The 70,545-nt window shown below is 36.1% G+C and overlaps 6 protein-coding genes, 1 long non-coding RNA gene and 1 pseudogene across 8 annotated transcripts; 6 read left to right on the plus strand and 2 right to left on the minus strand.

The window, feature by feature from the left end:
• The first annotated feature begins 2,078 nt into the window (after positions 1–2,078).
• LOC113713657 (coatomer subunit alpha-1-like) lies at positions 2,079–8,663 on the plus strand. Its single transcript, XM_072069405.1, has 4 exons — positions 2,079–2,499; positions 3,395–3,889; positions 4,864–7,873; positions 8,257–8,663. The coding sequence occupies exons 1-3, from the start codon at positions 2,292–2,294 to the stop codon at positions 7,812–7,814; spliced, it is 3,654 nt and encodes a 1,217-aa protein (XP_071925506.1). The 5' UTR covers positions 2,079–2,291; the 3' UTR covers positions 7,815–7,873; positions 8,257–8,663.
• Positions 8,664–18,873: 10,210 nt separating this feature from the next.
• Positions 18,874–19,969, minus strand: LOC140015622 (uncharacterized). Its single transcript, XR_011822262.1, has 3 exons — positions 19,494–19,969; positions 19,293–19,374; positions 18,874–19,140 (listed from the first exon to the last, which is right to left on the minus strand). It is a non-coding gene; the product is annotated as an uncharacterized lncRNA (long non-coding RNA).
• A 47-nt stretch (positions 19,970–20,016) lies between these two features.
• On the plus strand, positions 20,017–22,697 carry LOC113713344 (protein EXPRESSION OF TERPENOIDS 1). Of its 2 annotated transcripts, none has more exons than XM_027237057.2 (2): positions 20,017–21,313; positions 21,940–22,697. In XM_027237057.2, exons 1-2 carry the CDS (start codon positions 20,638–20,640, stop codon positions 22,347–22,349), a joined length of 1,086 nt encoding a protein of 361 aa, XP_027092858.1. In that variant the 5' UTR covers positions 20,017–20,637; the 3' UTR covers positions 22,350–22,697. The 2 variants fall into 2 exon arrangements, with proteins under 2 accessions (XP_027092858.1, XP_027092857.1); XM_027237056.2 differs by having other exon boundaries at positions 20,022–21,313; positions 21,934–22,697.
• A 5,773-nt stretch (positions 22,698–28,470) lies between these two features.
• On the plus strand, positions 28,471–37,259 carry LOC113715114 (V-type proton ATPase subunit a3-like). The gene is made up of 18 exons (XM_027239285.2): positions 28,471–28,901; positions 29,594–29,638; positions 31,168–31,290; positions 31,477–31,584; positions 31,716–31,826; positions 31,941–32,114; positions 32,557–32,694; positions 32,824–32,931; positions 33,051–33,158; positions 33,267–33,415; positions 33,937–34,090; positions 34,749–34,909; positions 35,009–35,215; positions 35,431–35,614; positions 35,711–35,794; positions 35,897–36,090; positions 36,597–36,656; positions 36,763–37,259. Exons 1-18 carry the CDS (start codon positions 28,773–28,775, stop codon positions 36,965–36,967), a joined length of 2,442 nt encoding a protein of 813 aa, XP_027095086.2. The 5' UTR covers positions 28,471–28,772; the 3' UTR covers positions 36,968–37,259.
• On the plus strand, positions 37,175–38,648 carry LOC113714955 (UPF0481 protein At3g47200-like; annotated as a pseudogene).
• A 914-nt stretch (positions 38,649–39,562) lies between these two features.
• LOC113713263 (probable cysteine protease RD19C) lies at positions 39,563–41,928 on the minus strand. The gene is made up of 4 exons (XM_072069812.1): positions 41,383–41,928; positions 41,178–41,297; positions 40,232–40,475; positions 39,563–40,088 (listed from the first exon to the last, which is right to left on the minus strand). The coding sequence occupies exons 1-4, from the start codon at positions 41,875–41,877 to the stop codon at positions 39,817–39,819; spliced, it is 1,131 nt and encodes a 376-aa protein (XP_071925913.1). The 5' UTR covers positions 41,878–41,928; the 3' UTR covers positions 39,563–39,816.
• Positions 41,929–51,880: 9,952 nt separating this feature from the next.
• LOC113713577 (transcription initiation factor IIF subunit beta-like) lies at positions 51,881–55,650 on the plus strand. The gene is made up of 6 exons (XM_072069504.1): positions 51,881–52,304; positions 53,315–53,429; positions 53,732–53,862; positions 53,973–54,047; positions 54,673–54,822; positions 55,288–55,650. Exons 1-6 carry the CDS (start codon positions 52,095–52,097, stop codon positions 55,405–55,407), a joined length of 801 nt encoding a protein of 266 aa, XP_071925605.1. The 5' UTR covers positions 51,881–52,094; the 3' UTR covers positions 55,408–55,650.
• Positions 55,651–65,589: 9,939 nt separating this feature from the next.
• Positions 65,590–69,161, plus strand: LOC113714560 (protein WALLS ARE THIN 1). Its single transcript, XM_027238465.2, has 6 exons — positions 65,590–65,953; positions 66,208–66,270; positions 66,411–66,527; positions 66,628–67,039; positions 67,814–67,965; positions 68,615–69,161. Exons 1-6 carry the CDS (start codon positions 65,730–65,732, stop codon positions 68,817–68,819), a joined length of 1,173 nt encoding a protein of 390 aa, XP_027094266.1. The 5' UTR covers positions 65,590–65,729; the 3' UTR covers positions 68,820–69,161.
• Positions 69,162–70,545: the final 1,384 nt, after the last annotated feature.

The following is a 70,545-nucleotide window of genomic DNA, read 5'->3' on the forward strand; positions in this document are numbered from 1 at the left end:
TTACATACAAAAGGCTGGAACATAATGCTTCACTACATAACCTAGAGTATTTCGAAAAAGAATTGAAGAATTTTCCCAAACTTTTGACTTGAAATATTAAAAAAAACATAAATTAGGAAAAAAAAGAAACCAGGAAAAATTTCTTATAACGGCATTGGATCGGGAAAAGTTCCAAAAAAAATTTCTCAAATTTGTTAAATCCAAAATTGAGATACAAATATAGCAAGAGAAAAAAGAATACCAGGCAAAAGAAAGGGGGGAAAAAGAGCAAAACCAACCACGTGTTTTAGAACATAGTTTTAAAAAAAGGGAAAAAAATCTTACAGAGTCTCACAAGAATGTTGGAAGAGATTCCAAAATTGTCACCTGCAATATCACAAATAAATACGAATTAGATTAGATCAGGCAACTAAACCTAAAAAGAAAAATAGAAGGCTAGAGAAAATCAGGGAGGGAAAGAAAAAAATACCAACCATCTGTTTTGGTCCTGAATCTCCTGATGTTGCCGGCCATGGAGAATAAGAGAGATAGAAGGGCTTTAGGGCTTTGGGGCTTTGGGAGTGTTGAGGAAAATGAAGAAGAAAAGAGAGAGATAGTCTTAAGAGAGAGGAGAATAGCGATGAACCCTTCTAAATTGTGATGCATCGAGCCATGCGCCAATCCCATCCTCGGCAGAATACGTCAGAAAGAAAGAAAACCCTCCAATATTTCTCTAGCTGGGCACGTGATTTTGGCATGAGGAGGACGACCACATTTTAACCAATGACAGCTTGACACATCAGCAGACAACCACTCTTTTGCCAAAACTCATTCGTGCTTTTACTATATAGGTAGATAAATACGAATTAGATTAGATCAGGCAACTAAACCTAAAAAGAAAAATAGAAGGCTAGAGAAAATCAGGGAGGGAAAGAAAAAAATACCAACCATCTGTTTTGGTCCTGAATCTCCTGATGTTGCCAGCCATGGAGAATAAGAGAGATAGAAGGGCTTTAGGGCTTTGGGGCTTTGGGAGTGTTGAGGAAAATGAAGAAGAAAAGAGAGAGATAGTCTTAAGAGAGAGGAGAATAGCGATGAACCCTTCTAAATTGTGATGCATCGAGCCATGCGCCAATCCCATCCTCGGCAGAATACGTCAGAAAGAAAGAAAACCCTCCAATATTTCTCTAGCTGGGCACGTGATTTTGGCATGAGGAGGACGACCACATTTTAACCAATGACAGCTTGACACATCAGCAGACAACCACTCTTTTGCCAAAACTCATTCGTGCTTTTACTATATAGGTAGAAGAAGCTATTCTGAAAACTAAAATGAAAACTTTGAATAATCTTTTATTGAAATGTGCAATATTTGCAAAAGAGAAAAGTGAAAACCAAAAATAGATAGCAGTGGAAAAAAACTTGGCCCAAGACCCACAACACAACCCAAATTTAACACCCGCAATTGATAGCCAGGAACATTAGATCCAGAGTAGGCCGCAGCTGTAGCGACTAAGCGCTTGTGCTTAATAAAAGTTGGGTAAGTGAGCCCCTAAACTATTGTAGTTGTCTACTTTTGATCCTTTATCTAAATTTTATTTTTGATTGACCCTTAAATAATTAAAATTGCATACTTTAAAGCTTTCAATCACTTTAGACTTAAATCTGGCCAGATTTAAAGGGCAGCTTTGTCCATTCATAGTTGAAGCATCGAGACCAACAAATCTTATGGTTAAAACTCGATTTTTTCATAAAATTTGTGAAGAAAAATCTAATGGTATGCTTAAAAAAATTAAAGAGTTATCTCTTTTTAGGGATTTTTGATGCTAGTCTCGAAGCTTCAATTTTAAATGAACAAAAATATTCTTTAAATTCGGCCCAATTTTTATTTAAAGTCATCGAAAGTTCTTAAAGTGTGCTGTTTTAATTATTTAAGGGCCAATTAAAAATAAGATATAGATAAAGGGTCAAAATAGACAATGACAATAGTTTAGGCCTCCTGAAGCTTTTTACTCGTAAAAGTCTCTCAAAGCCTCGTCACTAGACAAATAGCAAATTAGCAATCTTTTCTCCTTTCTACGCTATGCTCCACACTCCCCAGTACCCCCACCCGATATAAATAAATCTGATCCCCAATTTTAAAGCCTCAGCAATTCAATTCGTTTCAGATCTGACCCATTAAATCAATCAGATCTCCTTCACTTCTAAATCCAATTAGGGTTTCCCACCCGAATTTCGCAGCAAATTTTCACTGATCTCACTGCTTTCCCCCTTCCAGGAGTTAGTTTTGGGGCAATTAAGGTGAAGAGAAAATGTTAACCAAGTTCGAAACCAAGAGTAATCGAGTGAAGGGGTTGAGCTTTCATAGCAAGCGACCATGGATCTTGGCCAGTCTTCATAGTGGTGTGATCCAGCTATGGGACTATCGTATGGGCACTCTCATCGATCGGTTTGACGAGCACGATGGCCCCGTGCGTGGCGTCCATTTCCATAAATCTCAACCTCTCTTTGTCTCCGGAGGTATTGGTTTTATTCCCATTTGTATTTTAATTGAGTATTTGGGGATCGAAATATGATCTATGTTTGGTTAATTTTAGTTTGTACTTGGATCTAATTGACGAATCAGCTCTTACTTAGTTTGGAATTTACGATTTATGATTCGGGAGTTTTTGTTTTTGAGCGGTAAATGTTTGATTTGTTCTATTCGTTACGTGATTGCAGTTTGTTTATTTAGCCTTGTACTAATGTAGATTAGGGAGATGGATTTAAATGTGGGTTGTCTTTCAATTTTAATGGATTATGATTTCAACTGTGTGCATCAGCATTAGGGGAATTGGATATGTCGGTTGCATTTTGTTGTTTTCTGTTGTGAATAAGCTATATTATTTCCTTTCTAATTAGTAGCGATCTGATGGGATAGTTGCGATGTGTGCCACTTTTTACATGATTTCAGTTTGTTTATTTGGACTTGTAAAAATTTGGATTAGGGAGCTGGATTGAATGAGTTGTTTGTCTCTCATTGTTAAAGTATTCAACCCTATGCATCAGCATTAGGGGGATTGACATATGTTGGTTGCAATTTGTTGTTTTCCCTTGTAAATAAGTGATTTTTTCCTTTTGGGTTAGTGGTCATCTGGTGGGACAGTTTAGAAAGCAAAGATTGGATCTGTTGTGCTATTCTGGTTCTACTGTTGGACTTTCCAAAAGAGGTGGATCCAAATCCCCAAGCTCCAATACATATTGAACATCTGCTTTTGGTTTTCAGCAGGCCTTTGAGCTAATGAACTTTTTCTGTTGTGGAAACTTGATGAGGGTGGAAGCTTGATATCCTCCTCAGTAAAGGAGGTTATCCTCCCTTCCATGTTGTTTTCCCATTGTCAGGAATCATGATACAGAACCTTTTTTTTTTTTTCAGGAGATGATTATAAGATCAAGGTTTGGAATTACAAGCTGCATAGGTGTTTGTTTACCCTGCTTGGGCATCTTGATTACATTCGTACTGTTCAATTTCACCACGAGTATCCATGGATTGTTAGTGCAAGTGATGATCAAACAATCAGAATATGGAACTGGCAGTCTCGAACTTGTATCTCTGTCTTGACTGGGCACAACCACTATGTGATGTGTGCCTCATTCCATCCCAAGGAGGACTTAGTTGTGTCTGCTTCTTTGGATCAGACCGTTCGAGTGTGGGATATTGGTGCCCTGAGGAAGAAAACAGTGTCCCCTGCTGATGACATCCTCAGATTGAGTCAGATGAACACCGATTTCTTCGGTGGTGTCGATGCAGTTGTAAAGTATGTCCTAGAGGGTCATGATCGAGGAGTGAACTGGGCTTCATTCCATCCCACTCTCCCTTTGATTGTCTCTGGTGCTGATGATCGCCAAGTTAAAATCTGGCGAATGAATGGTATGAAACTATTCTTCCCCCTGGCCCCCCAAATTAGAATTTTCTTGTCGCTTAGACTGAAAACTTTTTTTTTCTCTATTTCTAGTTTCTTGGTGTTGTAGTTAGTGTACATTTTTAGGTTTAAAAATCATATTTTGTACATACGTGGGTTACAAGTGTTGCAGATTGCTAGTTTTTAGACTACACAAATTGAATATCCCAGTCTTTTTTTGTCCTTTTAGTATTTTCCTTCTATTCAAGAAACTATGGCATGCTACTGAACTGTTTTAGAAGCTTTATTGCGTGAAAATTTAGTTTACTACTCTTGATAAGCCTTTTAAGTTGTGCAGGCGGTCTCTATCAAATTTACAATAAATAAAGAAGTGTTTAGATGTTATGTAAGCTAATGGCATATTCACCAGAACCTGCGGTAGCAGCATTCTTTTTCTAATTCCTGTGGGTGGGCATACTTTTTCTAATTCCTGTGGGTGGGCATAATCTTTTTAATAATTAGGTTTATGTGGAGGTGACTTCAGTTTTTCTTTGTTTGACTTTCAAAAGGTTGCTGCATAGTCCTTTTTTTTTAATATTTTGATTCTTTTCAAATGGGTTTCCAAAGGACGGTCTTCTTTCAATATGTTGGATACATTGTCTCACACCTGACTAGGTCCCTTATTATTCTACTCATTAAATGCTTCCCCTTCATGCACTTATTTTGTTTATTTTGTAGAAATAAAAATGTTGAGGAAATTAATTTTGTGTTGCATTTGCTTTTGTGCTGTAGAAAACTGGCCCAGTGCAAGATCAATGGTCTTTTTAAAGTATAGTTTCTTCCCCAACCACCCCCCCACCACAAAAAAAAAAAACATAGAAATGTGACCACCTAGCTGAAAATTTCGTTTCCAGCATTTCTGCTGTTACTTTTTTAATTATTTCTCTTCATCTTGGAAGTAAAAGCCCTAATTATTATGAGATTCTCAATTATTTTTCTGCAGACACAAAAGCTTGGGAAGTTGACACATTGAGAGGGCATATGAACAATGTGTCATGTGTTCTATTCCATGCAAGACAGGACATTATTGTCTCAAATTCAGAAGATAAGAGCATACGAGTGTGGGATGCTACAAAGAGAACAGGTCTTCAGACTTTCAGAAGGGAACATGACCGATTCTGGATCCTTGCGGCTCACCCTGAGATGAATCTTCTAGCTGCCGGTCATGACAGTGGCATGATTGTATTCAAACTGGAGAGGGAACGCCCTGCATTTTCTGTGAGTGGTGATTCTCTGCTTTATGTGAAAGATCGCTTCCTGCGCATTTTTGAGTGCTCAACTCAGAAAGATACTCAGTTGATACCAATTAGGAGGCCTGGTTCTAACAGCTTAAATCAAGGCCCCCGCACTCTTTCCTACAGCCCTACTGAAAATGCTGCTTTAATATGTTCAGACATGGATGGAGGTTCTTATGAGCTCTATATTGTACCGAAAGACAACTATGGTAGAGGTGAAACTGTTCAAGAGGCCAAAAGAGGTATTGGAGGTTCAGCAGTTTTCGTTGCTCGAAATAGATTTGCTGTGCTTGAGAAGAGCAGCAACCAAGTGGCAGTCAAGAATCTTAAGAATGATACTGTCAAGAAGAGTCCTCTTCCTATTGCTACAGATGCAATTTTTTATGCAGGCACAGGAAACTTGCTGTGTAGGGCAGAGGACCGAGTTGTCATTTTTGACCTCCAACAGCGCTTGGTACTTGGGGAACTTCAGACTTCTTTCATCAGGTATGTAGTCTGGTCACAGGACATGGAAAGCGTTGCTTTGCTCAGCAAGCACTCGATAGTCATAGCTGATAAGAAACTTGTTCATCGGTGTACTCTTCACGAGACAATCCGTGTCAAGAGTGGAGCTTGGGATGATAATGGTGTTTTCATATACACAACACTGACGCACATCAAGTATTGCCTTCCTAATGGGGACAGTGGAATTATTAAAACCCTGGATGTCCCGATATACATCACTAAAATATATGGCAATACAATCTTTTGCCTGGATCGAGAAGGCAAAAATCGTCCTATTATTATTGATTCAACCGAGTACATTTTTAAGCTGTCTCTGCTAAGGAAGAGATATGACCAGGTCATGAGTATGATTAGGAACTCAGAACTCTGTGGGCAAGCCATGATTGCTTATTTGCAGCAGAAGGGATTTCCAGAAGTTGCTCTGCATTTTGTAAAGGATGAGCGAACTCGATTCAACTTGGCTCTCGAAAGTGGAAACATCCAGATAGCAGTTGCATCTGCTAAAGAGATTGATGAGAAAGATCACTGGTACAGGCTAGGGGTGGAGGCCCTTCGTCAGGGTAATGCTGGCATAGTTGAATATGCATATCAGAGGACGAAGAACTTCGAGAGGCTGTCATTCCTTTATTTGACAACGGGGAATTTGGAAAAGTTGTCCAAAATGATGAAAATTGCTGAAGTTAAGAATGATGTTATGGGCCAGTTCCATGATGCTTTGTACCTGGGTGATATCCAAGAACGTGTCAAGATTTTGGAGAATGCTGGTCATTTGCCCCTCGCATACATCACAGCCTCAGTCCATGGGCTTCATGATGTTGCTGAGCGTCTCGCTGCAGATCTGGGAGATAACGTTCCAACTTTGCCCAAGGGGAAATCTGCTTCACTCTTGATTCCCCCAAAACCTGTATTATGTGGTGGAGATTGGCCCTTGTTGATGGTCACGAGAGGGATCTTTGAGGGTGGTCTTGATAATGCTGGGAAGGGTACACAAGAGGACTATGAAGATGCCGCAGATGCTGATTGGGGCGAGGCTTTGGATATTGGTGAAGTTGAAAACATCCAGAATGGTGACATCAGTATGGTCTTGGATGAAGATGAAGTGCAGGAAGACAATGAGGAGGGAGGATGGGATCTTGAGGATCTGGATCTGCCACCTGATGCTGATACGCCTAAGACTGCTTCAAATACACGTTCATCTGTATTCATAACACCAACTAATGGAATGCCTGTTAGCCAGATTTGGGTTCAGAAATCATCCATTGCCGCAGAACATGCTGCTGCTGGGAATTTTGACACTGCAATGCGATTACTGAGCCGACAATTAGGAATAAGAAATTTTTCTCCTTTGAAGCCGTTGTTTATTGATCTTCAGTCAGGCAGTCATACTTATCTGCGTGCCTTCTCCTCTGCACCAGTGATTACTGTTGCAGTTGAACGGGGTTGGAGCGAGGCAGCAAGTCCTAATGTGCGGGGTCCACCTGCCCTTGTGTTCAACTTTTCTCAGCTGGATGAGAAACTGAAGGCTGGCTACAAGGCCACAACTTCTGGAAAGTTCACTGAAGCACTGAAACTATTTCGGTCTATTCTGCTTACAATTCCCCTTATTGTAGTTGAGACTCGGAGAGAAGTGGATGAAGTTAAGGAATTGATTGTTATTGCAAAGGAGTATGTTCTAGGTTTGCAAATGGAGCTAAAAAGGAGGGAATTGAAGGAGGATCCTGTTCGTCAGCAGGAGCTAGCTGCCTACTTCACTCATTGCAATCTGCAGCTCCCCCATTCTAGACTTGCCCTATTGAATGCCATGCTTGTTTGCTACAAGGCTGGCAACCTCAGCACTGCAGCAAACTTTGCTAGGCGCCTCTTGGACACCAATCCAACAAATGAAAACCAGGCCAGGAATGCTCGTCAAGTTCTTCAGGCTGCGGAGAGAAACATGAAAGATGTTTCTCAGCTGAATTATGACTTCAGAAACCCCTTTGTGACCTGTGGAGCCACGTATGTTCCCATATACCGTGGACAGAAGGATGTCATCTGCCCTTATTGTGGTACCCATTTTGTTCCATCACAGCAGGGGCAATTATGTACTGTGTGTGATCTTGCTGTTGTTGGAGCTGATGCATCTGGCCTTCTTTGCTCTCCTTCACAAATGCGATGATTACAATTCCTTTCAATATTTAGTTCATCCCAACAGGCTGTGTCGTTAGAAACATAAAGGTAGGAATATTACTTTACCCACACTATACTTACTTTATTTCTGCAATTGGTTTCCTACATCCCCCATTTTTTAATTTGCCTGTAGCTTTACCAAATGCCAAAAAATGAAACTGATGTTTGCTCACATTACCTGGAGTTTTTCTTTACTAATCCCTCTCGCTCAAAAAACGTCTCATGTCTTTCCCCTTTTATTCATCCATCTCATAATTCTGCACTTGCTGATTAACTTTCCAAATATAAATGAAGAATTGAGGTAATTATCCATCTAACATTGTAGCGAATTCTTGGAATATTCTCTTTTTCCATATCCGTCTTATTCTTCTTTTTTTTTTCTTTGGTGGGCGGTGTGGATATTTATGTTGCAATTGCTTTGTATGTGGCAGATAAATATTTTTTCTCACTGTTGCTGTGAAGGAAGGGTTTCATCCAGAGACTTTGTAGGGAAAGCTGGAAGAGAGCTATTTAGAACCTCTGTTTTGTTTTGTTGAATGATGTCGTCTCTCCATCAAACAAGGTCAGGGAGCCCTACTCTATTGGCCGGTCTGATTTTGTTTCTTTTGCCCTTTCTGCGGTGTGGCTGGCTATGAATAATGTAATGGAATTTGATACTATCTTTTTGTATTACTCCGTATTTGACTAGTTTTTTTCCCCTTCTTACCCATAGTTCTATCCTTCTGTACAAGTTTTCATTCTTTTTGCTATATCTACTGAACTCAATGATATCTTAATGGGATTCAGTATTTAGAACTCTCTGAAGGGAATTTACTGCAGTAAGAGCAATTGGTAGTTACCTTGGCGTCTGTCTTGGTTTGAATTTGATTAATGGTACCTATTTAATTGTTGTTGGCTTGCGAGGGTTCTTCCTCATATTGTCTTCTAAGTTTCGAGTTTTCAACAGTTCAAGCGGGGGAGGTTTCTTTCTGTTGAATCAAATGGAATTGCCCCCCTCTTTCTTTTTTTTTCTTTTTTTTTTTTTCGGTCTTTCCATCGTTTTGTTTTGAACTGATTCTGGTGTTTTACACTAAATTTAATTACTGCCAAAACAACCCTATTCTATGAAGAATGTGTTCAAAACCGTTTAAAAGTTGTAAGCTTGAGACGAACCAATTTACACGGCTGGGGATTACTAGACGACCCAATTTACACGACTAGTGATTTAGACAAGCATTACATGGGTCACGTGGGAGTAATTGATGTCTATGAGCAAGTGACTTGTATATCATGCGACAGAAATTGCAAACTGCAGATGCAAATGGACCTCCTGATGCACTGAAGTCCCAACTGCTAGTGTATCAGTTATATTGATGCTAGCTTGTAATTTGACTGATCAACGTTAATCTTTGTCATGTAGTGGTGCCATGCAACATTAGTATCAGTTAATTGCAAATGATAATAAACAAGTTGGATTTCCAAAAGATTGAAGAAACAGGTTTGTGCTTTGGGCTGCAGAACACAGAATCTCAGTAGGGTAAAACCCACTGCAGACACGGTGCGCGTAGACGACAATGGCCCATGTTTGGTTTCCATTTTTCCGGCCCTTTTTTTCCCCTGTTCGACATGCTCAGACGCTGAATGGGCCTTCCACCTATTTAAATCATTTTATTTGGGGTACGAGTTCTCTTATGTGGGGCCTCTTGTGGTATGGCTCGTTTCGGTGTATTTGCTTAAGCTGGGCTTGGATCTGGTATTTAGCTGTACAAAAGCATGCCAATGACACCCTCTCTTTTTTTCCCGGTTGATAGATTATCACGATAACCAATAATCTTAAGACAGTGAAATCATTCTTTATACCCAACAAATTATCTCATACCCAACTTATTTTATGTAAAAAATTTCTTTACGCATGTCAGTTTGCATGTGTAACAGAATCACGTAAGAAAGCATGTGAAATTTCATTGCAAGCAGCAACTAGTAATTGACTTGGTGCATAAAATAAAACGTTAAATTTGGTAGTCTGTAAGTCAAGTCCCTGTTCCACATTTCCTCGTAATATTTGCTAAAGGCAATAAAATTAATTTCCCGTATTCACGCCCCCCAGTACCATACTTCAGACGAATCCATATACTTTGAGGTCGAAGAGGGTTCTCTCTGACAATTCCTTTAACCGGTTATCGTAGGACATAACATGTATAACCAACTCTTTCTAGAGGAGTTGACCACAACATTAATTTTAGGGTGGGAGGAGGTCAATAATTCAAATTTTATCTTCCATCAATATGTTTCTATATAAGGATTGTTCTAAATCTATACGGGTACGTGATACATCCATCTGATCTGATGGTGGTTTAGTCCCCGTCAGGTTCCCTCGATTCAGTTGGGCCACCCCCTAGAGTAGGCTTCCCCCTATAGGACATAACATGTATCGCTTGGAAAAACTCTTATGAAGTGCAATCAGCGTGAGAAGATGGAAACTTTTACCATGAGTAGCTATGCAGACATTTATACATGAGTACATAAATATGAATATACTGTTGTATATATAAATGTATGTATAATTAAATCTTTCTTTATATTTTTAGTGCATATGCTTATGGATCTAAATAGACGTTACAACATTTTAATTTGAATTTGAATATCAAATATATATATATGTATATATGACATGAATTTTAAATTCGCTCGTGTATTTTAAGCTAAATTTCTTTACCAAAAATATATTATGGTCATACAATACATAACAGGCGTAGGATATATGCAAGATCTGCATATGATGTACTCCTACTAGTATTTGTACAGATCACAGAGAGCCAGGCAGGTAGCGAGCCAATTTGAGGTTTCGATTAACATAGGTAGGGATTTTGACAAAAAAAAAAAATTAACATAGGTAGGGTTGTGAAAACTCAAAAGTTGGTGGTAGACATGTGAATTTTGGAGGCAACTGGTGATTCTTTCGGTTTCCTACACCAAATAATGACCGACCCATAACGGCCAAACAAGCCAATAATAATCATAAGCTTAAAGAGAAACCTACATCCCGCTCTAAAAATCATCACCTAAAACATCCATATGCTACTACTACTTTTACTACAGCTCTCGCTAATTATTGGAATTAAGTTTTGCCCCCCCTTTATTTTATTAGTTAGATTTTATCATTATGTCCAGCACATGGGGGGTCAGGAGGACCCCACCAACTTGCCGCGGACCCACCCTTTTGTATGACTAGGCTCAGGACCATATCTTTCGGCCTTCCTCGTTCCTCCTTTCGGCCTTTCTCGAGTTCGATTCGAGTTGTTAATTTAATACTACCAGTAATTTTGAAAAAAAAAAAAAAAAAAACTAGGTCCATCCATCCGTACAATCCTGCCCTGTGAATGGACTTTCCATATATGGGTTCTATTTCTACTAGTAGAATGAAGAAAGCATCCATCAAAATACATTCGGATAATTAGATGTTCCCCAACAAAGAAAATCTATAAGATTTCAAATTCAACTTGAGTAAAGCTGATCATCGAGTATATTTAAAGAAAATTAAAGAATTCTTCAACATCCACCCAATTCTGGATGGATCGATAAGAATGAGATGCCAGTTGACATCAATTGATTGATGGAGGGGTTAATTATCCCTGAGTTAATAATGAGTGATGGTGACTCCATACATCCATAATACATCCATGGAACAACAGAAAAGAAGTACAGCAGAAATTACCATCTCTTAGTTCTTGATAGCTGAGTACTAGGTAGATTTATATCCCAAAAAAAAAAAAAAAGGGTACGTTGTATAGGGTAGCTAGGTACATATTGCACTGGCATCCATGTGTTATTTATCTCAGACAGTCTGGTACATTTTTGAACAAATAATAATGTGGCTTCCATTTAATGGAACTTTTTAATTATTTTGCGGATTACAACTTTTGTAATCAGCTTTCCAGCAATAAAATTCAAAAGTGGATGGCTGGAGTGAAGCAATTGAGAGTTTCCTTTTCCCCATTTTTGTTTTATTTTTTGGTAGCGAAATGTCGTTCTCTATTTTGTTTTTTCGCAACGGTAGAATTTCTATAATCTAATCTAACCTAATCTAGGAAGGAGAACTCGATGTGAGTATAGATTCCATGAAAAAAGGCCAATTAAAGTTGATGGGAGACAAATGTTGAACTCTTGACCTCCCACACCACCAAGTTAATGGTGACCACCAGGCCAAAAGCCTAGTGTCAATGTCGTTCTCTATTTGATCGCTAGTAGAATAGAACTCATTAAATTGAAGCTCAACCCAATAGTAAGAGATTAAAGTAGGTACTCAATTAATTACGATATTTGAATCCGTAGAATTCAAAGAAAAAAAAAATTTGATAGCCAAGCGTTTTAGCTTCAAATGGATGTTACGCTCTGCGAAAAGCTAAAACTTGGATTTCGACAAGCTTCCATGCAACATTTCTTAATCCCATATTGATTAGCGAGCTCTAATGGGTATTATATCATGTTGAATAATGAGCTCTAGTTGGGATCACAACAATAATAATATATATACATATATATATATATATATATATATATATATATATATATATATATATATTTTACGTTTCTTGCAATCATAAAACCAGCCTCCCAGGTCTTCAAGTCACATCTATGTATCCGCTAAAGAACAATTCCGCTAGTCTCGAAACGCTAGACGGAAGCTTCCTTGTCCCGAATTCTACATGATCAAAATGGGAGGGTGAAATCCTTTTTTGGTTTACTGAAACTTTTTCTTCAAGGTAATGACTAATGAAGAATAGCCACCATAACCAGCCCCTTCCCTTCCTATCCCCCTTTTTTTTTTTTCACTAAATTCCCTCCGGGAAGAGTTACTAGCATATTTCAGTGTGTTTGGATAGTAATATTTTTTTCAAATATTAGTTTGCTTACATCATAATTATGCTTCTCAATCAACTTTTTATTTTTTCAACAATCTTTTTATCTCAAATATATTATATCACAAAAAAGAATTACAATAATTATTGCAAATAATATTTCAAATAATCTTCTATCTAAACACACTCAATCAATACACTAGAAAATTAAAACTATGTCCGGGTATGTGTCTCTTATATGTGTGTGTGTGTGTGTGTTTGTACATAATAAAATGCAATTGAAACATCAAAAGTACTATATATATAAATTAAATAACGAAGGACGTCCTATAAATCAGAGGTATTGAATTCGATTTCAACTATATATGAGTTTATTTTGCCATTATATGTGAGTTTTTTTTATAAAATATTATTATACTTTCATTAAAATTTGCACTAATGACAGAAATTATCATTGATATGAAAGATCAAATCTAAAAAATTGATACTACAGATCTAAATAATAGATAAAAATTATATTGTGAAGTTTCAAAAAATATTTTTAAAAATAAGATAAAATAATTGTAGCCACATGAACATCTATGCATGCTTCCAATTGTCAGATTTGCTGATTAACTACTATAAATCTTGATATTATGGTGAGATCTGTCAAATAAATTTTAAAAATTTCAGATCTAACAATCAAAAATTAAAAAACTCAGATCTAATATAAAAAATATGAAAAAATTACCTAAAACTCCCACCGGTAATCCCTAGGAGAAAAAAAAGCTTGTACTAGAAAAGTATAGAAGAGCCAAAAAAAAATCTCATTAAGCAACTTTTAGAGAAAAGATACTTTAACTAGAAAATCTTAAAAGAGAATTTATTCACACAAATGAAAAAAAAAAATAGAGAGAGGAGAAGGATCAGAAAAACTTGTTTATAAAATCTTTCTTTCATGGGAGAGTTGGAGGAAGTTTTTATTAGGGATTATATGCGAATTAATTTGTGGGATTATTGTTGTCATGTATTTGAGTTAATTGACTTAAATTCGGTGCACATCGTAGTCTATACGTATTACTCCAACTAATGTGGCGGTATTACTTTGTAATCCTATTAAAAAAATACCTAGGGATATAGATGTTACTAATACTTATCCTTCAAGATTCGAAATTGATCTCCTAGATCTAGGTCTCTCTATTTTCATAACAATGAATTTATTACTTCTTAGTCCTCGGGATGTAGTATTAAGATGATTACTTTGATTGGACTCGTTGATGATTTGCTTTACAACTATTTCCAGGAAAGCACACATTCCCGTTACAAAAAACTCTCTATATGTAATTCTTTTTTTTTTTTTTTTTTTGTCGACGGAGTGGGGTGTCCGGGTCAAGTCCGTAAAGGCGGCCCGATTAATCCCCACTCCGGCCCGGCCCAGCGCTCCAACCAGACCTAACACGTTAAATGCACGGCGAACTGATGTTGCTGCGGAGGTTCGACCCCAGGACCTAACGGTCCCGAGGAGGAGGCGCCAACCACCAGCCCATTCACGTGGAGGCATCTATATGTAATTCGAGAGAGAGTAAAAATGCAGTTATGAGAAGAAGAATATCTAGAGCTGGGGGCCGGGCAGGGCTGAAGAGAAAGTTCGCAATAGTAGCTAAAATTTTGGTATGTTATCTCACATTGTTACAGAGTATAATTGAATTGACACGGACAGGGACACGGGACTCATTCTGAATCAGAACATTAGGAGAGTCAACCGGGGTAAAGCTGAGCACAGGGCTCGAGAATGGCAGAGACACAATTATTGGGACTCGCACATATCCATTCATCATCAGCCAGTCCAGCACCCCTCTAATCCTTCTTTCTTTCTCTTCCTTTACGTACTTGATTCAAACTAGCAATAAATTTGATTTTACCTCTGAGTCTACTGCCACTACTTCGACTACTGCATATCTTATATCATCAACCATAACAACAACAGAGCAACTCCCGCGGGCAGCCTACTGCTCCTCTATCAAGTTTCATTTATATCCATGATGATCAGCAGATTTTCTGGGATGACCCTTACCATATCATATGACATAGTATGACTTGCTCTTTTTTTTTTTTTTCTTTCTCTAACATGTGATGTGCCCAAATGGATTTTCAAGCCCTTCTTCTATTTGCTACTTTTCAAGAAAGAAGAAAATACACTACTAGGAGTTTGTTTGGATTGTGAATTATTAGAGATATTTTTACTATAGCACTTTTTGTGATGTGATGTATGTGAGATAAAAAGGTAATTGGGAAGATAAAAAGGTGCGTTGGAAATTGTAATGATGATGTAAGCAAATATATTTTGACAAATAAACCGCAATCCAAACAAACCATGATTATGGTTAGGCTCTCGAATGATCACGATTAAGGAATGTTGTAGTAGTAGCATCAAGTCTTGGAAAAGGGATTCCCCATTTTCTGGGATTTAGCAATTGGACTCAAATTGCAATCCTCAGAGGAAGGAGATGGCTACGATTTTCAGACAACAATACTAGTACTAGTAATAATCAAAGTTCTTTTTTGGCACGGGCAGATTTTATGGGATATATCAATAAATCATCATATCCTAGCAGTCTGCCTCACTTCGATTCGAGCCTGCAGGCCTTGTTTGGATTGCTGTTTTTCGCCGAAAAAATGTTTTATTTTCCGTGAACACATTTTTCTATCACCTTTTTTCCTTTTTTTTTTTCAACAGCCTGAATCAGACTTTTGTTGTTTTATAAACCTAATCCCAGAATTAACCTTTTTTCCTCACATACATCAAATCGCTATAGTAATTTTTCTATGAAAAATCATGAAACCCCGTTTGGATTGCATTTTTCATGATTTTTTATGAAAAAATTACTGTAGTGATTTGATGTATGTGAGGAGAAAAAGTAATAGAAAAATGTGATCACGGAAAACGACGCAATTTTCCGGCAGAAAATGACAGTCAACAAACAATACTGAACTTTTTGAAAGGGGGGTATATTGATCTACTGAAATGAGAGCATGAATGAATTAATTACCCGTGGAATAAACGCTTTCAGAAGCTTTCTTCCACCACAAAAAAGGACAAAAAGAAAGAAAGTTCGTTTAAAAAAAAAAATGAAGGCAGCCACAAGAATCGATGACTACATAAATATACATATATATATATATATATATATATATTCTGGGGAAAGAAGAATCGATGACTATTGTCAAGTCGCGCGCTATCTATCATGCAAAAGGTTTCCCTAAGAATAATTGGTCAGAAATATAATAATAATAATGTGGGTCGCAGGCAGATATTTGTATCCATGAGAGAGGGCAGAGGGTCAAATAGTGAAAAGAAGAACCTCGGGCCCCTAAAAATATAAATATCCAATTTGAATCGCTATTTACTACTGCTACTAAACAAACGCTCATCATTGAATTATGGCAACTAATTAGTGCTTTTCACGTTTTGGTTAGCCTAGATTAGTATTGAAAATTGATCCGATGCGGCCACTGATTCTTGATGATTTCTTCTAAACTGATTTCTGATTTTCGTCAAAGACCTCGGGGGCAAGCTACGGCTGGATTTGGGCCGTCGTCGGTCTCGTATATATTATTGAAAAATTAAATCTAAATATGGCCACTAATTAGGGGATGTCACGTGTTTGTTAAAGCTGACAAAAGAGAAATAATTTCTTCCATTCTGATAATTATGAGGATGGCGCCCGTGACAGATTACATATATATATATATATATATATATACGTATATATATAGATTATAGAGCCAGTCACAAGGCTATACTATTAGCACTAAGCCAAGTCGGAGTTCAAGTTCAAGGTTGGTCCTTGGCAACTTCTAAGTTGTCTTATCGAACAGATGTTAATAAGTTAACTCAGCTTGAAAAAGTTATTGACAACGTTATCCCGACAATTTTGACTAATGATGGGGAGCAGAATGAATGAAATAACGAGATAGAGAAAGTCTAGACAACATAATTATCTCAATAATTATTTCTTTATGTATGTGTGTTTTATTATTATTATTTTTTTATAAAACAAAACGAATAGTATGAGTAAAAAACTAGTTAGAAATCATCCAACACGGTTTATTTAATGCATGATACATAAAATATGTCTGATTTGAAAAATTATTGAATTTAACAGAGTTACAAAAAATATATATATATATATATATATATAAATATATAATGTGAATCACAAATCATCAGATCTGACCAATTGTATAATTTGGATTTCCAATTTTATTTCACAAAAGTAAATTGCTACTATTTGAAATTGTTTGGATTCCATTGTGTTATGTTTATATACATATATATATATATACACACACACACGTACATAGTACATACATATTCTTTCTTCTTCGTTATTTATTGTTTTTGAGTAGGCTCAAGAACAAGTAGCAAATTTCTTTTGGTTTTCTAAGGAATAACGCCAACGCTAACACAAAATAGCAAGTAGCACACATAGACACCTTTACCATACGAAAGAATTATAACTTGACGTGATGATTTCAGTTCATAATATACTCTTTGTTTCAGCATTCTAATGGGATTTTGATCTACGCTATAATGATCAAATTTGTAGAAGAAATTTTGTGATATAACTCAATGGAAAATAAGAGAAATTTTCTCAACCGGTCTTAATGATTCCATCCATGTTCATTCTCTATGATTTGGTTAGAGACTCACAACCTGAGGATAATGCATGGGCAGATTGATACGTCACGCACCAATTTCACATAAAAGGGTTGGAAAAAAAGAAGAAGAAGAAGAAGAATAAGAGGGAATGAGAGTAAAGCTAGGGCTGTCAACGGTTCGGGTCTAGACTAGGGTCCGGATTGGATCCGTCAAATTTATCCGAGTATGGGTAGGGATTTAATTCCATTACCCGGATCCGGATCCGGACCCGTTTTGTCAAACAAAAAACGGGTCGGATATGGAATATAGTATTCCGACCCGTATTTGACCCGGATCCGGATATAGATGGATTAATAATTTAAAATATATATTTATTAATATAATTTGATTAGGATGATGTATTTGAGTAATCAATATAATTGGACCCGGATCATAATCAATATAATTGATTAGGGTGATGTATTTGAGTAAGGTTAATTTGATTTTTTTTGTATTAGTTAGAAATTAGTTTTTAAATATATGTTTTTTTCTCATTTTTATTAGGAATTATAAATTTTGTTAGTTTTTTTTCGGGTAGACCCGAATCCAGAACATAGAGTAAAAGATCCGTCGGGTAAACGGGTCGGATCCAGATCCGATATAGTGCGCCGGATTCGGGTCTGAAATAATGAATTCCGGCCCGTTGACAGGCCTAAGTAAAGCAATTCTTGGACTCGTGAAATGATGCTGATCTTCCGATGTCTTTTGTTGGACGAAGAGGCTTAGGCAGCAGAATAAAGAATTTAACAATATAATATGTCGACATTGTTTCCAGCAATATGAAAAAATCCTACTTTACAGTTTACACCATTGCTTCATACTAGTATTAAATTAAAAAGAAGTGCTACCACCACATGGGCATTCTACAAAACCATATCCATATGCATCGCAGAAGATTGCTACTCTTTCCATTAATACTACTTGATTACCTTAGATTTGATTTCTTCTGCTTGGATTAACTGTTTTTTAGGGTGTTTTTGAAATATTTTACTGTAGCAATATAGATGAAAACTTTTATTGTAGATGAGATTGTTTTTAAGGTTTTTTTAAAATATATTTTTGAGGTTATTTTTGATATTATTTTTATTTGTATATTTCTGTAATATTGTACATGAAAAGGCTCTGTTTGGATGGAAGTATTTTTCAAAAATTAGTTTTTCAAATACAATAAAATTTTTTAAAAAGTACTCTAAAAGGTAATCTAAAAATTAGTTTAAATTTTTTTAAAATTTAAAAGATATCTCAAAATATATTCTAGAAACTTTTATACTCTTAAATATCCCAAAATAATTTCTAAAAATATCCCAAAATATACTCTTAAATATACTTTTCTATAGCAAAATTTTTTAAAAACATTTCAAAAAACAGCTAATTCAAACGAAAAATTTGCTTTTTTAAAAAATAAACAATCCAAACGGAGCACTGTAATTTTAATTTCTTTGTGCCTACCCTATATATTGGTGTGGAGTGCATACTGCATAGGAGAGAGTACGTGGAAACTTGCGTTTGCGTACATAAAGCGAAGCAAATTTCATGGAGACGGATCTTTCAATTCTCTGTATGGCCTTTACAGAGATCCACTGTTGTTATACCCATAAAAGAACATTATTAATTGATCCATGCATTATTGTTGCTGGTGCATACAAACTCCCAAGTCAAGGACCCCCCCTTCTTTCTCCCTCGATCTTCTCTTGTTCTTCTTGTATGTTACATCACTTCTGTTACTGTCAATGGGAGTTGACCTCGAAATAGAGCACTGCCTTTACATTTCTTCATTGATCCCATCAATAATATTCCTAAAACCAAACTCGATGTAGAATGGAGTCAATCTTAAAATGATTACTCAAAGAGTTAAGAGAGGAATACGAGGCGTTTATTCTCTAATTCTAGAAATAATTCTGCAAAATACTTACTAGTATGAGGCTAAGGCCAACCATATGCTGCTTACCATTGCAGTTTTCTGAATTCGAGAATTCTTCCTCTATCATCCTAATGTTCGGCCATGAATATATCTCTCTCATGCTATTACTCTGTAATAATAATTGAAAGAAAAACTTCTTGAGATGTTTTCATTCATGCAAGCCAAATTTTAGTGTGTATATATATATATTCATTGATCTGAAATTTCTCATCAACTTGAAAATCTTACCTGCAAGATCAATTCTTATCAACTCTTTAGCTTTGGCATCTTGTTCACCTATCATGTGTATGTAAATGGTTAAAAATTCCAACTAAAAGAAAAGCAAATATCAACTTGAAAATCTTACCACACACTCCATTGCCCTAGTGTCTAGTTGACGACCCCCTAATCATCCTCCATTGATTGGTCTGTGAGGGAAGAATTAGTAAAGTTACCCGTAGCATACCGTTTCCTCATTTAGGAGATGGCTTTGGCTCCGTTGGGAAGTTAATAGTAAAATCCATCTTAATTATTATGGTAAGGGGGTCAGAGGCAACAAAAAAAGTAGAGCGTGTTTTCCGGTGCAAGGACGAATAAGCAAAAGCTGATGCTTCGCCACGTGGGAAAGCATTGACCGTCCGATCGTCATGGATTCATCCTTCATTGATAGAGATTTTTGTTGCAAACTGCAAGAGAACTGTAGAAGCAAGTGGTAAGATTTTGTTGTGCCTGCAGGCTCAAAGAGCCAGTTCATCCAGTGTTGTTAAGTGTGATACCTGTACATGTAAGTGCGTGAGTGCGTGAGAGAGAAGGAGATAGAGAGGAAATATTGGTACTACTATTACTGTTGGTTGTCTTAAATTGAGGTTGCAGAGAGGGGTCTCAGAGGCCATGGCGGCGTTTGCAGGAGCTGTGACTTTAATGCTTCAAAGAAAGACAAGGAATTCAAGTTAGCAGCAGCAAGTCCCCAACTCCAAGACTCAGAGAAGAAAACCGTCCTGCTTCCTTCCCTCCTTTCTCTCTCTCTTTCTCTTTCTTTCTTCTTTCTTTCTTTCTTCTCTCACCCCCGCCCTTAAAACATTTTCCCTAAGCCTGTCCTGAAAACTGAAAAGCTGCATTAAAAACAAAAGACACCCGCAAAACACACACACCCTTGCAACTTTACTACTACTACTACTACTGCTACTGCTACCACTTCCCACTTATTCAAACCAACCTACTAGTCCGAACCCCAAAGAATAAAAAGAAAGGGAAGAAAAGAACTTGATGTTTCACAGCATACCAAATTCTTGTCTAGGGCGTAGAGGTTGAGTTGGGCTATGGATTTTTTTGGAGAATTGAGGAGCAGGAGGGTAGAGTTAGCTGGTGGTGTCTTTCTCACTAGGGGTAGAAAATGTCTGGGTTTTTTTCACTAGGTGGTGGGAAAGAGCAAGAGCAACAAGAGCAGCAAGATACTACCAATAATAGCAGCTTCTATCTGTTCAAGAACGAAGAGATCTATAACAAGGGTTTTGAGCTATGGCAGCAATACTACCAGTTGCATCAACAAAGAATACATCATCATCATCATCATCAAGTAGTTGGGCAGGATGTGGATTTCTCAGTGGGTCCCAGTAGGAGGATCATCAGTAGCGGTAGTGGTGGTAGTGGTAGTATTGGTGATGATTCTTCCTATAGATCAGCAGGATTTAGGGTGATGAGGCACGGAGGAGGAGGAGGAACTGGTAGTGGCAGTAGTAGTGGTGGTGGTGGTGGTGCTACTATGAATTGCCAAGACTGTGGGAATCAAGCTAAGAAAGACTGTCCACATATGAGGTGCAGAACTTGTTGTAAGAGCCGAGGGTTTCAGTGCCAAACTCACGTTAAGAGTACTTGGGTTCCTGCTGCCAAAAGGCGTGAAAGACAACAAGTCTCTGCTCTGCAAACTCAACAACAGCAGCAACAACAAAATCAACAACAATTGAGCCTGATCAGAGGTGATAACCCCAAAAGACTCAGAGAAAATCCAGGCGGAGGAGGAGGGGGCTCTTCCTCTCTTGCTTGCACTCGTTTGCCTACTTCCACTTCAGGTAACGTTTGTTTTCTTCAAAAACATTCCAGCAAAATATCAACCAAAGCTCCACGGAGTGGATTTGATGGGCGTTTCATTCATCTAGATACAACTATTTTTCTTATCTTAAAGGCACACTAGTAGTAGTAGGTATTAGGTATGTAGGAATTAGGAGGAAGAAACAACAAAGCACTTGCACACTCTCAATCAGAGACTGTAAATGCTAGCTCTATAGAGAGATATCTCTACAGGAAAGAGAGAAAATACTCTCTATACCAACAAAATTCTCAGCAACACTTGGTACATATATTTATTAATAATAAGAAGTCATACTCACCACAACCACCACAGCCAGCAAAGAGATCATATCTTCATATCCTTTGCGTGCGATCAATGAAGTCCACCTTCCATGGTCAGTCACTCACCCTTTTGTCTTTATTTTTCTTTCCATGTCTTCTCTCCTGCCTTTCTTTTCATTCTCCTCCTTTTACTACTGTTACCGAGTAAACCTGACCAAAAAGTCTTGTTCTTGCTCTAGTAAAAATGCTTTCTTTGCACTTCCAAAATTTGCAGTTCCTTTTTCTTTAAAGGCCATTTTTTTGTGGGTTCTGATTTTTATTGGCTTGTTTTTTTGACTAGGGTTAGACGTGGGTAACTTTCCGGCTGAAGTGAATTATCCCGCTTCATTTAGGTGCGTAAGAGTGAGTGCAATGGATGATGCAGAAGAACAGTACGCGTATCAGACAGCTGTTAACATAGGAGGTCACGTTTTCAAGGGAATTCTCTACGATCAAGGCCTTGAAAGCCGCTACGCTACTAGTGGAAGAGCTGGTGCTGGCGAAGCTTCCTCAGGCGGCGGTGGAGGTCATGGTCATCATCATGATCATGATCCGCAACCACCACTCAATCTTATCGGGACAGCCGCCGCGGCCACCGCCAACGCTGCAGTCACCTCTACCAACCCTGCTCTCACTATGCTTGACCCTTCCATTTATCCAACTCCACTAAGTGCTTTCATGGCCGGTACGCAATTCTTTCCACCACCAAGGTCTTAAAACGAAAAAAAAAGAAAACAAAGTGCTAACTGGTAGTTGAGGCTAAAGAGCTTTCCCTTCTTGACTGCATTCAGTATACATTGATCTGATGTTGTTTTTCATTAAGTGTATTGACCATTGACATCCCCCCATCGAAGTAGTTGGGACAAAAAAAGGAAGAACAGATGAGTAACAAAAATGTACCATGACATTTCGGTTATGTTGGTTTCCATTTCGAATTTCTTTCCCATTTTGATCGTTTTCATTCTATTAATATTACTAGTATTGTTATTGTTCATCTTCTTGTTGGTTTGATACTTTTTTTTAATAATAATTATTTTTTTGGGATTGTTTTTTCCCATTTCGAAAGGTTGGTATAATATGCAACATGTGGATGTGTGCACAGTAGGCATATTCTGTGGGTTTTTGTTCCTTCTTTATGAGTTTACCTGTTTCGGGTGTGATTTTTCGTTGGCTTTTTTCGTTTGTATTGAACTTGCATCTGCTTTTTTCCCTTTTATCTGATTCCTTGCCGGAAAAAATTGAGACTAAATAGCTGGTTTCATGTTCGTTTTGGACCAAGATTTTTTATATCCTAGTTCGCTACATGCCATCCATGTTTCATGCAACAAAATAATATACATTATAATATGCGCACCGTTGAAAATCAGAAGAGAAAACGGGGTACTAGAAGCGGTCCAGCTCTGCAAGTCTCCCATGCAGTGGCAAATGGCAGTTTGTCATCACAGTCCCAAAAGTATACGAGTCAAGAAATCTCGCTCCTCTCTCACCTTGTTTTTGTTTGATATACGTGTATGATGATTTAATGAAAAGTTTGCTAAACACAAATCTTCTCCAGTAATAGAAACTTGAGGGAGACTAGGTGGAGCAACGTGCATGGATGTGACCTGTAGAAAAATGGGACCTGTTGAATCCTAAATGCTAATCTTTAATGTTGGCAAATGCACAGAGATATAATGCTTATGATGTTAGACATATACGCGAGTGTGTGTGTGTGTGTAAGTAGAGCTTAATAAGTTTGGTTCCTCAAAATTATAAATCTTGATGTAGGTTAAAGTTGTACACATCATACGAGCAGATTAAAGTTGCCTTCCATAGTTTGCTAGATTTGGTGTTGACGTATACAAACCTAAATTGAATAAGCTTTCCTAGATTCGAAACTTCTGCCCCATACCAAGTACTCTTTTATCTTGTATCAGATTAGGACAATACACTCTTTTAACGGATTGGCACAGCACTTCCAGTTCCTTTTTGCATGCATCCTATTGGATCTTTCTGCTAGTCTTTAATGGGAAAATTGGAGGGGGGTCTGGAAGCATTTTCCACTTGCGATCTTGAACAAATAGCAAAGAATATCTTGGAGTAGCCATAAAATGTGTAGTAAGTGGGCACATATGCTTGCTTTGAGTTCTTGCAAAATAGTATTGTGTTCTATGGGCATCAAGAAGAGAAGTGCTCTCAGTTGATGTACATGAAAAGACTAGATGGGATCTGCCTTCAACTTTTGAAATCTATACTATAAAAGGAAAGCATAGAAACCTGAGGGATGAATGACTGTTGCCCTTTAGTTTCATGAGATATTTGGAGGAAACATTATTTTTTTTTATATGTCCAAGTAACGTACACATTAAAAAAGTACATGATCACTTGGATCAGTGCATATTTGAGTGCCATTGCGAAAGAGTAAAGTTGGAATAAAAGATTACGTTAGAACTTCTACATGATGTAATAATCCCGGCCTTGAGTTCATGGGGAGATCTGTTCACTTTGACCTTTATGTTGTATATGATGATTGTATTAGAAGCTTTCTTTGGTTCTGCATTCCAAAACTTGCATACCTCAAGGTCATACGGGGATTGTGTGTTGGATGAACAAGCTGTCTGCGAATAGCAGAATGTGGTTTCATGCTCTCCACCTCAAGTAGAAGCTTGGTGATTTCTTCCAGCTATCCATAACGGACCCCGCTAAAAATAAGAAAACAGATAAACGATGATCATCTAAGAATTTCCAGTGTTCCACTAAATGTGTAGATGTTGAAATTGAGAAACTAGGAGTGAGAAGTGCATTAAAAATCTGAATGAAGGCCAAGCATTTGTTGATTAATAACACCCCTTTGAATTGTCATTTTAATCGTTGAGCAAGATCGGACTAGTAACTAACATGTGCTATCAACCTCTTGGTACCGTGTCTTCATGTTTATATACGTTGCATGCTTGTAAATTCGTTGTGCTGGAACGACGTTGTGAGATTATTAAGTACATACATTAAAGCTGCAATTGCTTGACACTGGCCTGCGAATCAGGTTTGATGCCACAATACCTCTGGATGTTTTTGTGCTCCCTTTTTTATGATAATTCAGTTTTCAACACATCTGTTTTAACAACTTTTTTTTTTTTTGTTCTTTGTTTTAATTTTATTTTAACCTCCCGCCCCTTCTCATACTCTTCCAACTCTCAAGTGCCAGTCCTAGGATTCGGACTCTAAACTTGATAGTGGAGAGAAATATGTTGCTCAACTTGCATACTCTCCAGATGGAACATATGGGGAATTAAACATTATTGCTGTTTATTTAGTTTTCCAATATCACTAACCTTTCTGCATATCCTGCTTTTAAGCCAAGAACAATTTGTTTTGCTTTTCTCTGTCAAATCAAGGGTACGTTAAAAAAAAAAAAAGAAAAAGAAAAAACTACTAGCGATTTCAAGAAATCGACCCGGACTGATGGAAAAAGAGAAGCGATATGTTACTTGAAACAAAACAAAACTTTTTGTTCATTGCCTTCGCACTTTTTCTTTTTGTTTTCTTTTTAATTTTTGAAAATTTGAACCGTCCTTTGTTGGAATCTTTCGCAGTTAGAACAAATTGTCATTATTATTTTCAAGTGGTGTAATTGATCTATAGACCAATCAAAAGCTTTTTGGCCCCCTTTACAATGCTCTCTTACAAATGAATGCTACAAATTTTGACCCCACAAACGAGAAAAATAAAAAAAAATGGGTGCGGACTGGATAAAATGTCATCCAAGGGTCGAGCGCATACTACCGCATGCCTTTTCGTTTGTGGCGGCTATCTGACTGAAGAATATACAACAAAACTTGTATGTGAATTTTAGAGAGATGTAAATATCCTCTCTCTTTTTATATTCCCCTTTTCTTTTTGTGGATTGTCTAATAGAGTATTAATGCTTTAGATTAACAATTCACAAGAGGTCATTGTAGTTCTATTTCTACGCTAAGAATAAAATCCTCAATTTGATGCTCGTAATTAATAGGGTAGTCACAAATTCATTCGTGCAGCCTTTCCTCTTGGAATTGTTTATAGTTCCGTTTCTGCATGCTTCATTAGCTTAGTTAGAAAATAAATTTATTCAACTTCGTAAATATTCCATACCAAGTAGTTTAAATTTTTTTTTTTTTAATCTCAAAATGATTGATCTATAGGTTGGGAATGAGAACAAAACAGGTTAGTCTTCCGGACGTCCTTCAATTTTCCTACCACACAACATGTGTGAGTTAGTATTCCTTAGGTATTAGGAGCGGAACTCGTAGTCAGACGTTACCAATCATTGTTGAATGATTTCTTGAGTTTTGCATCGTCAGACTTGGAATTCACAATCACTAATGAGAAAAAAGAACTTAAAAAAAGAAAAGAAAATGCATATACCATTCGAGGGCATAGGGTAATAATTTAATAGCTGGCCACAGGTTAGGAAATTTTTCATTCCATTCTTTGGTTTGAAATTTGAGGCAAGCAAATCGATCAAAACATTAGCAGACAAACTTGAGATTTTTCGTCTTGTGGTCATGTATATAGCTGTTGAACTCCATAATGAAATAGGTAAGACATGCATTGCTTAATTATGACCTCACCTCATTGTGATGGATGACAATAATCAGTAAAGAGGACAAACAGAAAAAAGAGTTGCAACATGGGAAGCTGATCCCAGTTGTTTTATATCAGTATAGAAAGGCCGGACTCCTCCAGTGCATTAGGCTTTATAGGGTATGGAAATTTTAGGATGGTAGGCTGAGGACAGCCGCGTGCTCGATTCTGCTGCTGCTGCTCTTCTTCGCTTTCTTCTCTAATTGACCTGGGAGAAGTGGTCCAATTTTCAACTTTGTTGCAAATGTTGCTACTATATCATGCTCTCGATTCCATCTTTCCCTATGGGTTGGGGTGCCGATGGCTTAATCTATCCTCCTTTTTCCATTCCATAAATGTGTCAAATAATAATGGAGTGGCAGCTATATATGGCGGGCTGATAATATAGGAGAATGCGAGCCCCTTTGCATGGAGGGCTGTCCTTCCTCTCTGGATTTCCTTGACTATGTCATCACTCGTACTCAAGGTGTGGACCATTTTCGCATGCTATTTAACCATATATGGTGCATTATGTAAAAAGTGACAATCAAAGTCCGTAAACTTTAGGGCACTTATTTCTGATTTAAACCATCAACGTATCTACCAAACAATCCACAGACGACGCAGATTCAGCACTGCAACGTTGAAGAAAAATTTCGAAGAAACAAGAAACATATATAGGGTCAATAATTACTTACTTTTAGAATAAGAACATAAACTTTTTCCATAAATTATTCGTATAGCAAAAGAATAAAATAAAATTGCCTTGCAGCCAAAGAGACAACAACGAATCTACAAAACAAACACAAGCATAACTTCAATATTTGACAAGTTAAAGAACCATTCTATAACGTTTTGTTTGTTTATGAAATTTGTTCAAAAAAATTAATGCTTAACGAATTATAAATTTATGCATCACAAAAAAAAAAAAAAAGATTTAGCTGTAGATAGGGACGTTTTTTAGTTGTGTTTTGGTGGGTGGGGGGGGGGGTGGGAAGAAAGCAAAATGTCAAAAATTAACATCTTAATATTTTTCTTTTTCTTTTTTTTTTGTCCAATTAGGGGAGACTTTTTAGGAGCTGTTTCGTTTAAATTTTCAGCAACACTGTCATGCACCATGATAAATTGGGGAATAGCTATGGGTTTGATAAAAACCCGAAAAGTGTTAGATGACTTTACACCAATGGGTTTAAGTAATAAAAAAATATAATAGATAACTAAAACTCTACTCTTTAGTAGTAAGTAGGGCTGCAAACGAACCGAACCGGTCACGAGCGGCTCGAGTTTGATATTGATTGAGCTCGAGTCGAGTTCGAACTAGCCAAATCGAACTCGAGTTCAAACTCGATCTCAAAATATTACGCTTTATTCGCGAGGTCAAATATGTATATATATTTTTTATTTTTTATTTTCATAGTAAAATTACTTATATATCCCTAATTTTTAATTGTTTATTAAGAAAAAAATTATTTTATTCATTTTTTAAAAAAATAATTATTTTTTATTTTTTTGAGCTCGAACTCTACTTAAATTTGAATTGAGCTCCAGGTTGAGCTTTAAATTAGCAGCTCGTCGAGTTCAAGTTCGAGTTCGAGTTCGAGTTTGATAAAATTAAGTCAAGGCTCAACTCAATTAGGTCAAATCTTGACTCGATTCAACTCGTTTGCAACTCTAGTAATAAGTCATGAACCTATTAAGTAATTTTGATTGACCTTAAACGTATTGCTTATTTGTATACGGGTGTGATTGAACCTTAAACATTGTATACGGGTGTGATTGAAATTGAAACATATTTCTTATATCAAAACTAGCTTACTTAATGAACACCTCATTAAGGCTTCTAAGGGAAAACAAGGAAAGGGGATTTTTTATTTCCTTTTAAGTGCAAGTAAGAGATCTCAAATCAGAAACCTCATAAGGAGAAGGAAAGGCTTTATATACAATTGAACCTACCAACTGAAGTTATTGTTACCCTAACGTTAGCTAGGTGTTTGAGATAAAAGAAATTCTTCTGTTTCAAAAAGGCCAAAGAAAAAACGGTTCAAACAGAATTCATGGACTTTGGACTTTGTATACATACAAGACAAGTCCATACCATTCATGGGCCAAATAAAATGCCCATATCCGAATCCCAAATTTCAAATATCCTTTTGCGGGCTTTTGGTCCCCACCCAAAAGAGAGTAGCCAACAAAGGAAGTTTCCAACGGCATTTGACAACGACGTGGTTGAACGTTCGGTAGAATATCACCAACGCGGCAACCAGAAAAAATATAAAAAAAACTCAGAGGAAGCAAAACATTGCGACATGCTGGCACAAGGACAGAGCACTTTTTTAAATTCCGGCCAATCAGAACGAAAGAAGAAAAAAGAAAAAGAAAGTGCGGTATTTTTAGAACGTGAGAAGTCATAGGGCGCGTAAATTCCCCTCCGATTACTTCCTCTAATCGGAGGGATCATAAATAAAAGCGCGTTCTGCATTTTATTCGTTTGTTTTTCTAGCAACATTTCCTGATTGGGAAAATAATATAAATTTAAAAGGAAAAGGATTAATCGAAGAAGGAATGAGTTCTCCGACGATGGATCTGCTGCGGTCGGAGCCGATGCAATTGGCGCAGTTGATCATACCTATGGAGTCGGCTCATCGCACAATATCGTATCTCGGTGATCTCGGCCTTTTCCAATTCAAAGACGTAAGCTGCACGCTTCACATTTTTAGTTTTATCTTCATGAAATTTTGTACTATTTTGTTTTCCTGTTTTTCTTCTAGTTTAATTTTCCGTTCCTGAATATTTTTGTTTTATCATAAGCTTGATAATTTTCTAGCTGCATTTTGCTCTTCTCATGACTATTTTTTTCGTATGTATCTCTGTTTTGGTAATGTTTGCAATTTGATAGTAATTAGAAAGAGGAATACTAACTACTGGTTAATCCTATGCAAATGCAATAGAATCAGTAGCTTGGATTGTAATCAAGGGATCAGATAATCTAGTATTGGATTTTAATTGTGTCATCAGATTATCTACTAGTTCATGTAACTACATTGCTAGGTTGATGCTCAATTCTTTTTTGTTGGCGTATGTGGATTATTGCTGGTAAAAGTAAGCAAAATAATCAAAATGCAATGTGGAAATTAATGTAGAGTTCAGAATGATTAACAAGTCCTTTGCATGTACCTTTTTCTTTTCAATATTACCCTTGTTGTCAATCTATCTTTGTAAACATTGAAGTCATCTTGTTCGGTATCAGGATGTGGATATCCTAAGATTTAATCGTCTTGTTTCTTTTGTATCTATGTCAAGATTCAAAACCTAAAATGTTCTTGAATTGCTAACTTTTCCTTGTTTTATACAAAATATGACCTTCTTTTTGTCTGCTTCACCAGCTCAATACTGAAAAGAGCCCTTTCCAGAGAACATACGCTGCTCAGGTTTGTTTTAGTTCTATTAATGACCTCTCACTAAAATTTGTTTACTGAATCTTTGCCTATTTCAGCATATTTGTGTCTGTAGTGGATCAACTAAAATGAACTTGTAATGAGTTTATTTTGTCTTCAGTTTAATCCATGTACATTCTGTTGGAGTGCCTTTAATTCATTTTCGTTATTATCTTTTATATGGAACTTTCAAGTGATCTAGTTGGAAGTTATAATTAGGTTTACATTATCCCTTTTTCCATAGACTAGAGAATGGGAGATGATTATGTTGTCAAACTACTAATAATAGGTTCCGGAGAAGAACAATGTCTATCTTAGTCCTATCCTTTGATGAGACTAATGGCTTCGTGAGGTTTCTCTACCGTATCTGACATCCTTGCATACTTTCTAGCAGCACTAACAGTGAAAGTTGCTTTCTACAGCTTTTGAGATTGTCAACATGCTGTTAATATTGAGGAATTTACTTGATTGCGTAGGTTTGTCGATAATGAAAACTTTTTTGCAGATGATATTTTTTAGCTGCTAAGTCCACCTCCAGCTCATGCATGATGTACCTTCTACTCCGTGGGATATTTAGCTAGTTATTGAAATCAACTCAAGATAAAATCTTTGTCTACTTTAAGTTGAACTTGTTTTATGTTGCATAGACTCTACACATCTATAGAGTTTCACTTTTCTTTTAATATGATCGGCATAGTTGGTGAAACTCGTCAGTATAGTCTTAAGCTAATAGAGTGACATTTTTGGGTTTAATATCTGCCAGAACAAAGATACCTCTTTCATCCCCATCTTACTTTCTGAGAAGTTTCACACGTCAACTTAAGGGTTTAAAATTTGGTGGATGAAGTGCAACGAAATCTAACTATGTTGGGTTAATCGTAGCAAGAGATTGAGTGAAGTCTTATAGGCTTTAAGACCACCCCCATTAAAATGCAAGAGTGACTATGAGCGTGGCTTAAGAAACTGGAGAAAAGAGATACACAAGTCAGTTTTTTGTTTTTGATAATCCCTGACTCTCTGGCCATGTTGAACTGCTTAGATTAGGACAAATAACCTTCCATTCTGCAGCCATGCCCAACACTAAGACTTGGTGTTTTCCACATCTTGACGTCCTTTCTTTTTCAATTTTGTATGAGCTAGTGCCTTCTGGATCTTCTTTCTTTGCTCAGTACACTCTAAGGCATCCAACTTCAGTAAAATTGTTGTATGGAGAGATCGAAAGGAATGACATTCTGTTGCTGAATAATCTTTTTGTTTTTCCTTTACTTAATAGATACTTCTCTGTAATTTATCAGTATTACCTACGAAATTATCAGATATATCTCATATAACTCCATAAGTGGAGGAAGAGTAGTTTCTTTATGTATAGATGTTGAAGTATGCAGTTTTCATTGGGAAGTTAAAGTCTATGATCTTCCTCTGTGATCACCTTCATTAATTAACTTTTGTTTGTAGAAATACAACTGAGTTTTGCATAATCTTTATTTTCATACTAACTAATTACGTGAGTGCATGGTATGTAGATCAAAAGATGTGGAGAGATGGCACGTAAGCTTCGTTTTCTCAAAGATCAAATGACAAAGGCAGGCTTTTCACCTTCATCGAGGTGTAGCTTTGACACTCGTGTTACTTTGGATGAGCTAGAGGTTAGTTAAGTTTTGACTCCCTGTGCTCACTGTATGTGGTGGTCATTGATGTGATTAGTTATTCCAGCATTTGCAACAGTATCATCAACATCAATGACACCAGTTACAACAGCTGCAACAATATAATCATGATCACTATTTTTCAGTTTTTGGACAAATTATTCACCAGTGTAATTGGAATGGTAGGTAAAACTTGGAGAACTTGAAGAAGAGCTTATAGAAGTGAATGCCAACAGTGACAAGCTACAACGGTCACACAATGAGCTTTTGGAGTATAAACTTGTTCTGCAGAAGGTAAGGCCACGTTGCAGGCCTTTTTAGTTACAATTCAAGCAGGAAACTATATATTTTCAGTTGTTTCTTATTTTTGCACTTTCTTTCCCAAACCTGTGATCTTCATTACTTTTCAATCTTGGTCAATTCAGGCTGGTGAATTTTTCCATTCAGCACAAAGCATTGCTGCAGCCCAGAATCATGAATTTGAAGCAAATGTTATGGGAGAAGTATCTATTGACAGTCCTCTATTACTCGAGCAAGTAATTTTGTCTGATTTGACCTTATATAGTTTTCTCAAGCTAAGACATTCAGTTATTTGTCAAAATTTTCTTTCTAGGAAGTATATTTTGATTGTCAAGTTGAATATTGACTAGGAAATGTCTGTGGATCCATCAAAACAAGTAAAGCTGGGTTTTGTTAGTGGCCTTGTAGCAAGGGAGAAGTCAATGGCTTTTGAACGAATTTTATTTCGTGCAACTCGTGGAAATGTCTTTCTAAAGCAAGTGGCTGTGGAAGATCCTGTTATTGATCCTCTGTCAGGAGATAAGGTTGATACTCGATATTAGAGCTGTTTGCCATGTTCTTATCTTTTGGATTTGATTGTGGATGATGTCCCATATCTCTATGTGCATTTTTGTTTCCTGTGATATAGAGGTTCTCTGTGCTTTTGATCTGCAGTGGTGTATAATGATAGGTTTAAAGGTATGTTTGATGGACTACTGCAATAATTAAAATTTTTTTTTCTTATTGTTTTCTACCTTTTAGTCTGCAAACTATTTTTCCTACAGTAAAGGGGCGGATGAAAACTAATGAATGAAAATCACATGAAAAAAATAAACATAGTTCGAAACTATCCGATGCCCTGCAATATCTTGTTTCCATAACCTGCAATTTTTTCCCTTTTGTTGCATTCCTTTTGTTATCTTATTTAAGTATAGTCCTTTTATGTATTTCATTTGCATATATGTAACCACCGGATGCTAATTTCAGATTGAGAAGAATGTCTTTGTTATCTTTTACTCTGGGGAAAGGGCAAGGATGAAAGTAACAAAGATTTGTGACACGTTTGGAGCAAATCGCTACCCATTTACAGATGATATATCCAAACAATACCAGACAATATCTGAGGTATGGTTTTCTATTGAAGAGGATTTAGGTTGATCATACCATCTCCAGTTTTTTTGGGATGTAATGTGAGCTTTTCATTGGTCTTTATGTTAAGAACATGTCTGAGATTAATTAAATTGCGATATTTAGGTATCTGGAAAGCTTTCAGAGTTGAAGACCACTATAGATGTTGGACAACTTCAGCGAAGCAATCTTTTACGGACTATTAGCTTTGAATTTGAGCAATGGAACCTTTTGGTTAGTTTCCTTTGAATAAATAGTTGGTTTGATGTTTGCTCTCCTTGCATAGAGGGCTTGTATTTCCTCAGTTTGTCTGGCAATCCTCTTAAATCACTGAAATTGCAATGCCTCTAAAGGTGAAGAAGGAGAAGTCAATATATCACATTTTAAATATGCTGAGTTTTGATGTGACCAAAAAGTGCCTTGTGGGAGAAGGCTGGTGTCCCATCTCCGCAACAGATCAAGTAAAGTTATCATAGTACTTTCAATGGTGCACTTTCTTTGTTACCTTTGCAAGTTTTCTGAAACCAAAGTTTTAGCTGTAACTTATCAAATGATATTTGACTTGGCAGATAAAAAACACACTGCAGCAGGCATCTTTGGATAGCAACTCCCTAGTTGGAGCTATATTTCAGGTCCTGCAAACCGAGGAATCACCACCTACACATTTCCGCACAAACAAATTTACTTCTGCTTTCCAGGAAATTGTTGATGCATATGGGTAAGTAATAATAGGAATTGATCTGACATTGAGATATGTGAAAATGAAAACTATGTTAAAGGTGATATGCTTGTTGCTTTAACAATTTCAATTGTGTGTTGTACTTTTCTTGGAGTCTGTCATTTGGATTCAGGTTTTGCAAATATTCCTTGAATCTCCTTTCTTTCAACTGTTCTAGAATGTACTTGATTCTCTAATGTGAACCTGCTGAAATGACTTTGATATTTTTGTTTGGGTACTTATGTGTGAGGCCAAGGAGTATTAATTCTAGGTTTGCAAATATTCCTTGGACATTTTTGCTTCGACTGTTCTAGAATTTATGTAATTCTCTAACATTTTCCTCGTGAACTTAACTTTCTTATTTTTATTAGGGTATTTATAAATGAGATGAGAATTTGTTTGGGGGGGGGGGGGGTTTCTGTTGCTTTTAATGTTATCATATATTGTTTGAAATTTACTTGGCCAATGCCTCTGGTAATTTTAAAGTTCCCTAGCGATGATTTTCTAGAAACTTTTTACAGGGTGGCAAAATATCAGGAAGCAAATCCTGGTGTTTTTACTATCGTAACATTTCCCTTTTTATTTGCCGTTATGTTCGGAGACTGGGGGCATGGCTTATGCTTGTTTCTCGCTACATTGTATTTTATACTCAGGGAGAAGAAATTGTCCCACCAGGTAATTTTACATTGTTTCTGGTTCTTATTTTTCAAGAGTTCAATTGTCTAAATGTGCATCTTGGATCTCTCAACTATTATGGCTATCTAATGTATCGCAACCTTCATCAGAATATTACATAATTTAGTGCAGATTAATATGTTCTTTTCACAAAGTTGTGTTTTATTTTTGATTCCTGTGTTTTTATAACTTTAGCCATGCACAATTGATTTGGTGATCCTTTACTGCATTGTCAGTGGAAGAAACAAGTTACTCGAGAGTAGTTATTATGTGATAAACTCTCAGAATACGGGGATATTCTGAAATAGCTTTTATGGCTCAGTTAGAGCTGAAAAATTTGACGTGGATGTATGCCTCTTGCTTTTCAATTACAAAGTGGCTGGAGCCTTCATGCACTAGACTTTATAAGTTACATTCTGCGTGGCATGGTTCAAGGTTCACCATATGTTTCAAGTAAGAGGTGGATGTGAATGGTAATGCTTGAACAGAAAAAACTATCAGAAAAGTTGGCTGCATGTTTTATGATGTAGGTGATAGGGTATTATATATTAATATTAAAGCTTCACATCATACAGTGTATAATATGCTAAATCAGCTATTTCATGTTTTGTTACATATCTTTCTTGATTGGATAATTTTTGTTGATTTATATCAACAGAAGCTTGGAGATATTATGGAGATGGCTTTTGGTGGTCGTTATGTTATTATGATGATGGCACTCTTCTCAATATACACAGGATTGATATATAATGAGTTTTTTTCTGTTCCTTTTGAACTTTTTGGACGTTCTGCTTATGACTGCCGAGATTCTTCATGCAGGTGTCCAATTGCTACCTTAACTTCTAGTCACACACCCCCACCTCGAAATTAAAAAGTAATAACTATTCGCACAATCCTTTAACTCACTGTTCTTTTCAGGGATGCATCTACAGTGGGCTTGATTAAGGTGCGTGGCACCTATCCTTTTGGTGTTGATCCCAAATGGCATGGTACACGCAGCGAGCTACCATTCCTCAACTCTTTGAAAATGAAAATGTCCATTTTACTTGGCATAGCACAGATGAATCTCGGAATAGTTTTAAGCTATTTCAATGCAAAGTTCTTTGGGAACGATATAAATATCTGGTAAGTTTAGATTCCTGAATATGTGCTGCTGCTTGTATTGCATGTGTGTATTTCATTCACACCATGCAGTGCTCCAATTGTAAGTCTTTACAGATGCATCTGGGCTTTTAATTGCATGGTAGCACAATAGAGCTCGAATATTTGATGTTGTTGTCGTGATTGATAAATATGTGCTTTATACCATAATATTGGCTCGTGTTTACATCCTTTTGCAGGTACCAGTTTGTTCCCCAGATTATTTTTTTAAACAGCCTGTTTGGCTACCTATCACTTCTCATAATTGTGAAATGGTGCTCCGGTTCCCAAGCTGATCTCTATCATGTAATGATATACATGTTCTTGAGTCCTACTGCTGATTTAGGTGATAATCACCTATTTTTTGGCCAGAAATATCTCCAGGTTTTACTTTTATTTTGACGAATAAGTTCTTGGGACCAGTTCAGGTAGAGAAGAACTCTGACTCATTTCATATATTCCATTCTACACTATCCTCAGATTCTTTTGCTATTGCTTGCGCTTGTTGCTGTTCCATGGATGTTATTTCCAAAGCCCCTTCTTTTGAAGAAGCAGCACCAGGAAGTATGTTCTGAATTAATTGCATCGCCTCTGTTAAGTTGGTAGTTTTTACTCTGTTGTCTTCCTGTCTTGATATCTATTTACTTCCATATCATGCTTTCTCAGAGACACCGAGGACAAGCCTACAGACCTCTTTATAGCACTGAGGACTCCTTTGAACTCGAGATACAAAGTGATTTACATGGTCATGAGGAGTTTGAGTTCAGTGAAGTTTTTGTCCATCAAGTAATCCATACAATAGAGTTTGTTCTTGGAGCAGTCTCTAACACAGCTTCTTATCTACGTTTGTGGGCACTTAGGTACATATCTGAAGCTGTTGAAAATTTTATTTTAATTAAAATACATAAGTCACTTGCTTCTGGAGAATCTCTTCTTTTTCCAGTATGACATTTGATGTAGATTATGAAGTATTTTGGAAAACTCAAATTCGGTGGGAAGTTGTTCTTTGCCCAAGCATGAATGAAGAAACAATGTTTGCAAATCCCTAACAAATGAATGAGCTCCCTGTTGTATTCACCCTGGCTTTTTTTTTTTAAAGGTAGTTTTGTGTTCTTAATAATCTTAGAACCATGACAAGGAAAGTATGAGAAACTTTTAGGCTGTTTGCAGATCCCAATTATCCTTTTTCTTTAAACCTATGCCGAATTCTATTTCCTTAAGTTGGATGTTGACATGTTGTCTTGAAATCATAACTGGACTACTCAGGAATCATTGATAAATGCAATTCTACTCTGATCATATTCATTCAATCTACTTTATGCTGATCTAGTACCACATAATGATTGGAGCATTGTTGGTTTTGCAGTCTTGCACATTCAGAACTTTCCAGTGTGTTTTATGATAAAGTTCTGCTTCTTGCTTGGGGGTAAGGATCTCCGTGATTTTTTTTTTTTTTTTAAAAAAAAGCTCCTAAAAATCTTGTAGAATCTGTTTTATGACTCACGTGAGGTTCATTGTGATCATGGCGTCAGGTTCAACAACGTCATTATCCTCATCATTGGGATTATTGTGTTTATATGTGCTACTGTTGGTGTATTACTGCTGATGGAAACCCTGAGTGCATTTCTCCATGCCCTGAGGCTTCACTGGGTAGAATTTCAGGGCAAGTTTTACGAGGGAGATGGTTACAAGTTTTATCCATTCTCATTTGCATCACTCAGCGAGGATGAGGAATGATAGGAGCAGTTTTTTTAACATGACTGAGTTTTAGATGATTCATTTGTGAGTAGACAGATATTAGAAGTCCCAGAGGAATTGCTGAAAATTTTCGGAGATTCAATTCTCTAAAGCACGCCCTTCCGGGTCAATGTAGTAGTAATTGTTTTATGGTGAATCCCGCAGGCTAGCGGTCATATTAGGTCTATCCGTGGAAATTGTTACTAAATGGGCAAAGAGTTCCGGTGGCCCTCAAATTATTAGCCGGATGAACTTTTGGCCCCCAAACAATTAAAAGTAAACTTTTGGCCCCCGATCTATCTAAAGTACAAAATGTTAGACCTTCTGTCAAATTCAGCAGTTAATACAGACGGAATCTACGAACACGTGAGACCCGAAATACAAAGGGCATACGAAATGGTGATTCTGGGGTGCTCTTCTGAAGCGGACGCAAAAAAAGGGCATTGGGTTGAAGGACTATTTGAGGGTCGTACAGCCCTTGGAAGCCGAGGCTAGGGAGTGTTACTTTGAAAATACAGGGTACAGCAGTGATGAATTCATAGAGATGTTGGTTCTTGACAGTTGTTTCATTCTGGAAATCTTTCGAAAGTTTGGAGGGTTGGTGCCGGTCGATCCAGATGATCCGCTTACCTCGATGTTGATCCAGATGTCGTGGGTGTATGCTTACCCCGATGACGAAGGATCAGGGCCGTCTTTGGGCCGATTGACTCTAAATTTCTTCAACAATGCACTGCAAAGGTTTGAGCTAGTTTTGGCCAGATACAGCAGCCTCGAACTCGAACGCAAGCATTTGCTGGACTTTCTTTGCGAAAGCTTCAACCCCCTGGAACACGGCGAACCTAAACCCGATGGGTTTCTGAACACTCGCGTAATCGAATGCGTCTCGCATCTCTCGTACGCTGGAATTGACCTTAAACCCAGCGAGGAAGAGAGCTTCTTGGCCATAAAATTCAGGCACGGGGGGTAATCGAGATGCCCAGAATTGCTTTGGATGATTTCATGAGCTCGTTTCTATTGAATTGTGTCGCCTACGAGCAATGTCAGGCGGGTTGTTCCAAACACATGACGACTTGTGCTACATTCTTGGATTGCCTGATAAATTTGTCCAAGGACGTCCAATTTCTATGCGATTGGAACATAATCGAGAACTATTTTGGGACAGATGCTGAAATTGCCAAAAATGCCCTTCGTATTTCGGTGTGCTTCTCACGTAGTCGTAGATTCCGTCGGTATTAACTGCTGAATTTGACAAAAGGTCTAACATTTTGTACTTTGGATAGATCGGGGGCCAAAAATTTACTTTTAATTGTTTGGGGGCCAAAAGTTCATCCGGCTAATAGTTTGAGGGCCATCGGGACTTTTTGCCCTTACTAAATTGATACTCATGATGCTATGAAAGGTATAACCACGATTTATGGCCCCTAGGATTAAGTTGTCCTGACACCCGTCATTCGCTGTTTTGTGAATGAAAGTTCCATTTATTTATCTAAGAGAAGACTTTGCTGCGGTTAATTTCTAGGTAAATCCGTCTTTAAGGGTCCGTTTGTTTCGGGTGAAAATGTTTTCCAGGAAAATATTTTCCTAATTTCCCGTGTTTGGTTGCACAAAAGTTATTGAAAACATTTTCCTATGTAAAATATTTTCACTCATCTTATGGAAAACAACTTCCCTTCCAAACTTACTGAAGTTGTTTTCCGAAATGCATGCATCCCGCCTGTAGTATGTTCTAAACTTACTGAAAACATCTTGTAGTATGTTCTTTTTTTTTTTTTAGTGTAAACAGGAGGATTCGAACCCAAAATCTCTTTCTTACACTCCCTCCCCCGTACCACCCAACCCTCCCCCTAGTATATTCAAAATAAAAAAAAAAACCTCATTCTGTTCATCCTATGCTAGTAATTAATTATATATAATAGAGACATTCTTTTCTAGAGAAACTTTCAGCAGTGAGAGTGCAAGATATATGTCACAATAAGCATTGCATGTGATTGATATTTGACACTAAATGACCAGCAATTTGTTTATTGCTTAAGGAGATATATCTTTATTCATATATACATTTCTCCAAGATTTTTTAAAATTAAACAATAAGATAAATTTTTTTATTTTGCATGGGAAGAAGTATGTAGTTATAATGTGTAGAAAGTAAAGATAGAGATAAAAATAAAAATATTTCAAAAGTTAAACAAACACCAGAAAAATGAAGTAAGAAAATATTTTCAATAAGCTAACCAAACACCTGAAAAAGATGAAAGGGAAATGATTTTCATGGAAAATTACTTCCACGGAAAATATTTTCCCAAGGAAAACATTTTACTTCCAACCAAACAGACCCTAAAGGTTGCATATTTGCATATTGTCACAACATTGGATATCAAATCTGCTGCAAAATGTACGGACCTCTTATCCAACCTCTCACAAAGGGATCACAACCCACACCATAAAAGAACTTTCTGCCCATTTTCAGAAGCAGACTTAAAAATAATTCTCAAACTAATTACGCGCCATGGTAGTCAACAGAAGTTACAGAACTTCAAAGTGCATCCATATTGCCACGAAAAAGGAAAAGAACAATAATAATTGGCACAACGGCAATAAAAAATTAAAACCGCTATTCTGATATACGTCGAGTTCTAATTTAAACCATTTTAGGAATGTTTGTTGGAGCCTCGAGGTGATACCATACAGACCATCTTCTAGAATACATTAATGGAAAGTAGTTCCTATATACACAATACCCAAATAAGTTCATATTTAAGTACAGTACCAACAAATGAAGATCAATGACTTGATACTGAGTTGATGTGTGATAGTACCACCAAATGAAGGTTCATGACTTAATACTGAGTTCATGTGTGAACGGCAGCCACAGATGAGACCATAGAATCAACCCCGCACAAATTGCGATCAGCCCTACAGAACTTGTAGTAGCCACTCTCTCCCCAGTTTTCACCCCACGAGTTCTTTATGATCCAGTAAGGCTTGTCCTTGAGCCGGATAGGGGCGTAGCCCGCAGCACCATACCCAACTAAAAGCACCCCGTGATCCTGGCTCTTTGAACAAATGTATGGGCATGAAACCCCTCCAATATATGTCTGCATCCAGATTGCATTGATCGCAACTGCAGATGGGAAAAAAAAAAATAGAGGAAACAGTATTAGCATCTGTGTCGTCAACTCCCAACTAATACAGAAAATTTCACTTCTCAACTCTCTCCCAGGCAGCTTACTCTGGGGGTGTTCAAGTATTGAAGTAGCTGATTACCTGCAAGAGGGCCATGCTTCACCAGATTTGCAGCAATCTGATCTTCGTCGGTGGAGACAACACTGAAGTTGGACACTTTAGCAGCAATTTTGCTCTTATCAAATTTACATTTCTCATCCCTGCCAGTGTAAGGATAATCTTGCTCACGTTCAACTCCACCAGATTTCAGTATGTACTCGAAGGCATTGTTCATCAATCCGCCATTACAACCAGAATCACATGAATTATATTCCGCTGGATCGCACTGCAAAAGGTGAATGCTAAGTCAATTAAGACAACACTACATCAACAAGCTCAATATCTGCAGATGCGCATCATAATTTCCTCATTACTACACAATACACATGCTAAGAAGACCGACCAACCAATCTGGGCACAAACCAACATCGACCCCATGTCCAGGAACAAAAAGCAATCTGACCATACCCTCAAAATGCACAAAAGCTTAAGTTCATTTATATCGCGTATCTGTCTTCAATTGAAAAGGAATTTTAGTTTCACATAAGAGATTCAGAAATATGCTCATCAACAAAGGGCACCAAGGTACTAATAAGATTATGCAGTATATACTTTATCAAGTCAAACTAGATTACATCCTGTGGTCTTTATGCGAGGCAGACAACAACAGTGAAGATAGAGATAAAAATACATAGAATTGAGAGTTGAACGGTCACAAAAGTTCATACTTCAAATTAATCTTGTCGTGAGGCAGAAACCTTCAAGCTAGCAACATCTATCCTTTTTCAGTTAACCAATTTGAAACAAAACTATCATCCAGACCCTCCAATTTTTGTACTCAGCAGAAAAATTTTTTAAATCTTGGAAATATGCATAACAAAATTACTAATTGATTATCTAGCTACTGATCAGAGATAGGTTTCTGTCCAATAGTTCTTTATCCATTATTCACACCACATGCAAAAGTCAACGCGACGAAAACTCAAACCTCATGGTCACAATCCACAAGCTGCTGCTCGCTGAGGCTGACTAGCTCTCTGGTGGCCAAATAGTGCGCTCCTTCCAACGCTCCGGTTGTACTGAAGGACCAGCATGATCCGCAGGAACCCTAACAAACACCCAAACTCCGTCAAAATCATTGGACGAAACGTTATAATAGGACTCACGAGTGACTAAAATGAAGCTAACAATACCTGATCTTTGACGGGGGTGACGGCTCCATGGTCACGCCAGTCAAAATCAGCAGGAAGATCGGTGGTAGGGAGGATCGGAGCCTTGTTAGCATCGGCAGGGAGTCTGAGCCGTCGCTTGTGCTTATTAAGTCCGAGGTGGTTACGCCGGAACTCGGACGGAGTGAGGTCAGAGAACCTAGTAACGCCGTGGACGGCGGAAGGGTCAAGGAGCTGGTGGCGCTTAGCACGGCGCAAGTTAGCCTTGAAAACCGAGAATCGGTAGTCGTGCTCCTCCTGCGTGGAATAAGTCTTGCCGTACTTGGTCTTGAAGAGTGAGAAATGGTGATCTGCGTTCAGGAGAGGATCAGCATCATCGCCGTCCGATGGTACGACCTGTCTGATCAACGGATCGTCTTGGATGATGGACGCGGCTGCAAGGTCGCCTGCCGCGGACGCAACCGCAGAGGATAGCAGAGTGAAGCTGAGAAGAAGAGAGAAAAGAAAGAGACGATCCATTGGACTTGAAGAGTGCACTGTGTAGTGGATCAGAAACGTGAGATGGTTTCCATGGATGTAGGGATGGGATTATATAACGGGTGCTGGAGGACAGTAGGTGGAAATAAGCGAACGACATTTTGCAACGTGGTCCGGCTTTATTACTTTATTGTTGATATTTTCGCGCTTGGATCGGAAGGTTATTTAAAATAATTACTGTGTCTTTTTTATAATTATGATGTGTTATATATAATATTAACAAATATGTTTATGATGCAATAGGTATTTTTTTTTGTAAATAATTCCTATTTGTCAAGCTAAGCTTTGAATAATGGACTAAAAAAATAGAGGAATGGCTTGCTATCCTATTTGAATTGCTATATTTCGTGACCATATTTTTTGATCATTCTTTCGACCTCATATACATCAAATCGTAATGGTATTTTTTTTTATAAAAACTCCTAAACAATCCAATCGGGTGCAGATTCTAGTTTCTTGATGGGCTAACCTTATTCAGTGGTCAATTCTTAATTTTTTTTGTCATTATTCAAATACATCAAATCGCAACAATACATTTTTCTATAAAAATTTCTAAAATAACAAGCCAAACGGGTGCTCTTAAATTGTTTGGATAAGGTATTATTTGAAATATTATTTGGAATAATTACTGTAGCACTTTTTGTGATGTGATGTATGTGAGATAAAAAGGTGGTTGAGAATATAAAAAGGTGAGTTGAAAAATGTGTTTATGATACAAGCGAAATATTATTTAAGATAATAGAGTACTATCCAAACACTCTTAATTAATGTTTATTTCATTCAACGTCACTTTCAAAAAGAAAAGCCTATTGATGACCAAGGTTGCTAAAGAAAACCTTTGCACTCTATGCAAGTGAAAAATGGCAGTAAAAGAATTTGCTTAGTTAATAAGTTATCAAAGCTTTCATGCAAGGAAGTTTTGGGCGTTCCCCTGCCAAGATTGACTAATGCTTATACACACAACACAAGCGTGGTTACCTTTTGACTTTTGAGGGAAAGACAACTATAAAGCTGGATTTTTTTCTGGATTTTTCTGGATTGCATTTGTTCAAAATCCCGTTTGAATTGCATTTTTCTAGATTTTTTGTTGAAAAATTATTTTAGCGATTTGATACATGTGAGGTAAAAAAGTGATAGAAAAATATGTTCACGGAAAACGAAATAATTTTTCTGAGAAAAATCGCAATCCAAACGGGGATTCAAACAATTTATCTTACCCTATCTTCCGATATAAGCCATTCAAATCTCTTTCGAAGCATACTTCACGAATGACGTCTTGCACCTGCGGCCGTGGAATTCCAGGAGGGCTATGCTATACTAGGACTGTGTTTGTTTTGAGGGAATAGGAGGGCAAAGCAAAGAAAGGAAGTGGAGGGATAAGGTTTTTAATATTTGGATTGGATTTTGAGGAAGGAAAGAGATTTTGAGGAAGCAAAGAAAGGAAGTAGAGGGATAAATTATTATATATTTTTTTAATCTGCCTTTCCTCTAAAAGTGGACGAAAACAGAGGGAAAGGATGTCAAAATTAATGAAAATCATAACATTTTCTAAGAAACTTTACAAATTAAACTTTTAAGTTATGGATAAAAACATAATTAACTCGTAATAATTTTATTTCCCTTCCTTTCATAATTCAAACAACGTGAATGGATTCCAATTTCCTCTCCTCTCATTTCTTTTCCTTTCCACTGGAGTTCTCTCATTTCCTCTACTCTAATCAGACGTTGAAAAATAACTATGACAGGCGCACAGAATTCAAAAAAACAAACTACACAAAAACTACAATCCCAATCCCAACTGTGTAAGGTGTATATCTGTCCGGAAAATGGTGCTATGACATGACTAATAAGCGAAGACTAATACACACGTAAAATACAAAATACCACCCTATGCTTTGGCTTACATACACTTGAAGTCTTGAACTCTCCTATAATTTAGCTAGAAACCTATAAATAGACCCCTATATAATTGTGATTAAAGTGATACCATTAGATCTTCTATTAGATTTAACGATTAAACTTGAATACTCAAACTTTTCAAATAAAATTACCATAGAATGACAAAATCACCTTCAGTCCAAGCTTGATGCAATGTTCCAAATAAAATTCAGTAGCAAACCATACTTTTAAAAAATTTCAACGTAAAAATGAAATTATAGAATAAAACTTATATTTGTTTCATCTTCAATGCTATTTGTTAGACCGCTACTGTCATGATAAAAAGTTCAAATGTGTTTCGTCTCGTACAAAAAAAAAAAAAAAAAAGGCAAGAACAAAGTACGGTGACAAGAAAAATCACAGAAGCAAATATAAATTTTTTGTTCCTTCTTATCATGATGGTAGGAGTCCAACAGAATACTGAAGATGAAGTAAATATAAGTTTTTTTTTTCAAAATTTTGTTTTTATCTTAAAATTTTTTTAAAAGTATAGATTGTTTCCAAAATTTCATTTAGAACATCATAATCCTACATAGAAGGGTGATTTTGTAATTTTGTCGTGATTTTATTTAAAATATTTGACTTTTTAAATTTGACCGTTAAATTTAACAGAGAACATATCAATTCTACTTTGATTAAAATCACCACATTTTTTTGCCTTTCTAAATTTTTTTTTAGTATAAGTGGTAGGTTTTGAATTCAAAACTTTCAATTACACTCATTTCTTCCGTACTATTCAATCCATCATTCTTCCCTCAACGCATGGGTTAAATTTTACGCTTCCAAATCACATAAGGCCAAAGCATTTGACAATCTCAGCCTCTTGCTAATTAATTTGCTAGGTTAGTCAATATTAAGGAATTTGAATCGCATCTGGTGCAGATATACACACATACACACACTTATGGCTTTAATGCAAATTGAAATGTAACCAATATATACGGAATGAACAATCATCCGTGGAGAAAAGGACCAATTACTTTTACTACGTGATTCCATTTATGTGTAACTTTTTTTTTTTTTTTTTTATGGATGTTTGACTTGTTTTACATGCAATTGCGTACATGTTATCTCTTTTAATAGCAATATGATTAGCTTGTCTAACAATAAATATGTAAAATTTTTGGTATTAACCCTTTTCACATAAAGAAGAATTAAAGGACCTTTAATTCTCATTCAGTATTTAGTTAACTCTCCAAAAAGCAGCCTATTAGTAGTGTCCAACTATTAGTTGCCGAAAGAATGCCTTGGACTCTATATGCATGCATGTAATTAGGACTGGTTTAGTTAGAGATGGTCTTACTGTTTCTACAACTACAATATCTCTTGCATCTAACATGTATGTTTATAGAATTTCATATTAGTAGTTACGCTTCAATATGCACTTTGTTACCCCATGAACCATAATTAGGGACCATATACTTTAAATGGATAATTAACAATACTTGTCTGTTTAAAGATTCACACTTAATTTTCACTACTTTTTGCCCTCTATCATTAAATTTTAAAAGAAAGGAAAACTTTTGTGGAAAAGAATACAAACAACTTCATTGTGTCTAATAATATAACTAACTATATGATCATATGATCTCTGGAACTTCTATTATTTTCCTCTAAACAACCTCTTGTAGCTGAAATATGCATTCTAATTATAAATTTGTAATTCAACAAATAGTTTAAAATTGTTAGGATTTCATTGCATATGATACATAGTGTGGGTATGCAGTTGAGCATATAAACTGATAAAGACGTAAAGGTAAGACGCATAAATAATTGTCAGACAACGGAAAATGCTTCTCTGGGAGGTTGCCCTCTCTGTACCATATCCCAAAGTAACAGATTCTGTTTTACCCCTCCCTTCTCCTCCCTGTATATATATTATCATCTTCCCACGTTCTACCATCCTCTTTGACCCTTTTCAGTACAATATCAAAATATAACATTCGGCCCAGATTCACAAAGAGAGTCGTTTTACTAGTGGGAAAAGAGAGAGAGACGAAAGAAGAGAAGATAGAATGAGTGATCACGTGCCCCAAAGGTACTGGTTAAGGATATCTTGGGCTGCCCATTTCATTTTCTGTGTGGCCTTGTACAACCATTGGTTCATCAATCGGGCTGGATTCTTCGAAGGTTGCTTGGGATATCTATGGGAATGAAAGCTACTTCTTGCCATGGTCATTTTTCTCGTGCCCCTCACGGCTCTGCAATACGCCATCTATTTTCTTCTTGCCGAATTTCCTGAAGTTTTGCTTCCGCATGCAGGGTTAATTAAGGCTCTAGCCAAATGGTTAATCCAAGAGACATATGACAGGAAAAGAGAATTTTAATTGATTTTTACACTTTTTATATTCTTCACCCCATCCTTTCCTTTTTATTCTGACAATCTTTACTATAGTAGCAATAATACTAATTCACAAAGGCATGACTTGCGAGCTCCGTTGAACCCACAAGCTTCTTACTAAGGCAAATTATACGATCACCAACCGATTAAACAAGTGACATATAACAATTTTATAATTTTATTTGTGATTTGTACTAGAATCGTATGCGACATAACACTACAGTTTTGGACATTACTCTTTAATAATAATATTATTATTATTATTATCTCTTTCCACTTTCCAGTAACATGTTATTTACCCAAATATTGCCTTTTCCTTTATTGAAATTTTTTTTTTCGGGTTTTAATAGGCTTCCAGAAACATAAAAGGGGACTTATAGGCCCCGTTTGGTGTTTGCGTTGCTTTTGATTAAAAAAAAAAACACCTTTTGATGCTAGAAGCACTTTTGAGGTGTTTAGTGAATATTATTTCATAAAATTAGAAGTTGAACATTTATTGTTAAAAGCACTTTTAACAAAACCTAAAATTTGATGATTTTAGAATAGTTTTTGTGTTTTAAAAATAAAACATTAAATTTAATCATTTATCCAATATTATGAACTAAATAAAGAGATAAATATATTTAAAATTTTTAAAATTATACATTATTCAATACAATAAGTACTTATTAAACTATATATCCAAACAATATACTTAAAAATCCTAGAACGCTTCATGAGTGCTTTGATTAAAAACTCTATTAGATTAAATACTTTTCAATAAGTTATCGCAAATCCAAATGGGTCCTTAGCTTATCTAGAGTCTAGATTAGTTTGTAATTTTTTTTTTGTAACCTAAAATATGTCCTGACCTGAACTCTTTGGACCTGATCCGGCACACAAAAGCGGATGGCAATGCCATGGCCCCACGCAATTTTCACCCGAGCGAGTCACAGGTGCTCCAAGGAGCAGTTTTGATCCCGGAATCTAGACTAGTTTGTATTGCTTCTTTGATTCCAAAAAGGGGCAAAAAAAAGGAAAACTCATTTTGTCTCCTTCACCAATATTCATCTTGGCCTCTCATTTTCCAACAAACTCCAATCTTCTTCATCTCCATTTCTTTTACCTGTTCTGGATCAATTTTAATTCTTATTTTGCGGGTAACTTTGGCTCTTCAAATGGGAAAGTTTGGAGGCCATGACCCCTAATACGGTGATTTCAGTTTTTTTTTTCTTGCCTCAATTCTGTAAATTGATTTGAAGCATGGAAGAAGAACTATTTTTCCTCCAACAATCAATGTTTATAAATTTTGATTTTTGGAAGAGAATAAGAAGTAAAAGGAATAAAAAAAATAGGATTATACTTTTGGAAGTTGACTTGTATGACTCTGGCAGTCTATTAAGAGCAACAGTATTTTTAAGTTTGAATAAAATAAATAGTTGCAAAACTATAGCCCTTTCAATAATGCCCTCGTATTAATTAAGTAACTACTAATACCTTCGAACTTTACACTCTGATCCTAAATTTGTCCTAAACTAATACCTTCTTCCGGGGGAGGATATGGGAACGAGATCATATAATTGGCTCCTAGGCTGCGGTAGGTACTAGGTAGGTATAAAAGAATGAGATTTTACAACGTGGCGACGCTTTATTCCTTTCCCATTTACATTATTTGCCAAGCATTTGATGAATGGACTTAAAACGGCTCCATTTGGGTTCATCAATTTTTCAAAAATTAGTTTTTCAAATACTATAAAAATTTTTAAAAAATATTCTAAATAGTATTCTAAAAAATTGTCTAAATTTTTTTAATGTTTAAAAAATATTCCAAAATATATTATAAAAACTCTACTACTCTTAAATATCCCAAAATATATTCTAAAAATATCTCCAAATATACTCTAAAAACTCGTGTTTGGATCCTTGTTTTTTGAGCTGTTTTTAAAAAACTGTTTTTCAAATCCCAAATGCTACAGTAAATGTGTATTTCTAAAACAACTCCAAAAACACCATATCCAAACATTATATCAAAAACAACTACATATGTATATTTCAATTATGTATATTATATATATTATATTAATATAAATTGAAATATACAAATTGAAAATTATATATATTATATATTATATAAATATTTATATACATTAATATTATACATAATACATTAATATTATACATAATATAATATACATAATATGTAATATTGTATACATAAATGTGTAAATATTTATACACAAAATATTGTGTACATTATATTATAATATATACATTATTAATGTATAATATTATTATGTACATTATTGTGTATAATAATGTCTAATAATGTTAGGTATAATATATAATATACATAATATGTAATAATGTAATAATGTATATTATGTATAATATATTATATTATATATATACAATATTATGTATATTATACAAATTGAAAATTATATATTATATATTTATATATTATATATTATATGAATATTTATATAATGAAATATACAATAAATATTGCAAATTGAAATATTATATAAACACCATATTTATAATATTATAATATTTATAATTAATATTAATGTATATTATATATATATTAAATATTTATATATTTATTTTTACATATTATAAATATTTTATTTTACTTAAAAAATATTTTTACATATTTATAATATATTTATATGAATATTATATATTATATAATATAATATATATTTTACATTTATACATAATATATATATTAATGTATATTTATAATATACATTTATATTATGTATTATACATAATATAATACATTTATATTAATATACATAATATTAATTTTACATTTATACATAATATTAATATATTTGTACATTTATATTAATTATATTAATACATTTATACATAATATAATATATATATTAATAAAATTATAATTTATACATTTATATAATATTCATTTGTAATTTATACATTTATAAAAATATACACTTTTACATTTATAAATATATTTATAATATGTATTATATGTAATATAATACATTTATATATTTTTATATGAATACATAAATACATTTATTTTTAAAAATTTATAAATGTATATTTATATTAAAATATTAATTTATAATTTATAATTTATACATTTATGTAATATTCATTTATAATTTATAAATTTACAATAATATACACTTATACATTTATAAATATATTTATATTATGTATTATATGTAATATAATACATTTATAATACATTTATATATTTTTATATAAATAAATAAATATATTTATTTATAAGTATTTATAAATGTATTATAAATGCATAAATGTATATTTATATAAAAATATAAAAATTATAACTTATAATTTATACATTTATATAATATTCATTTATAATAATATACACTTATACATTTATAAATATATTTATATCATGTATTATATATAATATAATACATTTATAATACATTTATATATTTTTAGCGAATATATAAATATATTTATTTATAAATATTTATAAATGTATTATAAATGCATAAATGTATATAAAAAATAAAATTATATAAATTATAAATTATAAAAATACCCAAAATATGTTTTAAAAATATCTCTAAAAATAATCCAAAAAACATACAGTAAAAGTTTTTCATATAGTTTTTGAAAAATAATCTCAAAAACAACTAATCCAAACGGACTTGTATTTCAAAAACGAAATGCTACAGTTCTGTTTTTGAAAAACAACCCCAAAAACAGGTAATCCAAACGGAGCCTCCTGTTACAATAAAATATTTCAAAAATACCAAGAGAAACAATTAATCCAAACAGAAATCTTGTTATCAGTGTAGTATGTACAAGATTGGTAGAATCAAGAACGCTGTGTATGTATACCGCATTACATAGACGATAAGAGTAAAGGACCAAGAAAATTGACCTCACTTTTACGCTGGAATATTGGTAATTATCAGGTAATGGACACTGTCTATCAGCACAATTGTGCCTTAGATTTTGCGTGTGATTCTCTCTTTGGCTACCCTTTTTGCAGTGGTAACTCGTACTACTACTAATTCTTTAGCTAAATCCTCAGGGATGAAGACATGGATCAAACCAATGAATGCACATTTCGAAGTGGTTACTAAAACTTGTTTGCAAGAAATTTTTGGATGTTCCCTTGATTGACTAAAGCTTATACACACAAGGATCATTACTTCTTCCTCTTCTTGAGGGACACAAGGCTGAATACTGTAGATGTCTCGACCTACAAAAATGCGACTAAAGCTTAAACCCGTCTGGAGTATTTGACACTATACCGTATTTGATCTTGAAGCAACTTGCTCAATTGGTGTTTTAGTGATCACACATTAGCCATGTTTAACCACGCTACTGAAAGTGAATATTACTTATCTACTTAGAATAATATTTTGAAATGATTTTAGTATTTTCGTAACTATCGTTCAATATATGTTGTGTATGTTTATGTTATGTTTTTCTGTATGTGTGCTGAAGGTCTATTAAAATCCACTACTAGTACCTACCTACGAGATAAACGCTGTAAAAACTTGTTGTTTGGATTGTTGTTTTTAGCAATTTTTGTAGAAAAATGTACTGTAACGATTTTATGTATATAAGATAAGAAGGTGATTATAAAATGTGTTCACGAAAAAGATAAATTTTTTTTACGAGTTAGATATATATAAGATAACAAGGTGATTGAAAAATGTTTTCACAGAAAAAGGTAAATTTTTTTTTATGGAAAACGACAATCCAAACCACTTTAACTACCGTTAAGAAACGAGGCCAGGCTCATAGCCTTTTCAAGTGCAGCCCAATCCACTGTTTGAATTCAAGATCCGCCCATGGCCTTGTTATGGACAATTGATGCATAAAATATTTTTTTTTTAAATATAAGTAGGAGGTCTTGATTTTGTGATCCCTCACTTGCACTTTTTCGCCGTGCCACTCAATCCATTATTCACATTCAAAATCATACAAAGATATCAAACAACAAATCTGAAAAGTTATAGATTTGAGTAACAAATAAAAAGCTAAGATAAAATAATTGTAGTTTCAAGAACATCTACTAATTAATTGTTTCAAATCCAGATATTAAGATGAAATCTGTTGAATAGACTAAAGAAATTTCAATTCTAATAAACAAACTTGAAAAACTCAAATCTAACAATAGAAAAATGAAAAAAATGATCTAAAACTCCTACTAGAAAAAACTTAGATCTAATAATAGAAAAAAAAGTTACCTAAAACTCGCACTGAGAATCTTAGGAGAGAAGAACACTTTGACTATAAAAGTTTAGGAGGAGAGAAAACTTTCACTAGGCAATTCACTAGGAAACCTAACCTAGTAGTGACTTTAGAGAGAGGTTCCTCGCATGAGGAAAAGATAAGAAAATCTGATTTCGCATAGAAAAGTTGGAAGATATTTTGATTAAAAAATTTTTTTAACAGAGAAGGAAGAGAGTTTTTTTTAAAATATGAGTTATTAATCACGGGATCTTGAACTCTTCTAAAATTTGTATAGTTATTGAGGCAATATTGAGCCACAAATAAATAAAGTAAGTGCATCTTTAATTGTTTGAATTTTGTTTAATAAGCCAACCGAAAAATGTACCTCGGCTTTTGTCGAGCAAGAGCTGAGGAGTGCCAGCTGCCAGGTACACCCTTTAAAGAGTTTGACCCAAGTCATACACAGTCTGTTATTACAAAAAATTACAAAAACATCTCCAAACGCGAAGATAGGGCAAGAAATGAGCCCAATAACAAAAAGGCCAAAAAAAAAAAAAAAGAATGGGAAAACTCGAATTCCAAAACATAAGAACTCAGCGCAGGGAGAGTCAACACAGAAAATTCACTTCCCTGACGAGTTTGATGAAACACAAGCCAGAGCCTAGTAAACTAACACCTGTAGCACAATAAGCAGCTCAGAATCAAACGGAAAGGAACCAAGTAAGAAGAAGAGATGGAAGACGACGGTAACGGCAGCAACAGCACCGTCGTGGACACCGCCAAGGCGGAGAGATCGGTGTGGCTGATGAAGTGTCCACTAGTCGTTTCCAAGTCCTGGCAAGCTCAAGCTGCCGCCTCTTCTTCCTCTTCCGTCTCCGATTCACCTCCGGCCTCTAAAGTCGTCGTCTCTCTCGATCCTCTTCGTCCCGACGACTCACTGCAGGTACTCAAGAGTCATTTCTCACGTACTTAATCGTTTTGATATAATTGAAATGTGCGTGTGCGTGTGCGTGTGCGTGTGCGTGTGTATACTCCTATTCTCTTTGGTAATTGAATTAGATTTTTGCAGTTTTCTTCTGATTTGAGCTGTAGATTTGTTTAGTGAATTAAGTTTTTTAAGTGATTTATTTGATTTTTTTTCTTTGCCTTGTAAGATTTTGCTATAGCATCTTTTTTTGTTTTTTTGTTTTTTAAGTTCAGTAGTTATTGTGTGCTAAATAAAGCCTGAATGGACTATAATTCAGGTTTACGAAGTGAGAAAGCAATTGACCCCTGTCCTGGTACTTGGGAAGAGGCCAGAAGTCTGGATGGCTTTTGATGTAGTAGCACTTTGTCTTCTTTACGGATAATGCGGAGTGCTTTTGTGATGTATGCCTGTGCATGAAGCATGATCATTGTGTTCACTCTTGTGCATTCAAATAATTGATTTTGACTGAATGGCTGCAGGTGATTAGAAGCATATTATTCAAGTTAAGTTTAGTTGTTGTTGAATTCATGCTGACATGTGGTTGCAAAAACGTTCACATGCTCAAAATTATGTAGTTTGTTACATATGTATATCCATAAATTTGCATCGAGTTTATTTGTTTTTGCAAGTAATTCGTTTCTGCAGAGATTAACTAATTAGAACATGTATATATTAGGATTGGGACCCATTGTATGTTTAATTTTGCATCTGATGCACTGCAGCATATTTTTACTGGTTAGTTACTCCTTTTTTCCTCTGTTTTGGAAATAGGTATCTGCATGTTCCATATGTTTGATGGGATATGTGGAGTTCCATTAACCTTTTTTCTTTTCCTTGTCTTTTTCTTCGTATAGGAAGCACCTTGGGTTATGCCTTTATCGCAATGAATTTCAGAATGTGGATAATCTGTTATGTGTTTTATTTGGATAGTTTTCCTTGCAAATCACTATTCTACCCTTCTAAACAGCTTTTTAAATTACAATCAGTTTACTATGGAGATGGCTGGAACTGGAAGTGACACCGGAAACATGCCGAAAAGCTACTCGCTTAATATGTTCAAAGACTTTGTTCCTATGTGTATTTTCTCTGAGACAAATCAAGGTAATCTTTATTAGGCTCCTTAAGTTCAAATTTAATTTACAAGATTCTTTTTGATGCATTGTTGTTCTGGAAGCTATTCTCTTCAAACAATGGGTATTGAACAGGGATATAGCTTTTTCTCCTTAAATTTTTTAGTATGTCCTGCTTTTGTTCAGCTGAGTTGAGATTGGGTCTGATCTGTGAGGCTTTCTCTGTGCTCTGACTCTAGTTTTTGATGTTGCATGCCTGGACAGTTTTGGAGCAAAACTTTGCTGGGAAGAATCTTTTCTTTTGTTATTTATTGTTTAGCACTGATTTTGCAGGAAGAGTTGCTGCAGAAGGGAAAGTCGAACATAAATTTGACCTGAAACCACACAATGAAAACATGGAAGAGTATAGAAAAATGTGTCGTGAGAGGACAAATAAATCGATGGTCAAAAATAGACAAATTCAAGTATGGCGTGATTTATATTACTTGCAAAATATCTTACTTGGCTTTTGTATAATTGGAATGATTTTCATTTTTTTTCTTTTCTATCCCAATTTGGGCTCGTATATTTGTAGGTGATCGACAATGATCGTGGTGTGCACATGAGGCCTATGCCTGGAATGGTAGGCTTGATTGCATCCAATTCTAAGGTACTCAATCATGTCCTCTAGTTATGGTGTAATTTTTTGCGGCTAATGCATTCTGCTTTTTAATCTTGCTGATCTTGAACTTCCTGTAGTTGTAACAAAATTTTTGCAACTTATTTATTCTGTTTTGTGATCTTGTTGGACTTCTGAACAACAAAAAGTGGGAGCTGCTGTAAGAAAGTTTGGAATGTTAGTGATGGACTCTAAGTTGGTTCTAATTCTTAAAAACATCAGAACAATGTTTGAAAATATTGTACTTAGATTAAAATTGGCCGATTGGCCTTCTGGATCCCATTGGTAGCTATCTTCCTTGAGACCAGTTAATTATGCTCTGCTGGGAAGGAGGCCAAATTTTGGGAGAATTTTTGCCCAACGTTGCAGTTCGTCATCTGATTTGTACAAGTATCGTATATTTAGCTAAGAAATTCATTAACATCATGATGATGCTGTTCTGTACATTGTTGGTTTATTTCTAAATGCATATTTATTGCTTCCCCGCCTATTGCGCATTACTTATTCGGGAGTGGTTATTATCAAGGCAGAGAAGGGTAATACAGTACATTCCAGGAAAGTTCCAAAGGTTATAAACATGGAATATTCTTACTCGAATCATGCATCTTTATGGCAGGATAAGAAGAAAGCAGCTCCAGTTAAGGGATCAGATGTCAAGAGAACTAGACGGGATCGTGGAGAACTAGAAGATATCATGTTTAAACTTTTTGAAAGACAACCTAATTGGGCCTTGAAGCAGCTTGTGCAAGAGACTGATCAACCTGCGGTATACTCTACTATTATTCTTTTTTATTCTCCCTTCCCTTTCTTTTTTCCCTTAAGGAGACAAATGGTGTTCTTTTTAAAATTGATGCATATTTTGGAGTTGAGATTGGAGAAGAGGGAACCATCATTGGATCCTTGTTCATAAATAATGCTTCCTGTTTGAAGGGAGAGTGTCATTATAGATCAGGGGTTTTTCTTTTTGGCTGCTTTGCCTGAATGTTCACTAGTTTATAGAACAATTTGAAACAGAGTGTTGACCCATCATTTAGGCCCTGGGTCACATAGCATAGCCATAATTCATGCTCCTGCTCCTTAGCTACCCTTGTAAGACAACCAGGGAACAGAAAAAGAGAAATCAATGCATGCTTGATTTTTTTTCCCTCTCTGGTAATGATTGAGTCTGGAATAACTTTGAATTTCCGTGAACTAATATTCTTGTACTTGCTGCTTTGCCCCATTTTTGCAGCAATTTCTGAAGGAGATACTGAATGAGCTCTGCGTCTACAATAAAAGGGGTACAAACCAAGGAACATATGAGCTGAAGCCAGAGTATAAAAAGTCTGTTGAGGATACAGGTGCTGAGTAAATGTTTTATCTCTGACTGTATATTAGATTTGAAAAAGACAACGAATTGCCTGACATGAGGGGAGACATTTGGAGAAAATACTTCTTTTTTACTAAGCTAAAATGACGCCCTGGTAGCTGTTGTTGTCCATTTTATGGATGCGTAGAATCCGATGTAAAAGAGGCGTATAGTCATATAGATAAACTTTTTTTTTTTTCTTGTTTTGGATCTTTATATATATATCCTAATCAGAGATTTTCTCAATTTACCCCCTTATAAAGTTGAAATTTGAGATGCTAAATCTTGTTTGGTGAATGTGATCCTGTCTGCCTTATTTGTTTCTTTAGGATGTCACTTTGAAAGCAAAAGGTTAGGAAAGCCAAAAACTGGCTTTAGATATGAGTACGATCTGCGAATGTTATTATCATGTCCTTTGGGAGATTTAGTTGGAGGACATTTCATTACTTGTAAGCTTATGGTTCCTACTTCTCAACCGCTGCTTGTTTGGAATTTCCCTATTTGTTGGTCTCCATGAAATAGCTGTTGTCTATTTCAAATTTACTTTCAGTTTGGTGACTACTTGTGACTTCATGCTTTAACAAGCTTGTGAGTTGACAAAGTAATCACTTAAAATACTCTTTGTATGTAAAAAGTTTAACCTTAACATGTTGAATGTTTAAAGGAGATCTTCTTTTGGAAATGAAGAGAGAGAGAGATGGTTTGGATTTGCTGGGCGGTTCTTTTTGATTGCGATATTATAGTTATCAAATATATTTTGGTCACTGACCTAGATAAGATGGGTCGACTAGACGATCGGTGCAACCAATAAGTCAATTGTTGGATTTAAAGAAATGACATTTGATAATGAAGAAGTACATCAAAGTAAGTAGTTTTTCGTTCAGATTTTGTTATCCAATTAAGATCTATATCTGTTAAGTGTAATACTTAGAGACTACACCAAGGCAAACCAATCTGTGTATTTAGGGAATTTGTTATGGCATTGTTCAAGATTTCTGATAGCAAAAGAAGCAAAGAAGTGTACTTTTCCACTGAAGAAATCCCAGTTGGATTTTGGTCGTTTTGCAAGGTTCAAGCAAAATTTGGACAGTCAACTTGATCTGCTTGGTCTTTTGCTTAAATGATCTATTGAGTGGGTAAACTCCAAGGACCTGGTTGTGTCTTGTTCAACTTCGTTCCAAATCAAACTATGGTCCTTGAAAAGTGAGTAAATGGGGTGATGGAGGTTTCTTTTCAGTCAGTATAGGCTCATAAAAGTATGAAACAGTACTGTCAGGAATGGATCAAGGGTGCTGATCCAAAACCTATGCCTTTGCAGAATCAGCTTAATCAAACTTCTGCCAGAAAGATGCAGGAGAATATAGGCCTTTGCAGAAGAGGTGCTGTGTCCAAAAACTAAATTTTTGCAGAAATTACGGAGACTGAAAGAGGATATTAGCTTTTGGTATGCAATATTCACATGGCCCCACTCTAAGAATCCCAGAAGAGAAAAATTGTTTGGCGACTGGATTAAGATAACTATCTAATTACTGCAGTAGGAGTTTTACTGTAATTCTTTATTTCTCATTTGATAACCAGAGTTTTGTTGAGTTGAGGATTATCTCTTGTTAGATACTGGAATTTAGCCAATTCATATGGGCTTCATCCTACATGATTCCTGACAATTCAATGTTCTTTGTGCTGTACCCTATGTTGGAATGCGTGTATGAAGTGACGTCGAGAGCAATATCTGAAATGTCATGAGTTGTTTATTGTTTTAAGCTTTTATAAAGAAATCCAAAATTAATTTTATGTAAAGCCGAAGCAAGGGATGATATGTTCTGACTAACTAAGAAAAATTTCCCTTCCCTGTGCCTGCAAATGGCGTAAGTCTTTCCCCTGCTTGGTTTTTAACATGTGGAGCTTGTGTTTCTTCCTACTGTCTTGGTAATTATAGTTAATTGATTACTTACTAACTCTGGTGTTGTTTGGCAAAGTGTAACTTCTAGATCGCTGTTAGTCTTTTATTTTCTTGTCTTGCTGAACTCAAAGTTGGTCATTTGCTTGAGTTTTCTTCTATCTCCTGGGCTGAAGGTAGAGTCTTATTTGCTTCACCATCCAAGCTCCATTTATGGATGGGTTGGGGAGGGGTGATAGAGAATTGGGTTTGTTCCCTTAGCTAGGGCCGCTGAGTGGGGGTGTTTCTGTATTCTGGTAAGCAATTTATAGACATTTGAGTTTTCAAACCGTATAAAACCTAATTTTGTCTTGGGAAAGCTCGGAGGGTTTCTAACAACAACGTAAATAGCATGAGATGAAAGTGGAACCCGTTGTTACCACTTACTCATTACTAGTGCTCAATATGAAAGACCTGGGCGCCATTTTGACTGCTGTTGGGAAGAGTTTAATATTATAAGATTGGGTTGTTTGGTCAGATTAAGGATTGAAATGTCACCTCTTTGTTAAATCATCTGATCATTTATTTTTTGGCAGTTATTCTTGTTCCGATAAAATGCTACATTGTTGGGGTAAGAAAAAGTTGTGTATCTCTTGAACATAAATATCAGATGTGTGAATTATGCATGCATCACATCCTGGTTGTATCTGCTTTCTTGTTCTTTGCTGTTAAGAATCATTTTAGAATGTCTAATTCAGTGGATATATTGCTGGTTTCTCTTATCTGAACGTTCTAGCAAGGATATAAATAAATGAATCTGTTGTACCTTAACGTTACATTCTAGACAGATATAACTAAATGCATCCCTCGTACCTTAACTTTCATGACGCATGGAAATTGGCATTTCTGGGGAAAGGATTAGTTTTACTAGTTGATTTCAACATACCACTACATAAGAACCATGTGACAGTGGGATTTGTCACTTATTTGTGTTAGGAACACTTTTGAGGATGAAGAATTTGGGTAATACCTTGAAAGAAGTCAGACCTAGTTGGGATCTCTGTCAAAAATTTAAATAATTGAGTTATACACTGAAAAATGGTTCTTTGGTGTTTGAACTGACACGTAGGATTGCTATTCCAAAAGTAATCATGGCATAGCTGTTCTTTTCTCAAATTGCAGCAGTAGGTGCATTTCCACGTTAGTGCGGCATTTGTGTCTATAAAAGAGTTTGATTTTTGCAGATTGGTCTTATCTTGTTTAATGGGAATCTGCACACAATGTTGGGGTAAAAATCATTTTGCTATGGCAGTACATTAGCTTTATGTAGTTGTTGTTGCTGCATTGAGTAGGAAAGGAAAGTAACTGGTAAAATTATTATATCAACTGGGTAGCTGAGGCTAAACATGCAGGAAACAGTAGAACAAGGTCCTTGATAGTGCGTTCTAAACCTTGTGAAGTGGTCATGCATCAGCATATACTTGGAAGGAAAAAACTTTCTCTAGACATAAACAAGCCTTTCCTGGTGTTTTGGGGTTTGGAAATTTTCCTGAGAGATGAATAGAAGTGTCATCAAGATTCTCTGGGTTTTGAAGATTATGTGCCGCGTTTCTTCAAGTAGAAAGTTGAAGAAGCATGGCTGATGTCTTTCTTTCTTTTGATTTTCTGTTTTCTGATCTTGGCTTTTCCTCTTCCAAATAGCTTTGTGCTAACTGTCTCTCTTCACATGTCAAACCTGCTTTGTTGTTCATGAAATATTTAGGGCTTACTGTAGGATAGGACATAATTACGTCAATCTTAGCCTGAAGTTGCTTGTATCTTATACAACCTATTAGGGAAAACCAATCCTTGGTTCATGAATAACTTGTTAGTGGATCTTTAATGTGATATACTTGAACGGGCTCTCTTGAGCACAAAGAGACATATTGTTTTCCACTGTTTCATTGTGTCTGACACAATCAAGTGACAACGAGGCTATTGAAAATGACGAACTAGGAATCTTCTTTGTTGCTTTTTGAAGGTCTTTATAGCATCTTTGGTGAGGAGATACTTGTACCATCTTCTTATTTCTACCATTGGTCATTGTGTCAAGTTGGCTGGAACATTAGTTAGAAATGGTGGGCTTGGCTACCCTGATATGGGACCCTCCTCACCAACTGGTGCAATTTAAAGGGGCTAGCTTAATGGAGACTTTGTCACTCCCATGAACGTGGATGTCAAAAGTGGGTAACCAATCAATGAGGAGAGAGAAAGTTTGTCAAATTTTGTATAATGAAAATAGAAGTGGTCCAACAATTGAAGGGCAACTATGATATTCCTGGGTCAGTCTTTCTACTCAATTAGGCGATAATCATTCATGTGGTATGGTGAATTTCTTAGCCTTCTGTTTTTGTTTCAGTCAAAGGTCATTCCTCTGACGTCCTTGTTTATGAAGTAACTAAAAAGTATATTTGATTGTTTCTCACGATGTGGTTCTGCATCCTCTACTACTTATGACACTGTTTTGAAGTTATGAGCACTGAATGGCTCGGGTGAGCTTCTGTATCCATTGCCCTCTCCCTGCTAATATTTCTGTGTGAAAATTTTCTCCTCGTCTACCACCCATATCAAAAGGGAGTCAAGTCATATGTGACATGAAATATGAGCTTCAGCCGGATTTTCTTGAGTTTACAGAAGTAAATATGCGATTGAATTGCGAAGACATGTTGAAAACTATTTTCACTCTGTCTTTTGAGTGTTAGCTGGCAATTTGCTATGGCCATGCACATAAAAAATGCATATTTGTCTGTCTTACAGAGTACTTGGAAAATTGATGTTTCAGCATATGTTCAATCTTGTCAGGCACAACATGGAAATGGATTTTATTGTGCTTCCGGGATGCTTTCTATACTGTGTAAACTTGCTCAAGTTGCAATCAAGTTCATTTAGAAAAAGTGGAACATCGTGACTTAGTCAACTTGATTAGCCCTCATGCTGTAATTGTCAAGTTGTTATTTCATATTGAGGGGCATACTAATGCACAATTATAATGGAGTCATTTTTAAGTCATTATGACTGCATGGTGTTGATTGCATGAAATTCTCGTAGTCTGGTCGATTTTGGTGTCTTGATAAAGCACTTGGAGCTGTTTTTGCTAATTATCTAGAGGCTGGGACCTTCGAGTGTCGCTAGCAGTGTGGTGGATGGAATCGCCTTGTGCACCAAAAGAGCCAAACAAAAGCAGAGTAGAATCGTGAGTGCTTTCGCCCACTAACAGCTCGAAACTAGGAAGATGCCAAACTAGGTAATGCCAGGAAGGCCTACCCAAAGCTGGGAAGAATAACTTTTTTATAAATCGTAATATTATGTCATTCACTTAAAATTAAGAAATAATGCACATAACTGATTGTAAATTTCGTCAAATGCTCTGCCTGAAAAAAAAAATCTGTTCTAAGATCTAGGATCAGTGCTTTACTCGTTAGAGCAAATTATCCGAACATTCACTGAATTTTTTGAATAATTAAGAGTTGACCACTCAACTACTAATAGAAGGTTTTTACCTATTGAATTATTATTCCGTCTAATTTCACCGTTAATCTAAACAGATCTAAGGATTTTTACGATTTATGAGACATACCTTTAATAGTTAGATCTAGTAGAGTTAACGGTGGAATCAGACAGAATGACTCAAAATTTATGCATTTAATAGTTCAATGGATAAAAACATTCTATTCATAGTTAAGTAGTCAAAATTTGACGTTTGTTGAAAAGAAAAAAAAGTAGTCAAAATTTGACTATTCAAAATATTTAGTCGCTATCCATATAAATTACTCTTATTTGTCACAACTCAAGCACGCTAGTATTTTCAATTTTTGCCCTTCACGCCGAGTTTTCTGCAAAAAACTAAGGAATTTTTAGCGATGCAAAGCAAATGGAATTTGGCTGGCCAATAGTCTAAGCAAGTCAGTTAACTTGGGTAGGGTATGGTTTCCTTGCTGATTCATGCAATAACTCGTTACACCGGTGTCCTAATTCACCACCAGCCTTAATTTACTAGCGCCATACTCTTTTATCACTAGAACCGAGCAAAGCCCTTAATCTCTTTAACATGTTTTGTTCCATTCAATCAACAACTCATGAACGGCACAGAATTAGACTTAGCGTTTGTTGATTGATGGATACGTTACAATAATATGTGAGGGTTATATCAAGAGGCGATGGTCAAACTTGATTTCAAAAGCCTAGTTGATTCGAAAACTGTGAGTTGCCCCGTGTTGCTAGTATTTTTCTTTCATACTGGGAATCTCCAGCACTGAAGTGACCACTCAAGGGGCTGCCATTATGATTGAAATGGTATCTGTCTCCACAGTCGCGAGGAGAAAAAGAAGCATGGGAAGCACACATTTTTAATGTTGTCTTAGTACATAACAGCAATTAGATGAATGTGTCTTACAAGACTTTTTTTTTTTTTTCCTCCTGCTTCAGTTTTGTGAACTTAGAAGCCACCATGCATTTGTAAAACGAAAGGGAAAAAAGACTCGTTAAGGGTTAGTTTTGGTGAAACTTGAAGAAGATGGAAAAAGTCGAAGAAACATTTTCCCAGTAGTGGTTGTAAAGGAATAGCGGGGAAATAACTTTTCCTTTTGGCCTTTTTCTCTTTATTATGCTTAAAACCAAACAAATAATTTGTGTTCCCATCCAAACTACTCTATTTAGCAGCAGCGATATGGGCTAAAAAAAATATATAGGGTGACAATAAAAACCAAAAGGTAGCAAGCACTACATCCTTTTCTATTTTGGCTTGAATTGAACGTAAATGATGGCATATCATGTGTCTCCACATGTAATGCTGTGTATACTGCATGAGAAAAACTTTTTATTATTTTTATTCTCTACCGAAATGTCTTGACAGTAGGATGAATTTGGTATTATCGGACAAAGAAAATCTCAACTGAGTTTGTATTTATTGGAAAACGGATGTGGGATATCCTGGTACCATAAAAACCAGGCACTATAATAATATTCTTGGAGAACGGAAAATTACCTTTAGCCGTTGGGAATCATTTTCAGAGGATAGACATCATCTTCTATCGTTTATGCACTTTCCGTTTCCCCTTTTCTTTTAGTGTGAAACTATATGCAAGCAAGCGTACAAATTGGAAAATTCAGGGCAAGCTTTTCCTTCGCGACAGAAAAGAGAGGATAAGAAACTTTTGCGTTGGGTGCTCACGCCCATCTCTTTTCCTTTGGTGTGACCATAAATAAATTGAGGGATCTTTGTGGAAAAGAAATCTATACACAATTTTTTCCTTTTCTGTTTTTTCCTCTCCGTATTCTATTTATCACTACTATTAATTAAATCCACAAAAGTGAAGAAGACCTTCTTGGTGGTCAGGTCATGCTGCTTCATAATTAACCTGTCTACATAATTAATTAATGTCTCGGTGCTGATCAGCAAACACTCTCAATTGCAGGTGCAAATTCGGTAAGAGTAGTAGTGTTGTGTCCAATTGGGAAATCAATCGAGTTTGTTGAGTCAGAGCCGGGGCCAAATGGTGAGAGCAGTCAAGATTCTCCCGTGCAAACCAAATCTAATTTTAGCTGTCAGCCATGTACTATATGGAACCAAAAGAGAATGAAGGTGTACAGATGGTAATCAAAGTTACAACCTGGACTGGTCAGGGTGGTGTCCGACCGGTTCATGCCGGCCGGGTCATGCCAGACACACCCGGCCAACTCCTCCTCCAGTTCCCCCTTTACAATTTTTTTTTGTAAAATATTCTCACTTTTTACACAACATGGCATGGCTGTCAGATTGAAGCTGCACTTTTCGATTGAAGATCAGGAAAGAGGCTAGTCAGTCATTCTAATAAATTCTTCATGCTCAGGCTTTTCTTTTGAGCTTATTTATTTCTTTATTTTCTTTTCTTTCTTTTTTTTTTTTGGGTTTTGCGAAATTTTAGAATGATGCTGGTCTCAATTGAGGGGGGACACAATGTCTCTTAAAGTAAAGGAGTAGATATCAGACCATAGCCCACACTTTGAGCAAAGCTTTTCAAGTGGGAATAAGCTTAGTGGAAACACTTCATTACGTTTGCAATGAGGATGATTAATTAACGTCTGTTAGGGGGGAAAAAGATACTCCATTTGAGTAAGTTAAACACTAATTCAGCGACGACTTCTTTTTCTTTTTTTTTGGTTCCCCTTCATATGATCGAAAAAAAGAGAAGGATTCCTCCTGTTTGCTGCAACTTTCTGTAGTGTGGTTCCGGCCGACGAAAGTGGGAAAGGCCCAAAGTAAGATCTATCATTGATCTATCCCTTTGGATCCATTGTGGACCTCATTGGAGTAGGCTCCCCTCACCCAAGGGGGAAAATAAAAAAAAAAAAAGAAACAAATAAATAAAAATCTCGACAACGTCTACATTTCGTAGGTTCAAACAAAATTGTTTGGTTGGACGAACCTGCAACATATCAACCCATGAAAGAACAAATCTCTTCACAAGCACCATTTAATACCTGACTCATATTCGTCCCAATGGAAATCAATCAGGATGTAGTAGCTAGACATATATTCATCAATCAGTACTCTGCATGTGCAAATTCAGTTCTTTTTCGCTTTGGAAAATCATGCCAATGGCTCATAATTCGCACTTCGTATGCAGAAAGAAAGAAATACGTTAATGCATTTCTTTCATAACTTCAACTGATACATGTAATTAGAGTCGAGTCGCTCTGGTGTAGCATGGAATACGCGAGTCTTCCAGACAAGAGCTTGTGGTACTTGGATGACTTGGGAGTCTTGTACGGTCAATGGCGATTGAATTATTTGCAAGAAACTAAGGAGCACAAGTCAGGTAGTAGTATCTGGTGTCTACTTGTATTTTCTTGTTTGGTAAACGAAATAATTTGATCGTACCAGAGAGTAGTGTATTGCAAACAAAAGACTGAGGACATATTAGAATAGACAATTGAAAGAAACGATAAATGTAAAAGATTAGTAGGGTGGTGGTGGGGTTTAAGGCCCTTCATGGGGGCTTAGGACGCATGGGAGTACCCACCTCTCCCCTCGTGCGCGCTATCTATCGATGGCGGCTCACCACCACTGACCACCCTTCTCTTCTCCTCCATTATCATCATCATTAATGGCATGCTTCCAAAACAGAACCCATTAAAATGCAATACATATTCAACAATAATAGCAAATTTTTTTTTTTAAAAAAAAATTAGTAATATATATCTACGCACTATCCTTACCTAAAATATATTAAGTTAGGGAAGAGTTCAATTGAATCATGAAAAATTAGAGAAAGAAATCCACTTCGATTAAAAGGGTGCGCTTCTGCATCTCTTTTGAATTTGGTAAAAAGTGTAAAAATTTGAATGCCTTACTTGCAACCAAAATTACATTACATTATATGCTTACCCGATTGGTTGAAGGAAATTGGCTCAACAATAATAATGATAATAGTAACCCTTCTTGTAACTCTTCTGAAAGGCCGCAAACGAGACGAGTCGAATCGAGTTTTGGACTTATCAAACCGAGCTCGACTTAATAACAGGAAGGCTCGAGTTTGAGCTCGAGCTCGACGAGCCAAGAAAATGGAGCTCGACCTCGACTCGACCAACGAAAAACCAAGCTCGAGCTCGAGTCGACAAGGCTCGCGAGTCGTAGCTCGATTTTCTGGTTCGTGAGCAGCTTGTAATGTAACTCGAATTTTCTGACTCATGAGCAGCTCGTTAGCTCGAGTTTCTAAAAATTATTCTAATAAAAACAACAAATAATTATTTTTCTAATAAATAATAAAATATTAGGGATATATATAATTTTACTATTAAAATAACTAATAATAATAATAATAATATATATATATACTCGAACTCGTGAGCTATAAACGAGATTAATATTTTGAGTTCGAGTTCGAACTCGAATTCGATTTGACTAACTTAAACTCGACTCTAAGTCCCATATTGATCGATCTCGTGTCGACCTTTGAGTCGAGCGCTCGCGTTTGCAGCTCTACAGTCTTCTCTCTTTCTTGCTTTAATCTCTCCTTTCATTTTTTTTCCCCTCCCCCAGTCAGTGCTATTGGGGGCCTGTCTTGTCAGCTAAGAAGGAGAGAGTGTCCAGTGTCTCGTGTGTGTGGATTGGTATAGAGAAGAATGTGGGAGACAACCAGAAACATTTGAAGGCTGTTAACAGTTGACAATACGTCTTTTTAGGTCCCTCCTTGTGGGTCATCCTCAAGATTCAAGCTTTCCGTCTTCCCCCTTCTCCCAATTCTCATCTTTCTCCAACTATATTTATACTCCCCTAAGTCTACCCTAACATCCCCACACTTCCACTCATTTTTCTCACTCTCAAAAGTCTCAACCCTCGCTAGCTAGTATAGAATTCACGTTTTACTCATCCCTTTCTCTCCTTTTGATTAAATTCACCTTCCTTCGCTGCTAGGCGTCTGCTTCTCCAATGGCAGATACAGCTAGTTCTGTAGCTACTAAGAGAATGTGGTGTTCAATACCCGAAAAGTTTCAACTGCACATAGCCATGTTGGCTTTGCAGTTTGGATATGCTGGTTTCCATGTGGTCTCTAGAGTTGCCCTCAACAGTGGCATTAGCAAGATTGTTTTCCCAGTTTATAGAAACATAATTGCCTTGCTCCTCCTCTTGCCCTTTGCCTACTTCCTTGAGAAGTAAGTAATCATAACTACCTTTTATTTGGCTTTCTTTGGTTCTTGATGGGAACTGGAATTGTAATGCATGGGGCTTATGTAAAGGTCCTATAATATACAACTACTCCTCCAATCAGTTCCGCATATGCCAAATACAACTTTCGCTAAGATATGCTAAAAGTTAAGCTTGAGCATATGTGATGGATGATACACAACTTGGCTAGTTAAGCTATTTTTCAAAGTTTAACATGAACTCTTCTTTGTTGATTGAGCAGGAAGGAGCGGCCACCTCTTACTTGGTCCTTCTTGATTCAGTTCTTCCTCATGGCAATTGTTGGGTATGATCACATTGCACGCCCCCCCTCCCCCCACCCACCAAAAAAAAAAAAAAAGGCGCATCATGATATTTATCCTCATATGAACAATTGTACATACAAGAATTAACAACATGTACTTACTCTCCAATATCTCTGGACAGAATAACTGCAAATCAAGGATTCTATTTGTTGGGATTGGACCACACCTCCCCGACTTTTGCATCTGCCATACAGAATTCTGTCCCAGCCATCACATTTCTCATGGCTGCACTACTCAGGCATACACTCGTATTCCACTAGTTACATACAGAGTAACAAATTAACAGTAATCTGGTACTAACTTAATTAACGATGTATGTGACAATACTCTTAATACAGGATAGAAAAAGTGAGAATAACTCGAAAAGACGGCATAGCAAAAGTGCTAGGAACCGCGTTCTGTGTTGCCGGAGCATCGGTGATCACTCTCTTCAAAGGTCCCACCATATACAGCCCATCAACAACGTTACAAGAAATCTCACCAAGGATCATGATGCTTCAGCTGGGAGATGCTGAGGGCAAGAGCTGGAGCCTGGGTTGCGTTTACTTGATCGGGCATTGTTTGTCGTGGTCAGCTTGGCTTGTGCTTCAAAAGCCGGTCCTCAAGAGTTACCCGGCTAGGCTTTCATTCACCTCTTATCAGTGTTTCTTTGGAATCATACAGTTTCTCATTATTGCTGCTTTTATGGAGCGGGACGCTCAGGCTTGGCTCATTCACTCTGGGAGTGAGCTCTTCAGTGTTTTCTATGCGGTAAGTTACATGTCACCACATATCAGCCTTCTATATATCATACATGCACGGTCTCCATAGAAAATTTTATAGGTTTGTTTAGATGGTCAAATTTTTTTTTTTTACATATATCACACATTAAGAAATGTTACAGTATTATTTTAATTTTTTTTTTAAGAAATAATCTTCAATCCATATGGATTGAACACGAAGTGGGGATGGGGCATTTGAGGGAAGGATGCGGCGGCGATGGGAGAAGAAATTGCCTGCTAAACTGAATACTAAAAGAAATTAAAAAGCAAGATAAAGCAGAAAAAAGATTCTAAAACGAGGAGGAAAGCCATAATTGTTTAGAATTTCTTGGACTAAAATGAGTGTCTTTTTCAAGGGAGAAAGAGATAATTCCATCATTGCATGTGATATTGTGATGTGAAAGCATAACGGGGGTGTACGGTTAATGACACAAATGTGGCATGTATTTGTATGTTGTCCTTTGTAGTTATACTCAAATGTGATGGCTTTCATTTTCTAAACCAGTAGTAATCTCAGAACGAATTACAATTTGACAAGATAGGAAGTCAAAATATCTTGTCGATAGTACGTACACTTTCTTGCCTTTGGATTTATCGTGTCCGACAAACAGCTTAGTACAAACATGACAATTCATGAGGTTACTTAAAACTGGAAAAGTAGAAAACAGTAAAGTACTATGGGTATTGGGGTGAGGGAGAATGAAACCAAAAAAAAAATAAAAAATCAACTAGTTTGTAGTAAATAGACTGATTGGCGTTGCAGGGAATGGTAGCATCTGGGATTGCATTCGCTGTACAGATATGGTGCATCGACAGGGGTGGCCCCGTGTTCGTGGCCGTGTATCAACCTGTTCAGACCCTAGTTGTCGCCATCGCGGCCTCCATTGCTTTGGGGGAGGAGTTCTACTTGGGAGGGTAATGCACTTCTTCTACTTCCAATATATATATTATCCACCACCCATCTTAATTACCCGATCTCTTAATTTCCCTTCTTAGTATTATTTTGCAAACCCCCCCCCCCCCCTCCCGGGGGGCCAGAAGCTTCTTATCAATTATGCATTTCTTATAAGACGTAACCCACATGCACGTCCCAGCCACAAGTTAGGTATAGATGTTTACCTGTCATCTTTATTTTTAGGTTAATTAAGCTAGTTTCTTATTCTTTTTATGAGTTTAATCATAAATTGGCTTGCACTATTCAGAACTACACCTCTCGTTTCTTGAAAGTCTTTCAATCTCAAAATTGCACTCTTTTATATATTTAGAGATAATAAAGATAAGGGGAAGTAATAACTAATAAGGCCACCTCAATGAAAAGTAAGGGCTAGCAGCAGTTAAGATTTTTAATTGATTACCCCATTTCCCATGGCCTTCCTCCTTATTCTTAACAAACAAATCATGAAAATGGTAGCGCACGGAATTCTGAGAAGCTAGCTTAAGCTTAAAGGACACATGATCCGTTGTCTCACTGAAATCAATTGCAGGTCTCAGCTTCAATGCAAAAACTTCCAAAGGGTTACGTATTATTTATAGGAAATTCTAATCAACTTTTTTTTTGGTACAGGATCATTGGAGCTGTACTCATCATAATAGGGCTGTATCTGGTCCTGTGGGGCAAAAATGAAGAACAGAAGTTTGCAAAGCTGGAAGCCGCCGCGATTCAGGCACCCCCTGCGGACCACGGCAGCAACATCAGCAGCAGAGCAACTACCCACATCAAGTCTTCTCTGGCGCAGCCATTGCTCTCTCAGTCAACGGAGAACGTTTGACCGGCAAAAAGCTGACTTTTGACTACAGTATTCGCCGGGTTATGGAGCGGGGGGAAGAAAAAAAAAAGTTATCCCATATTAAAAGGCTTGCAGTGTGTACTTATCTGTTCCTTTTTTTAGGTTTTTTTTTTTTTTTTATGAAGAAGCTTTTCTCTCTAGGACAGTAGCTCAAAAAGAAGAGAGGCCAAGAGAGGGAAAAAAAAAAAAATTTGAAGCAGAGTTTAAGCCTATGTAATCATTAGTATTATCTTTGCTCGTGGGATCTCAGCATGGAAATCCCATATATGTTTTAATATATTAATTTAATGGTTTGAATTATGAGAAAAAAGTGATGACGACGAAGGTAGTGCTTATAATCGTAATTAAATGGTCCTACACCTAAGCAGGCTTTTTTTTTTTTTTTTCCATTAGCCATTGCTAAAGATGGGCAAGCAAGTTGATTATTTGAGGTACTTAGTTAGTTATCTTTTTACTAAGCGCAGTTGATATATAGGTGCTTGGCATCATACAAAATTTCCACACATTAGATTTTGCTCATCATGATGTCAACTGGATGCACATACACCCAAAGCATATTAATTCCTACTGAGGACGACATCATTATTATTTGTTGTGAAAAAGCAACGCAAGAAAGATCAATTCTGAGCACGTCAAACGATTGAATGGAACTCTTCAAATAGCGCAAGGACTTAAATTTCAAGAAATGAAGATGTCTTGCCCTTGATACTTATTACTCTCTCTCCATAAACATACATTGTAGTCTAACATATATATATATCTATTTTTTTTCTTCTCAATGTAAGACAATCTTGCTTGTGAAAAATCCACACTTGATGATAAATCTCTCAAGTCTACCACTAATCAATCATCTATATTCATGAGCAGTTTAAGTTGGAAGAGAAATCTGCGAGCTCATCAAAAAAGTCATATTGCAAATTTAGAACTAGAAGTATCTCGCACTTCCTTCCTCATTCACTTTCATATAAGTAATAATTCTTGTCCTTAGCACTAAGCATGAATATACAGAGCTTTTCCTATATATCACTATCATTCTTTGAAGATGCCAATGAGCCAAAATGTGTTTTTGTGCGTGCCTTTACTTGAATGAATCGAGCTCTTCTTTCTCAAGTGCAGGCCACGTGCAGAGACAATAAAATTTGGGATTAGGTTATTTGAACTTTAACGAACAGATCCCAATGTAACATGATTAAAGACTTAGTATTAATCATTAATATCCTTGAAGCTCGATCACCGCATTTTTTCAAAAGCATCTAGCATTTCAATCGCTGTTCCCAACTAGTCCTTTTCTCTTTTCTCATATCGTTTTTTTTTTTCCTTAGGCTTTCAATAATAGAATGGCTCCCTCCTCTACTTTCTTTCCTTGATTTGCTTCCACTAAATATCGATCTTCCTGGTTCCATCATCGGACTACGTAGTTCTGTCTTTTGATGGAAATAAAAGTATACATTAATTTCACAATTGCGTGGCCCATATGAAAATCAACTTTTTTTTAGCCTTATGAAAGTGAGCTCTTGTCCTTATGAATGACCCTGATAAAATAAAAGTTCTTCATTAGCTACATACCATTACAAGGGGTGCCATATTAGAATGTGCTAATATTCATCTTAATTAGCTTCTTTATAAAACCAAAAAAAAAAAAAAAAACCTTTTTCTTCACTTGATAAATTTATCCAAAAGAAAGAGAAAAAGGGTGCATGACAATATA

The sequence above is a fragment of the Coffea arabica genome, chromosome 10c (assembly GCF_036785885.1).
Source record: "Coffea arabica cultivar ET-39 chromosome 10c, Coffea Arabica ET-39 HiFi, whole genome shotgun sequence".
Classification (NCBI taxonomy): Eukaryota; Viridiplantae; Streptophyta; class Magnoliopsida; order Gentianales; family Rubiaceae; genus Coffea; species Coffea arabica.

Coding starts and splice junctions, on each gene's coding strand:
- LOC113713657 (XM_072069405.1), top strand. CDS start 2,292: ATGTTAACCAAGTTCGAAACCAAGAGTAATCGAGTGAAGGGGTTGAGC. Junction 2,500..3,394: donor ACCTCTCTTTGTCTCCGGAG/GTATTGGTTTTA, acceptor TTTTTTTTTCAG/GAGATGATTATAAGATCAAG. Junction 3,890..4,863: donor TAAAATCTGGCGAATGAATG/GTATGAAACTAT, acceptor ATTTTTCTGCAG/ACACAAAAGCTTGGGAAGTT.
- LOC113713344 (XM_027237056.2), top strand. CDS start 20,638: ATGTCTGGGTTTTTTTCACTAGGTGGTGGGAAAGAGCAAGAGCAACAA. Junction 21,314..21,933: donor TTTGCCTACTTCCACTTCAG/GTAACGTTTGTT, acceptor TTTTTTGACTAG/GGTTAGACGTGGGTAACTTT.
- LOC113715114 (XM_027239285.2), top strand. CDS start 28,773: ATGAGTTCTCCGACGATGGATCTGCTGCGGTCGGAGCCGATGCAATTG. Junction 31,585..31,715: donor ATAAACTTGTTCTGCAGAAG/GTAAGGCCACGT, acceptor TGGTCAATTCAG/GCTGGTGAATTTTTCCATTC. Junction 33,416..33,936: donor GAAATTGTTGATGCATATGG/GTAAGTAATAAT, acceptor AACTTTTTACAG/GGTGGCAAAATATCAGGAAG.
- LOC113713263 (XM_072069812.1), bottom strand. CDS start 41,877: ATGGATCGTCTCTTTCTTTTCTCTCTTCTTCTCAGCTTCACTCTGCTA. Junction 40,476..41,177: donor TTGTGGATTGTGACCATGAG/GTTTGAGTTTTC, acceptor CACCTTTTGCAG/TGCGATCCAGCGGAATATAA. Junction 40,089..40,231: donor GAAGCATGGCCCTCTTGCAG/GTAATCAGCTAC, acceptor TCCCATCTGCAG/TTGCGATCAATGCAATCTGG.
- LOC113713577 (XM_072069504.1), top strand. CDS start 52,095: ATGGAAGACGACGGTAACGGCAGCAACAGCACCGTCGTGGACACCGCC. Junction 53,430..53,731: donor TTTCTCTGAGACAAATCAAG/GTAATCTTTATT, acceptor CTGATTTTGCAG/GAAGAGTTGCTGCAGAAGGG. Junction 53,863..53,972: donor TCAAAAATAGACAAATTCAA/GTATGGCGTGAT, acceptor GTATATTTGTAG/GTGATCGACAATGATCGTGG.
- LOC113714560 (XM_027238465.2), top strand. CDS start 65,730: ATGGCAGATACAGCTAGTTCTGTAGCTACTAAGAGAATGTGGTGTTCA. Junction 65,954..66,207: donor TTTGCCTACTTCCTTGAGAA/GTAAGTAATCAT, acceptor TTGATTGAGCAG/GAAGGAGCGGCCACCTCTTA. Junction 66,528..66,627: donor CTCATGGCTGCACTACTCAG/GCATACACTCGT, acceptor CTCTTAATACAG/GATAGAAAAAGTGAGAATAA.